The sequence below is a fragment of the Oncorhynchus gorbuscha genome, linkage group LG08, assembly GCF_021184085.1.
Source record: "Oncorhynchus gorbuscha isolate QuinsamMale2020 ecotype Even-year linkage group LG08, OgorEven_v1.0, whole genome shotgun sequence".
Classification (NCBI taxonomy): Eukaryota; Metazoa; Chordata; class Actinopteri; order Salmoniformes; family Salmonidae; genus Oncorhynchus; species Oncorhynchus gorbuscha.
The window spans coordinates 47,180,042-47,240,989 of NC_060180.1; the positions used below are offsets into that span (position 1 = coordinate 47,180,042).

Sequence of the window (60,948 nt, forward strand, 5' to 3'; positions counted from 1 at the left end):
ACCTGGTCAGTCTATGTCATGGAAAGAGCAAGTGTTTGTCATGTTTTGTACGCTCACTGTAGAACCTGCCGTTAAGAGGAGACTTGACACAGTTCCATAGGTGACAGTAATGTGCAAATCTGAAAACCTTGTGGAACTTTCAGACAGGGAAATAAATGTTCCAGCATGGCTACTCTGTACAGTCAAAGTAAAGGTAACAAACAACATAACATGCATATAGGCTTATTGTTCTGTACAGTATAGATGCCCACTAATTGATATAAAGCCATTTATAAATGTGTGACATTCAAACAGAAGATCCGATTTACCCACATTACCAAACGAATATGTGAAACAGCATAGTTTCCTAATATTCTTCTCCTCTTCAGTTCAAAATGATACAAATCAGTCAAATGTACAGATAAGCTAGATATAGAAATCAAAAGTTTCTGTAGCTGGAAAGTTTTATGGTATGTGCTTGTGAGTTGCGAGTTTGTATATGTGAGCTGGTGGTTCTTCGATCTAGTGGCAGACAGGCTTGGGAATAAAAGGTCTTTCAAACCAGAGTTGCAACACACATTTTGATTGACGGGGGGGAACATGAATCATGAGATGCTTCACAACTTTCCTGGCTGACCTTTTCCTATTTCTAATTGGCCAACACCTTCGGAAACATTCGTCACTCAAGAACACTCAACTCCGTATGTCAATGAAGTGCACTTTTGACAAACTGTGTCATCAACAATATTGTTTCTATTGTCATCATAGTAACAACAACAATATAGTTAACCCTGAAGCGTATTTAAGGTGTGATCACCCAGATTGAACATAGTTGTATAGATTTGAGGATCAAATCTATGCTTGCATTTCAGTGCAAAGTATAACAGTGGACAGTAACAGCTGCAAAAGTTACATTTGTTGTGTTCAGAATGATTGTTCATTATGCTGTTTAAAATAAATATATATCGAATTTAGCAATAAAGTTCTATTTTGGTTTCATCTGACCATATCAAATTCTCTCTATCTTCTTCTGGATCATCCAAATGCTCTCTAGCAAACTTCAGACGGGTAGGCCAATGCTCTGATTGATCTATTGAGCAGACAAATTAGGCTTTGTTGAAACATGTAGGAACATTTCAGGAAACAGATTAGGCCATGTTCTGTATAAACCATGACGACACTTCAGGCAGGGGTTCCCTAGAAGCCTGGATTGCTCAACCCTGGATTTCATTGTAAGAACAACAGACAGACTATAAAACAGCAGAAGTAGGAAGTAGGAATCAGACATGAAGATGAAGGTCCAGGTGAGATCTCTCATCCTGCTCGCTGTGGCTGTCCTGCAGGTCAGATCTCAGAACCAGACTGAGACCAGATATGAAGACATCATCTCAGTTGCTTTGCCTCAGCTGCTTCCTGGGGAAGAGCAGGCTTTCCGTCCAATTGTGAACCAGCTCCAAGTCGAGACTGTGAGTATTCTGACAGTATGAATGTGTCCTTCCTTCAAAAAAAGTTTGTGTCATGTTTTATTTAATATTTTTCTTTCAGTCAAGTCAAGGGCTAATTGTCTGCTCTCTCAATATGCACCATAGTATACACATTTTCCAAGTCCTTTATTGTGGAAAAGAAACAGACTCAATGTGGGGGAATGACAATTGAAATGAATGACAACACTATAAGTCGCAGTATTGTCTTTGTCTCTCGGAAATCAGTTGAATGCAGAGGATGTGGACCAGTCTGAGGTGTCTGTAAGGCTGACCTTCCCCATGCAAGAGACTTTCTGCAGTAAATCACAGGGGCAGCCAGGCAAACCATGCCCTCTGAAGAAAAATGGGGTAAGAACAATTGGATTTTATAGTATTGTGGGGGAATAATAATCATGGGAAGCAGAAAATTACAAATAATATGCTGAGGTTAGCAAATGGCTAATTGTCAATTACTCCTTCCTCTAGAAACGAATGATGTGCAGCATGAAGGTCAGACATCCGATTCTGGAGGCTAGCAACAACCTGAACACTGACCTGTCTACATGTGTTTGTGAATACATGGACGCAGAAGATGCTTTGCAGGTACTGAGCAATGCAAGTTATTTCTCAACACCCCCGTACCGACATTAGTTAGGATGTCATGATAATGGTAGCCTAACAGTGTCAGATCAGTTGGTCTGCAATCTAAAAATGTAGATGTGGAAAGTGCATTATCTGCTTACGAATTTCATGGAGATTGAACTTCATGTTCCTTGAGATAGTAAACATGCACCTTTTTTTTCTGATTATACTTGTCTAATTATTCCCATTTTTCACGCAAAAAAAATGCAATGAATATTTTTCATGATTTGCAGCAGAAGATTCGGACAAGAAGAAGCAAAGTCAGAATATGCTCCGAATGCAGAAATTGTCGCTCTCCTCCTGGGGGTGGCTCCGTAATCGGTCATCCTGTGGTTGGCTCTCCTCCTCCTCCTCTTTTTCATTGATTAATTTATCAGAGATCACAGTGATGGAAATCGCTTTGCATAGATCAGCACGCTACAACCTCTGGATAACTACAAAGAACCCATCTATCAAAGAAATGTCATAAGGTTATTGATCTTTTTCTTTGTATCAACGTACCGTACCTACTCTTACATGCCAATTGTTGAATATTATGAAAATTACTTCTAGATTATGTTTACGCCAATAAACTGCAAAATAAGTTTACAAAAGATCATGTCTGTAAAATGTGTTATTTCATGTTTCATGGCAGTTCAGGAATTCAGTTTTTTCAACGTTCTTGTGTTTATTGTTCATTATGCTGTTTCAAACACATATCTATACTCTGTTAGATCTATTAGGCCGGCAGTTTAACCTTTGCTGGAACATCTAGGACCGAACACAGATTCAAGTAAGAGTAATTAGTACGTGCCCGCCTAGGAACCCGAAATGTAAGAGCCATAATGCAAGAAAGAGCATTTAGCTACTTTTAAAATATTATGTACACAAACACATGTGCCACAATGGAGTCATTTGGCAGTTTACAGTGAAGAAAACAGAATTGCAGTGCAGCTGACATAAGAAAATGAACATGATTAAAAGAGAAGACTTTAAAGGTCCAATGCGGCCGTTTTTATGTCAATATCAAATCATTTCTGAGTAAAAATGAAATACTTTACTGTGATCGTTTCAAATTAAAATGGTCAAAAATAAACAAACACAGCTACTTAGCTAAATGCAATTTGCCAAGCAAGAATTTAGCAAGGACTGTCTGGGAGTGGTCTGAGAGAGGGGCCTAATTGGAGGAGCCTAATGGGTGGGGATGTGTAACCTGAAAACTAGTTGTTACTGGCAGAGAGCAGGGAAAACTTTCTTTGTTATTGGTCGATTAAGTTATACAAATCCAAAATCCCCACCCAGCCAAACAAAATGAAATTACATGTCTCAAACATCTCTTACACTAAAAGTTCATTATGATCATTTGTACAATTTTACAGTATTATTCCAACATCGTAGTGTGGAAATATATATAAAACTGCATTGCATTGCTCCTTTAATAAAAACGTTTCAATTTGAACAACTACCCCATCTAATGTCCTTTCAAAAAGCTAGCAAGTGACGGTCTTGGGCTTTGTTTTGCTCCTGCAGTTGCCCACACTGCATTGTCCTTACTCCGGGTCGCTCATCCATTGTAGGTGGCAGCCAGCTGGAGAATTTGTTTGAACTCTGCAGCTTGAGGACAAATTTCAGACAAAGCTCATTTCATCTCTGCTGCACTCGTTGCATCTGTCGGGTTTGACAGGCCACTGCGTATGAGGTGTAGTCAGGACCGAGGATGATCTTGAGGGCCCTCCTCTGAACTCTCTCTGAGGCAGGGATGGGCAACTTTCATGGGTGTGGGGGCCACAAAAAAATTCTGAACTCATCATGAGTTGGAAGTATAAGGATGGTGGCGGTGGTGGTGTTCTTTCTCTGTATGTGCGTCGGTTTCTCAAGTGAAATAAAGCAACCTCCGAGATTTAAAAAGAAAAGGAAAATGTTTGTAGGAAAGTGGTTTCTCATTTCTTATCCCATCAGGGTGTTTTTGTCTGTTACATGTAATAGCTTCTGACATCTGTCAAACGTAGAATAGATGGATTTTTAAAGAGAGAGAAAAAGGAAAAGTATTCAAGTGTTTTAGTTTTTTTAAAAACACTCCATGATACACTTGACACAGACCGTTTTTAAATGCATCAGTGGCTATAGATGTAGATATACACTGACTGTACAAGACATTAGGAACACCTGCCTAATATTGAGTTGCACCCCCCCTTTGCCCTCAGAACAGCCTCGATTCGTCGGTGCGTGGACTCCACAGGGTATCGAAAGCGTTACACTGTGATGATGTCCCATGTTGACTCCAATGCTTCCCACAGTTGTGTCAAGTTGGCTGTATGTCCCTTGGGTGGTCGATCATTCTCGATGCACATGGGACACTGTTGAGCGCTAAAAAAAACAGCAGCATTGCAGTTCTTGACACATTCAAACCGATGCGCCTGGCACCTACTACCATACCCCGTTCATACGCATTTAAATATTTTGTCTTGTCCACTCACCCTCTGAATGGCACACATACACAATCCATGTCTCAATTGTTTCAAGGCTTAAAAATACTTCTTTATCCTGAGTCCTCCCCTTCATCTACACTGATTTAAGTTGATTTAACAAGTGACATCAATCAAGGGATCACGTCTTTCACCTGGATTCACCTGTCATGGAAAGAGCAGGTGTTCCTAATGTTTTGTGCACTCAGTGTGTATTCTCAGTCACAAGTACTTGCCTTATTTGCATTTAATTAACGGTATCCTGCCTATATTGATTCTAAATGGCTCACAGAAGATGTGAATATAACAATTCAACACATGAAGTCACAAAGGCAGGATACATAAGAGAAAGTGAATCTGCAGTGCAAAGATAAAACCATGCTAAGGACCCTTCCACACGGGTCTGATTAGTGTTAAAGGAACATGACAGGTTGGTCTCTTGGCCTGCCACAGACCATAGATGGTCCACTCCTCCAAGGGTAGAGTGAGGCATTCTGGTGAGGAAAAACAGCATAAGGCACTCAGGGAAGAGGCTGGATAGAACAGAATGTTGAGGCAGTTCAATGTTTAGTTTTGATTTACATTTGGTTGAGATGTCAACTAGCGTGAATTCAACATGAAATTGACAACAAATGACACCATGTCATTGGATTTTGCTTCAAATTTAGGTGACAAAATGCCCTAAAGTTGGTGACTTTTTGCAAATCCAGTCAGTTTTGCACGTAGATTCAACTTCATTACATAGATTTCTTTGGTTGAAATCATGTGGAAACAACATTGATTCAACCAGTTGTTTGTTCCTAGTGGGTCCCTTTTATAAGAATAATTATAGTTATTTTAACGGACTAAAACTATATTAACTAACTATATTAAAAACCTACTTTGTCAAATCAAGACATCTGAAAACAACAGTTTGAAATCATGTTAAAAACCTACTACTTTGAACTGTGTTTCCCTGTGGATTTTTGAGTGATAGTGATGATATAAGGAGAGAAGGAAATGCCCCGTACCTCAGATCTACGGTCAAACTACCATACCACTATTCACAACCTTAAACATTAAAGGGATGTAAACATGCAAATGTAGGATATTCATTTGACCTACAGTATATTGTCACAGCAAAATAATCTTGCAGCAACAGAATTTGAACACTTAGTCCATAACGTTGCTTTGTCTGTGGTTAGGCTATTAGCTGGCCTAAAGTAAGCTAGAGACCCTGGTTCGATCCCGGGCTGTATCACAATTGGTTGTGATTGGGAGTCCCATAGGGCGGCGCATAATTGGCCCAGCGTCATCCGGGTTTAGGGTAGGGTTTGGCCAGGACCGTCATTGTAAAATAATAATTTGTTCTTAACTGACTTGCCTAGTTAAATAAAATAAAAATACTGTTAATCAAATCAAAGTTTATTTGTCATGTGCACCAAATTACAACAGACCTTACAATGAAATGCTTACTTACAGGCTCTAACCAATAGTGCAAAAAGGTATTAGGTGAACAATAGGTAGGTAAAGAAATAAAACAACAGTAAAAAGGCCGGCCTTTGCTGTAAGATACAGTTGCAGAAACATTATGTACAAAATAATGCAAAAACTGTGGGTTTTCAGTGAACGCATGTCAATCACAAAGGTCATGCGCACTTCCTTTTGCTAAAGGAAGTTTGAGTTTGTCTGAGGTGTAGACATTATCGTAGGAGGTAGCTGAAGGGAGGAGCAGAGAGGGGAGCTCAAGCTGGCAGTCTGAACCCAGAGGGACGAATAGGTCCCTCAGCAACAACAAGATTGTAGACCTGAAACAAACACACATAGTATTAACACACATATGATAACACAATTAGGGGGAATAGAAGGTCCCACAGAGATATGATAGAGGGGTCAAAAGGGAGAGAAAAACTGAGAAAAATGTGACACGGTAATGAAATACTTGATTGATTATAGACCTACCGGGGCATTCTGAACATCTGAACCTTCTGGGTGGTTGGGGTAAGTCAGGGATGGTGCAGAGGGCCAGTCGGGGTAACTCAGTGCACAAGGTGGGGGGTTCTATATAGGGGCTGGTGGTTGACTATGGTAACTGATATAAATGCTTCGGTTGTTGATATCCACAGATAATGTAATCCACAGATAATGACACTCAAAACTGGAGAAAACAACTGAAGACTTCACAGTAAATGTATGCCATCATCATTACTATCATCATCATCATCCTCAATAAGCACTGGTTTGTCTAATGCTACGTTTTAAGCCCCAGCATCTAATAACAACACCTCTAACCTGATTGAGTAAAAAATATTTTGTCTTGCCCATTCACCCTCTGAATGCCACACATACGCAATCCATGTCTCAATTGTTACGAGGCTTAAAAATCCTTCTTCATCCTGAGTCCTCCCCTTCATCTACACTGATTTAAGTGGATTAAACAAGTGACATCAATCAAGGGATCTTAGCTTTCACCTGGATTCACCTGGTCAGTCTATGTCATGGAAAGAGCAAGTGTTTGTAATGTTTTGTACGCTCACTGTAGAACCTGCCGTTAAGAGGAGACTTGACACAGTTCCATAGGTGACAGTAATGTGCAAATCTGAAAACCTTGTGGAACTTTCAGACAGGGAAATAAATGTTCCAGCATGGCTACTCTGTACAGTCAAAGTAAAGGTAACAAACAACATAACATGCATATAGGCTTATTGTTCTGTACAGTATAGATGCCCACTAATTGATATAAAGCCATTTATAAATGTGTGACATTCAAACAGAAGATCCGATTTACCCACATTACCAAACGAATATGTGAAACAGCATAGTTTCCTAATATTCTTCTCCTCTTCAGTTCAAAATGATACAAATCAGTCAAATGTACAGATAAGCTAGATATAGAAATCAAAAGTTTCTGTAGCTGGAAAGTTTTATGGTATGTGCTTGAGAGTTGCGAGTTTGTATATGTGAGCTGGTGGTTCTTCGATCTAGTGGCAGACAGGCTTGGGAATAAAAGGTCTTTCAAACCAGAGTTGCAACAAACATTTTGATTGACGGGGGGGAACATGAATCATGAGATGCTTCACAACTTTCCTGGCTGACCTTTTCCTATTTCTAATTGGCCAACACTTTCGGAAACATTCTTCACTCAAGAACACTCAACTCCGTATGTCAATGAAGTGCACTTTTGACAAACTGTGTCATCAACAATATTGTTTCTATTGTCATCATAGTAACAACAACAATATAGTTAACCCTGAAGCGTATTTAAGGTGTGATCACCCAGATTGAACATAGTTGTATAGATTTGAGGATCAAATCTATGCTTGCATTTCAGTGCAAAGTATAACAGTGGACAGTAACAGCTGCAAAAGTTACATTTGTTGTGTTCAGAATGATTGTTCATTATGCTGTTTAAAATAAATATATATCGAATTTAGCAATAAAGTTCTATTTTGGTTTCATCTGACCATATCAAATTCTCTCTATCTTCTTCTGGATCATCCAAATGCTCTCTAGCAAACTTCAGACGGGTAGGCCAATGCTCTGATTGATCTATTGAGCAGACAAATTAGGCTTTGTTGAAACATGTAGGAACATTTCAGGAAACAGATTAGGCCATGTTCTGTATAAACCATGACGACACTTCAGGCAGGGGTTCCCTAGAAGCCTGGATTGCTCAACCCTGGATTTCATTGTAAGAACAACAGACAGACTATAAAACAGCAGAAGTAGGAAGTAGGAATCAGACATGAAGATGAAGGTCCAGGTGAGATCTCTCATCCTGCTCGCTGTGGCTGTCCTGCAGGTCAGATCTCAGAACCAGACTGAGACCAGATATGAAGACATCATCTCAGTTGCTTTGCCTCAGCTGCTTCCTGGGGAAGAGCAGGCTTTCCGTCCAATTGTGAACCAGCTCCAAGTCGAGACTGTGAGTATTCTGACAGTATGAATGTGTCCTTCCTTCAAAAAAAGTTTGTGTCATGTTTTATTTAATATTTTTCTTTCAGTCAAGTCAAGGGCTAATTGTCTGCTCTCTCAATATGCACCATAGTATACACATTTTCCAAGTCCTTTATTGTGGAAAAGAAACAGACTCAATGTGGGGGAATGACAATTGAAATGAATGACAACAATATAAGTCGCAGTATTGTCTTTGTCTCTCGGAAATCAGTTGAATGCAGAGGATGTGGACCAGTCTGAGGTGTCTGTAAGGCTGACCTTCCCCATGCAAGAGACTTTCTGCAGTAAATCACAGGGGCAGCCAGGCAAACCATGCCCTCTGAAGAAAAATGGGGTAAGAACAATTGGATTTTATAGTATTGTGGGGGAATAATAATCATGGGAAGCAGAAAATTACAAATAATATGCTGAGGTTAGCAAATGGCTAATTGTCAATTACTCCTTCCTCTAGAAACGAATGATGTGCAGCATGAAGGTCAGACATCCGATTCTGGAGGCTAGCAACAACCTGAACACTGACCTGTCTACATGTGTTTGTGAATACATGGACGCAGAAGATGCTTTGCAGGTACTGAGCAATGCAAGTTATTTCTCAACACCCCCGTACCGACATTAGTTAGGATGTCATGATAATGGTAGCCTAACAGTGTCAGATCAGTTGGTCTGCAATCTAAAAATGTAGATGTGGAAAGTGCATTATCTGCTTACGAATTTCATGGAGATTGAACTTCATGTTCCTTGAGATAGTAAACATGCACCTTTTTTTCTGATTATACTTGTCTAATTATTCCCATTTTTCACGCAAAAAAAATGCAATGAATATTTTTCATGATTTGCAGCAGAAGATTCGGACAAGAAGAAGCAAAGTCAGAATATGCTCCGAATGCAGAAATTGTCGCTCTCCTCCTGGGGGTGGCTCCGTAATCGGTCATCCTGTGGGTGGCTCTCCTCCTCCTCCTCTTTTTCATTGATGAATTTATCAGAGATCACAGTGATGGAAATCGCTTTGCATAGATCAGCACGCTACAACCTCTGGATAACTACAAAGAACCCATCTAGCAAAGAAATGTCATAAGGTTATTGATCTTTTTCTTTGTATCAACGTACCGTACCTACTCTTACATGCCAATTGTTGAATATTATGAAAATTACTTCTAGATTATGTTTACGCCAATAAACTGCAAAATAAGTTTACAAAAGATCATGTCTGTAAAATGTGTTATTTCATGTTTCATGGCAGTTCAGGAATTCAGTTTTTTTCAACGTTTTTGTGTTTATTGTTCATTATGCTGTTTCAAACACATATCTATACTCTGTTAGATCTATTAGGCCGGCAGTTTAACCTTTGCTGGAACATCTAGGACCGAACACAGATTCAAGTAAGAGTAATTAGTACGTGCCCGCCTAGGAACCCGAAATCTAAGAGCCATAATGCAAGAAAGAGCATTTAGCTACTTTTAAAATATTATGTACACAAACACATGTGCCACAATGGAGTCATTTGGCAGTTTACAGTGAAGAAAACAGAATTGCAGTGCAGCTGACATAAGAAAATGAACATGATTAAAAGAGAAGACTTTAAAGGTCCAATGCGGCCGTTTTTATGTCAATATCAAATCATTTCTGAGTAAAAATGAAATACTTTACTGTGATCGTTTCAAATTAAAATGGTCAAAAATAAACAAACACAGCTACTTAGCTAAATGCAATTTGCCAAGCAAGAATTTAGCAAGGACTGTCTGGGAGTGGTCTGAGAGAGGGGCCTAATTGGAGGAGCCTAATGGGTGGGGATGTGTAACCTGAAAACTAGTTGTTACTGGCAGAGAGCAGGGAAAACTTTCTTTGTTATTGGTCGATTAAGTTATACAAATCCAAAATCCCCACCCAGCCAAACAAAATGAAATTACATGTCTCAAACATCTCTTACACTAAAAGTTCATTATGATCATTTGTACAATTTTACAGTATTATTCCAACATCGTAGTGTGGAAATATATATAAAACTGCATTGCATTGCTCCTTTAATAAAAACGTTTCAATTTGAACAACTACCCCATCTAATGTCCTTTCAAAAAGCTAGCAAGTGACGGTCTTGGGCTTTGTTTTGCTCCTGCAGTTGCCCACACTGCATTGTCCTTACTCCGGGTCGCTCATCCATTGTAGGTGGCAGCCAGCTGGAGAATTTGTTTGAACTCTGCAGCTTGAGGACAAATTTCAGACAAAGCTCATTTCATCTCTGCTGCACTCGTTGCATCTGTCGGGTTTGACAGGCCACTGCGTATGAGGTGTAGTCAGGACCGAGGATGATCTTGAGGGCCCTCCTCTGAACTCTCTCTGAGGCAGGGATGGGCAACTTTCATGGGTGTGGGGGCCACAAAAAATTCTGAACTCATCATGAGTTGGAAGTATAAGGATGGTGGCGGTGGTGGTGTTCTTTCTCTGTATGTGCGTCGGTTTCTCAAGTGAAATAAAGCAACCTCCGAGATTTAAAAAGAAAAGGAAAATGTTTGTAGGAAAGTGGTTTCTCATTTCTTATCCCATCAGGGTGTTTTTGTCTGTTACATGTAATAGCTTCTGACATCTGTCAAACGTAGAATAGATGGATTTTTAAAGAGAGAGAAAAAGGAAAAGTATTCAAGTGTTTTAGTTTTTAAAAAAACACTCCATGATACACTTGACACAGACCGTTTTTAAATGCATCAGTGGCTATAGATGTAGATATACACTGACTGTACAAGACATTAGGAACACCTGCCTAATATTGAGTTGCACCCCCCTTTGCCCTCAGAACAGCCTCGATTCGTCGGTGCGTGGACTCCACAGGGTATCGAAAGCGTTACACTGTGATGATGTCCCATGTTGACTCCAATGCTTCCCACAGTTGTGTCAAGTTGGCTGTATGTCCCTTGGGTGGTCGATCATTCTCGATGCACATGGGACACTGTTGAGCGCTAAAAAAAACAGCAGCATTGCAGTTCTTGACACATTCAAACCGATGCGCCTGGCACCTACTACCATACCCCGTTCATACGCATTTAAATATTTTGTCTTGTCCACTCACCCTCTGAATGGCACACATACACAATCCATGTCTCAATTGTTTCAAGGCTTAAAAATACTTCTTTATCCTGAGTCCTCCCCTTCATCTACACTGATTTAAGTTGATTTAACAAGTGACATCAATCAAGGGATCACGTCTTTCACCTGGATTCACCTGTCATGGAAAGAGCAGGTGTTCCTAATGTTTTGTGCACTCAGTGTGTATTCTCAGTCACAAGTACTTGCCTTATTTGCATTTAATTAACGGTATCCTGCCTATATTGATTCTAAATGGCTCACAGAAGATGTGAATATAACAATTCAACACATGAAGTCACAAAGGCAGGATACATAAGAGAAAGTGAATCTGCAGTGCAAAGATAAAACCATGCTAAGGACCCTTCCACACGGGTCTGATTAGTGTTAAAGGAACATGACAGGTTGGTCTCTTGGCCTGCCACAGACCATAGATGGTCCACTCCTCCAAGGGTAGAGTGAGGCATTCTGGTGAGGAAAAACAGCATAAGGCACTCAGGGAAGAGGCTGGATAGAACAGAATGTTGAGGCAGTTCAATGTTTAGTTTTGATTTACATTTGGTTGAGATGTCAACTAGCGTGAATTCAACATGAAATTGACAACAAATGACACCATGTCATTGGATTTTGCTTCAAATTTAGGTGACAAAATGCCCTAAAGTTGGTGACTTTTTGCAAATCCAGTCAGTTTTGCACGTAGATTCAACTTCATTACATAGATTTCTTTGGTTGAAATCATGTGGAAACAACATTGATTCAACCAGTTGTTTGTTCCTAGTGGGTCCCTTTTATAAGAATAATTATAGTTATTTTAACGGACTAAAACTATATTAACTAACTATATTAAAAACCTACTTTGTCAAATCAAGACATCTGAAAACAACAGTTTGAAATCATGTTAAAAACCTACTACTTTGAACTGTGTTTCCCTGTGGATTTTTGAGTGATAGTGATGATATAAGGAGAGAAGGAAATGCCCCGTACCTCAGATCTACGGTCAAACTACCATACCACTATTCACAACCTTAAACATTAAAGGGATGTAAACATGCAAATGTAGGATATTCATTTGACCTACAGTATATTGTCACAGCAAAATAATCTTGCAGCAACAGAATTTGAACACTTAGTCCATAACGTTGCTTTGTCTGTGGTTAGGCTATTAGCTGGCCTAAAGTAAGCTAGAGACCCTGGTTCGATCCCGGGCTGTATCACAATTGGTTGTGATTGGGAGTCCCATAGGGCGGCGCATAATTGGCCCAGCGTCATCCGGGTTTAGGGTAGGGTTTGGCCAGGACCGTCATTGTAAAATAATAATTTGTTCTTAACTGACTTGCCTAGTTAAATAAAATAAAAATACTGTTAATCAAATCAAAGTTTATTTGTCATGTGCACCAAATTACAACAGACCTTACAATGAAATGCTTACTTACAGGCTCTAACCAATAGTGCAAAAAGGTATTAGGTGAACAATAGGTAGGTAAAGAAATAAAACAACAGTAAAAAGGCCGGCCTTTGCCGTAAGATACAGTTGCAGAAACATTATGTACAAAATAACGCAAAAACTGTGGGTTTTCAGTGAACGCATGTCAATCACAAAGGTCATGCGCACTTCCTTTTGCTAAAGGAAGTTTGAGTTTGTCTGAGGTGTAGACATTATCGTAGGAGGTAGCTGAAGGGAGGAGCAGAGAGGGGAGCTCAAGCTGGCAGTCTGAACCCAGAGGGACGAATAGGTCCCTCAGCAACAACAAGATTGTAGACCTGAAACAAACACACATAGTATTAACACACATATGATAACACAATTAGGGGGAATAGAAGGTCCCACAGAGATATGATAGAGGGGTCAAAAGGGAGAGAAAAACTGAGAAAAACGTGACACGGTAATGAAATACTTGATTGATTATAGACCTACCGGGGCATTCTGAACATCTGAACCTTCTGGGTGGTTGGGGTAAGTCAGGGATGGTGCAGAGGGCCAGTCGGGGTAACTCAGTGCACAAGGTGGGGGTTCTATATAGGGGCTGGTGGTTGACTATGGTAACTGATATAAATGCTTCGGTTGTTGATATCCACAGATAATGTAATCCACAGATAATGACACTCAAAACTGGAGAAAACAACTGAAGACTTCACAGTAAATGTATGCCATCATCATTACTATCATCATCATCATCCTCAATAAGCACTGGTTTGTCTAATGCTACGTTTTAAGCCCCAGCATCTAATAACAACACCTCTAACCTGATTGAGTAAAAAATCTTTTGTCTTGCCCATTCACCCTCTGAATGCCACACATACGCAATCCATGTCTCAATTGTTACGAGGCTTAAAAATCCTTCTTCATCCTGAGTCCTCCCCTTCATCTACACTGATTTAAGTGGATTAAACAAGTGACATCAATCAAGGGATCTTAGCTTTCACCTGGATTCACCTGGTCAGTCTATGTCATGGAAAGAGCAAGTGTTTGTAATGTTTTGTACGCTCACTGTAGAACCTGCCGTTAAGAGGAGACTTGACACAGTTCCATAGGTGACAGTAATGTGCAAATCTGAAAACCTTGTGGAACTTTCAGACAGGGAAATAAATGTTCCAGCATGGCTACTCTGTACAGTCAAAGTAAAGGTAACAAACAACATAACATGCATATAGGCTTATTGTTCTGTACAGTATAGATGCCCACTAATTGATATAAAGCCATTTATAAATGTGTGACATTCAAACAGAAGATCCGATTTACCCACATTACCAAACGAATATGTGAAACAGCATAGTTTCCTAATATTCTTCTCCTCTTCAGTTCAAAATGATACAAATCAGTCAAATGTACAGATAAGCTAGATATAGAAATCAAAAGTTTCTGTAGCTGGAAAGTTTTATGGTATGTGCTTGAGAGTTGCGAGTTTGTATATGTGAGCTGGTGGTTCTTCGATCTAGTGGCAGACAGGCTTGGGAATAAAAGGTCTTTCAAACCAGAGTTGCAACACACATTTTGATTGACGGGGGGGAACATGAATCATGAGATGCTTCACAACTTTCCTGGCTGACCTTTTCCTATTTCTAATTGGCCAACACCTTCGGAAACATTCTTCACTCAAGAACACTCAACTCCGTATGTCAATGAAGTGCACTTTTGACAAACTGTGTCATCAACAATATTGTTTCTATTGTCATCATAGTAGCAACAACAATATAGTTAACCCTGAAGCGTATTTAAGGTGTGATCACCCAGATTGAACATAGTTGTATAGATTTGAGGATCAAATCTATGCTTGCATTTCAGTGCAAAGTATAACAGTGGACAGTAACAGCTGCAAAAGTTACATTTGTTGTGTTCAGAATGATTGTTCATTATGCTGTTTAAAATAAATATATATCGAATTTAGCAATAAAGTTCTATTTTGGTTTCATCTGACCATATCAAATTCTCTCTATCTTCTTCTGGATCATCCAAATGCTCTCTAGCAAACTTCAGACGGGTAGGCCAATGCTCTGATTGATCTATTGAGCAGACAAATTAGGCTTTGTTGAAACATGTAGGAACATTTCAGGAAACAGATTAGGCCATGTTCTGTATAAACCATGACGACACTTCAGGCAGGGGTTCCCTAGAAGCCTGGATTGCTCAACCCTGGATTTCATTGTAAGAACAACAGACAGACTATAAAACAGCAGAAGTAGGAAGTAGGAATCAGACATGAAGATGAAGGTCCAGGTGAGATCTCTCATCCTGCTCGCTGTGGCTGTCCTGCAGGTCAGATCTCAGAACCAGACTGAGACCAGATATGAAGACATCATCTCAGTTGCTTTGCCTCAGCTGCTTCCTGGGGAAGAGCAGGCTTTCCGTCCAATTGTGAACCAGCTCCAAGTCGAGACTGTGAGTATTCTGACAGTATGAATGTGTCCTTCCTTCAAAAAAAGTTTGTGTCATGTTTTATTTAATATTTTTCTTTCAGTCAAGTCAAGGGCTAATTGTCTGCTCTCTCAATATGCACCATAGTATACACATTTTCCAAGTCCTTTATTGTGGAAAAGAAACAGACTCAATGTGGGGGAATGACAATTGAAATGAATGACAACAATATAAGTCGCAAGTATTGTCTTTGTCTCTCGGAAATCAGTTGAATGCAGAGGATGTGGACCAGTCTGAGGTGTCTGTAAGGCTGACCTTCCCCATGCAAGAGACTTTCTGCAGTAAATCACAGGGGCAGCCAGGCAAACCATGCCCTCTGAAGAAAAATGGGGTAAGAACAATTGGATTTTATAGTATTGTGGGGGAATAATAATCATGGGAAGCAGAAAATTACAAATAATATGCTGAGGTTAGCAAATGGCTAATTGTCAATTACTCCTTCCTCTAGAAACGAATGATGTGCAGCATGAAGGTCAGACATCCGATTCTGGAGGCTAGCAACAACCTGAACACTGACCTGTCTACATGTGTTTGTGAATACATGGACGCAGAAGATGCTTTGCAGGTACTGAGCAATGCAAGTTATTTCTCAACACCCCCGTACCGACATTAGTTAGGATGTCATGATAATGGTAGCCTAACAGTGTCAGATCAGTTGGTCTGCAATCTAAAAATGTAGATGTGGAAAGTGCATTATCTGCTTACGAATTTCATGGAGATTGAACTTCATGTTCCTTGAGATAGTAAACATGCACCTTTTTTCTGATTATACTTGTCTAATTATTCCCATTTTTCACGCAAAAAAAAATGCAATGAATATTTTTCATGATTTGCAGCAGAAGATTCGGACAAGAAGAAGCAAAGTCAGAATATGCTCCGAATGCAGAAATTGTCGCTCTCCTCCTGGGGGTGGCTCCGTAATCGGTCATCCTGTGGGTGGCTCTCCTCCTCCTCCTCTTTTTCATTGATGAATTTATCAGAGATCACAGTGATGGAAATCGCTTTGCATAGATCAGCACGCTACAACCTCTGGATAACTACAAAGAACCCATCTAGCAAAGAAATGTCATAAGGTTATTGATCTTTTTCTTTGTATCAACGTACCGTACCTACTCTTACATGCCAATTGTTGAATATTATGAAAATTACTTCTAGATTATGTTTACGCCAATAAACTGCAAATAAGTTTACAAAAGATCATGTCTGTAAAATGTGTTATTTCATGTTTCATGGCAGTTCAGGAATTCAGTTTTTTCAACGTTTTTGTGTTTATTGTTCATTATGCTGTTTCAAACACATATCTATACTCTGTTAGATCTATTAGGCCGGCAGTTTAACCTTTGCTGGAACATCTAGGACCGAACACAGATTCAAGTAAGAGTAATTAGTACGTGCCCGCCTAGGAACCCGAAATCTAAGAGCCATAATGCAAGAAAGAGCATTTAGCTACTTTTAAAATATTATGTACACAAACACATGTGCCACAATGGAGTCATTTGGCAGTTTACAGTGAAGAAAACAGAATTGCAGTGCAGCTGACATAAGAAAATGAACATGATTAAAAGAGAAGACTTTAAAGGTCCAATGCGGCCGTTTTTATGTCAATATCAAATCATTTCTGAGTAAAAATGAAATACTTTACTGTGATCGTTTCAAATTAAAATGGTCAAAAATAAACAAACACAGCTACTTAGCTAAATGCAATTTGCCAAGCAAGAATTTAGCAAGGACTGTCTGGGAGTGGTCTGAGAGAGGGGCCTAATTGGAGGAGCCTAATGGGTGGGGATGTGTAACCTGAAAACTAGTTGTTACTGGCAGAGAGCAGGGAAAACTTTCTTTGTTATTGGTCGATTAAGTTATACAAATCCAAAATCCCCACCCAGCCAAACAAAATGAAATTACATGTCTCAAACATCTCTTACACTAAAAGTTCATTATGATCATTTGTACAATTTTACAGTATTATTCCAACATCGTAGTGTGGAAATATATATAAAACTGCATTGCATTGCTCCTTTAATAAAAACGTTTCAATTTGAACAACTACCCCATCTAATGTCCTTTCAAAAAGCTAGCAAGTGACGGTCTTGGGCTTTGTTTTGCTCCTGCAGTTGCCCACACTGCATTGTCCTTACTCCGGGTCGCTCATCCATTGTAGGTGGCAGCCAGCTGGAGAATTTGTTTGAACTCTGCAGCTTGAGGACAAATTTCAGACAAAGCTCATTTCATCTCTGCTGCACTCGTTGCATCTGTCGGGTTTGACAGGCCACTGCGTATGAGGTGTAGTCAGGACCGAGGATGATCTTGAGGGCCCTCCTCTGAACTCTCTCTGAGGCAGGGATGGGCAACTTTCATGGGTGTGGGGGCCACAAAAAATTCTGAACTCATCATGAGTTGGAAGTATAAGGATGGTGGCGGTGGTGGTGTTCTTTCTCTGTATGTGCGTCGGTTTCTCAAGTGAAATAAAGCAACCTCCGAGATTTAAAAAGAAAAGGAAAATGTTTGTAGGAAAGTGGTTTCTCATTTCTTATCCCATCAGGGTGTTTTTGTCTGTTACATGTAATAGCTTCTGACATCTGTCAAACGTAGAATAGATGGATTTTTAAAGAGAGAGAAAAAGGAAAAGTATTCAAGTGTTTTAGTTTTTTTTTAAACACTCCATGATACACTTGACACAGACCGTTTTTAAATGCATCAGTGGCTATAGATGTAGATATACACTGACTGTACAAGACATTAGGAACACCTGCCTAATATTGAGTTGCACCCCCCTTTGCCCTCAGAACAGCCTCGATTCGTCGGTGCGTGGACTCCACAGGGTATCGAAAGCGTTACACTGTGATGATGTCCCATGTTGACTCCAATGCTTCCCACAGTTGTGTCAAGTTGGCTGTATGTCCCTTGGGTGGTCGATCATTCTCGATGCACATGGGACACTGTTGAGCGCTAAAAAAACAGCAGCATTGCAGTTCTTGACACATTCAAACCGATGCGCCTGGCACCTACTACCATACCCCGTTCATACGCATTTAAATATTTTGTCTTGTCCACTCACCCTCTGAATGGCACACATACACAATCCATGTCTCAATTGTTTCAAGGCTTAAAAATACTTCTTTATCCTGAGTCCTCCCCTTCATCTACACTGATTTAAGTTGATTTAACAAGTGACATCAATCAAGGGATCACGTCTTTCACCTGGATTCACCTGTCATGGAAAGAGCAGGTGTTCCTAATGTTTTGTGCACTCAGTGTGTATTCTCAGTCACAAGTACTTGCCTTATTTGCATTTAATTAACGGTATCCTGCCTATATTGATTCTAAATGGCTCACAGAAGATGTGAATATAACAATTCAACACATGAAGTCACAAAGGCAGGATACATAAGAGAAAGTGAATCTGCAGTGCAAAGATAAAACCATGCTAAGGACCCTTCCACACGGGTCTGATTAGTGTTAAAGGAACATGACAGGTTGGTCTCTTGGCCTGCCACAGACCATAGATGGTCCACTCCTCCAAGGGTAGAGTGAGGCATTCTGGTGAGGAAAAACAGCATAAGGCACTCAGGGAAGAGGCTGGATAGAACAGAATGTTGAGGCAGTTCAATGTTTAGTTTTGATTTACATTTGGTTGAGATGTCAACTAGCGTGAATTCAACATGAAATTGACAACAAATGACACCATGTCATTGGATTTTGCTTCAAATTTAGGTGACAAAATGCCCTAAAGTTGGTGACTTTTTGCAAATCCAGTCAGTTTTGCACGTAGATTCAACTTCATTACATAGATTTCTTTGGTTGAAATCATGTGGAAACAACATTGATTCAACCAGTTGTTTGTTCCTAGTGGGTCCCTTTTATAAGAATAATTATAGTTATTTTAACGGACTAAAACTATATTAACTAACTATATTAAAAACCTACTTTGTCAAATCAAGACATCTGAAAACAACAGTTTGAAATCATGTTAAAAACCTACTACTTTGAACTGTGTTTCCCTGTGGATTTTTGAGTGATAGTGATGATATAAGGAGAGAAGGAAATGCCCCGTACCTCAGATCTACGGTCAAACTACCATACCACTATTCACAACCTTAAACATTAAAGGGATGTAAACATGCAAATGTAGGATATTCATTTGACCTACAGTATATTGTCACAGCAAAATAATCTTGCAGCAACAGAATTTGAACACTTAGTCCATAACGTTGCTTTGTCTGTGGTTAGGCTATTAGCTGGCCTAAAGTAAGCTAGAGACCCTGGTTCGATCCCGGGCTGTATCACAATTGGTTGTGATTGGGAGTCCCATAGGGCGGCGCATAATTGGCCCAGCGTCATCCGGGTTTAGGGTAGGGTTTGGCCAGGACCGTCATTGTAAAATAATAATTTGTTCTTAACTGACTTGCCTAGTTAAATAAAATAAAAATACTGTTAATCAAATCAAAGTTTATTTGTCATGTGCACCAAATTACAACAGACCTTACAATGAAATGCTTACTTACAGGCTCTAACCAATAGTGCAAAAAGGTATTAGGTGAACAATAGGTAGGTAAAGAAATAAAACAACAGTAAAAAGGCCGGCCTTTGCCGTAAGATACAGTTGCAGAAACATTATGTACAAAATAACGCAAAAACTGTGGGTTTTCAGTGAACGCATGTCAATCACAAAGGTCATGCGCACTTCCTTTGCTAAAGGAAGTTTGAGTTTGTCTGAGGTGTAGACATTATCGTAGGAGGTAGCTGAAGGGAGGAGCAGAGAGGGGAGCTCAAGCTGGCAGTCTGAACCCAGAGGGACGAATAGGTCCCTCAGCAACAACAAGATTGTAGGCCTGAAACAAACACACATAGTATTAACACACATATGATAACACAATTAGGGGGAATAGAAGGTCCCACAGAGATATGATAGGGGGGTCAAAAGGGAGAGAAAAACTGAGAAAAACGTGACACGGTAATGAAATACTTGATTGATTATAGACCTACCGGGGCATTCTGAACATCTGAACCTTCTGGGTGGTTGGGGTAAGTCAGGGATGGTGCAGAGGGCCAGTCGGGGTAACTCGGTGCACAAGGTGGGGGGTTCTATATAGGGGCTGGTGGTTGACTATGGTAACTGATATAAATGCTTCGGTTGTTGATATCCACAGATAATGTAATCCACAGATAATGACACTCAAAACTGGAGAAAACAACTGAAGACTTCACAGTAAATGTATGCCATCATCATTACTATCATCATCATCATCCTCAATAAGCACAGGTTTGTCTAATGCTACGTTTTAAGCCCCAGCATCTAATAACAACACCTCTAACCTGATTGAGTAAAAAATGTTTAATTAAGGGTATTTGTTATGGTACGTACTTAACAAACTACAGGGGGTACAGATGTGGCTGTGGAGGGCAAGGTTATTATAGTTTTGGGATTTAATATTAGTTATTTAGTTCATCAGGAGGCTGATCCCTCCTGATGACCCGGCTGTCACGACTCCAACCAGGTCATCAGGTCATGCCAACCCGGGTCATCAGGAGGTTTCAGCTAATGACGTTAGAAGTCCCGCCCAGTTATCTAAATCAAAATGGCAAAAGTCCTCAGTGGCTCCTCATACAACTCTATGGCCAGGAAAGGGGGATACCTAGTCAGTTGTACAACTGAATGCATTTAACTGAAATGTGTCTTCCGCATTCAACCCAACCCCTCTGAATCAGAGGTGTGGGGGTCTGCCTTAATCATCGATGCCCGGAGAACAGTGGGTTAACTGCCTTGCTCAAGGGCAGAACGACAGGTTCTTACCTCAGGGATTAGATCCAGCAACCTTTCAGTTACTGTTCATTGATGACCAGCAGGCTCAAATAATAATCACAGTGGTTGTAGAGGGTGCAACAGGTCAGCACCTCAGGGGTAAATGTCAGTTGGCTTTTCATAGCCGAGCATTCAGAGGTCGAGACAGAAGGTGCGGTAGAAAGGGAGAGCGAGAGGGAGGAAAGGAGGGAGAGAGAGAGAGAGAGTGTCGGACACAGCAGGGACAAGGTAGCACATCTGGTGATCAAGTCAGGGTTCCATAGCCGAGGCAGAACAGTTGAAACTGGAGCAGCAGCACAAGAAGGTAGCATGTCTGTTGAACAAGTCAGGGTGCCATAGCCGAGGCAAAACAGTAGAAACTGGATCAGCCACATGACGAGATTGAGAGAGAGAGAGGAGAGGAGTTACAGACCTGTCTATGTTGATAGGTAAGATGAGAGAACCCCTCCAGCTTGGATAGAGTCCGTCACTCCTCAGCAGTCCAGGCTTTGTCCTGTTTGTGGTGGAGTCCCAGATAGGCCTGCGACCTGGCCCGGGTATCCTGGAAGGACATTGACCTCATCCCGTCAGTTGAGGATGCCTGGTCATTCTTTAAGAGTAACTTCCTCACCATTTTAGATAAGCATGCTCCGTTCAAAAAATGCAGAACTAAGAAAAGATACAGCTCTTGGTTCACTCCAGACCTGACTGCCCTCGACCAGCACAAAAACATCCTGTGGCGGACTGCAATAGCATCAAATAGTCCTCGCGATATGCAACTGTTCAGGGAAGTCAGGAACCAATACACGCAGTCAGTCAGGAAAGCTAAGACCAGCTTCTTCAGGCAGAAGTTTGTATCCTGTAGCTCCAACTCCAAAAAGGTCTGGGACACTGTGAAGTCCATGGAGAACAAGAGCACCTCCTCCCAGCTGCCCACTGCACTGAGGCTAGGTAACACGGTCACCACCGATAAATCCATGATTATCAAAAACTTCAACAAGCATTTCTCAACGGCTGGCCATGCCTTCCGCCTGGCTACTCCTACCTCGGCCAACAGCTCCGCCCCCCCCCCCCCCCCCCCCCCCCGCAGCTCCTCGCCCAAGCCTCTCCAGGTTCTCCTTTACCCAAATCCAGATAGCGGATGTTCTGAAAGAGCTGCAAAACCTGGACCCGTATAAATCAGCTGGGCTTGACAATCTGGACCCTCTATTTCTGAAACTATCCGCCGCCATTGTCCCAACCCCTATTACCAGCCTGTTCAACCTCTCTTTCATATCGTCCGAGATCCCCAAGGATTGGAAAGCTGCCGCAGTCATCACCCTCTTCAAAGGGGGGAGACACCCTTGACCCAAACTGTTACAGACCTATATCCATTCTGCCCTGCCTATCTAAGGTCTTCGAAAGCCAAGTCAACAAACAGGTCACTGACCATCTCGAATCCCACCGTACCTTCTCCGCTATGCAATCTGGTTTCCGAGCCAGTCACGGGTGCACCTCAGCCACACTCAAGGTACTAAATGATATCATAACCGCCATCGATAAAAGACAGTACTGTGCAGCCGTCTTCATCGACCTTGCCAAGGCTTTCGACTCTGTCAATCACCATATTCTTATCGGCAGACTCAGTAGCCTCGGTTTTTCGGATGACTGCCTTGCCTGGTTCACCAATTACTTTGCAGACAGAGTTCAGTGTGTCAAATCGGAGGGCATGCTGTCCGGTCCTCTGGCAGTCTCTATGGGGGTGCCACAGGGTTCAATTCTCGGGCCGACTCTTTTCTCTGTATATATCAATGATGTTGCTCTTGCCGCGGGCGATTCCCTGATCCACCTCTACGCAGACGACACCATTCTATATACTTTCGGCCGGTCATTGGACACTGTGCTATCTAACCTCCAAACGAGCTTCAATGCCATACAACACTCCTTCCGTGGCCTCCAACTGCTCTTAAACGCTAGTAAAACCAAATGCATGCTTTTCAACCAATCGCTGCCTGCACCCGCATGCCCGACTAGCATCACCACCCTGGATGGTTCCGATCTTGAATATGTGGACACCTATAAGTACCTAGGTGTCTGGCTAGACTGCAAACTCTCCTTCCAGACTCATATCAAACATCTCCAATCGGAAATCAAATCAAGAGTCGGCTTTCTATTCCGCAACAAAGCCTCCTTCACTCACGCTGCCAAGCTTACCCTAGTAAAACTGACTATCCTACCGATCCTCGACTTCGGCGATGTCATCTACAAAATTGCTTCCAACACTCTACTCAGCAAACTGGATGCAGTTTATCACAGTGCCATCCATTTTGTCACTAAAGCACCTTATACTACCCACCACTGCGACTTGTATGCTCTAGTCGGCTGGCCCTCGCTACATATTCGTCGCCAGACCCACTGGTTCCAGGTCATCTACAAGGCCATGCTAGGTAAAGCTCCGCCTTATCTCAGTTCACTGGTCACGATGGCAACACCCATCCGTAGCACGCGCTCCAGCAGGTGTATCTCACTAATCATCCCTAAAGCCAACACCTCATTTGGCCGCCTTTCATTCCAGTACTCTGCTGCCTGTGACTGGAACGAATTGCAAAAATCGTTGAAGTTGGAGACTTTTATCTCCCTCACCAACTACAAACATCAGCTATCTGAGCAGCTAACCGATCGCTGCAGCTGTACATAGTCTATTGGTAAATAGCCCACCCATTTTCACCTACCTCATCCCCACAGTTTTTATTTATTTACTTTTCTGCTCTTTTGCACACCAATATCTCTACCTGTACATGATCATCTGATCATTTATCACTCCAGTGTTAATCTGCAATATTGTAATTATTCGCCTACCTCCTCATGCCTTTTGCACACATTGTATATAGACTCCCCTTTTTTTCTACTGTGTTATTCACTTGTTAATTGTTTACTCCATGTGTAACTCTGTGTTGTCTGTTCACACTGCTATGCTTTATCTTGGCCAGGTCGCAGTTGCAAATGATAACTTGTTCTCAACTAGCCTACCTGGTTAAATAAAGGTGAAATAAAAAAAATTAAAAAATCTACTAATTCTATCTTTTGGGAACGGCAGAAAACATCTCTCAACCAGCGATTGAGTTGTGCGAGTCTGCTGTAAAGCTCATCACTCCCCCTAACTGGGAGGGGGCCAGAGACTCTGCTGTAGAGCTCATCACTCCCCTTAACTGGGAGGGGGCCAGAGACTCTCCTGTAGAGCTTATCACTCCCCCTAACTGGGAGTGACCAGAAACAATTACTTGATGCCAACACATCTTTCCAGCTAAATTACAAGCTGAAGTTATTGCGCTTGGTGACCTCTGACTGTTTCATCCTAACATCCCATTGGTGCTGACATGGATAACAATATCCATATACCATCTACAGTACACCCGCCAGTTTTAGCCTCAGCCAGCACTACCTTCAGATTAGTCTATACATCAGTAGCCTTGCCCCTTAGTAAACAATGTATGATCACTGGATGATTCTTTTTAAGACTAATATTATGGGTAAATGGAGTCACCAATGACCAAGGTTTTCAATCTGTCAGAGCTACTGGTGGGAGCCTTTGGTGGCTCAGACCCAGTAATGGGTGGAATAGAGACCTGAGAAGGCTAGTTGCTTAGTGGGGAAACCGGTGAATGTTTCTGTCGGCTAAACGAGTGGCACTTCCCAGAGCCATGACAAAACTGCTCCAGAAGACTGCAATGGAAATGTGACAGAGAACTGGTATGGTTACATAAGACAGAAGGCAGAAACGAAAGTGGATGGTCGGGGTAGATGGGTAAACGTATAATGTGAACATCTAGCAACTCAAAGGTTGTGTGTTTGAATCTCATCATGGACAACTTTAGCAACTTAGCATTTTAGCTAACTCTTCCACTAACCCTAAACCCCAAACCCTAAAGCAATTTGGAATTCGTAACATATCATTCCTTTTGCAAATTCATAACATACTGTACTGATGATGGACATTCTTCAATGAACACATAGGCCTACCATATGAAACGTAACATACCATACTAATTGCAGTGTCCCGGATTTACATTTACTATGTTACATCTACCCCTGAGTCCAGATTGTGGTTTCATACACCCAGATAACACTTAATCCTCTACTAACAATGTTCATTAAAGCATCTTTGTTAAAAGTATTTTTATAGGAAAAGACAGCGCCTAATCAACAGTGTCATAGCCTCATCTCAACCTCACCGGTAGAGGAAAACACTTAACAGGATCCAGAGGGAAATGATCTGCGTGGGATACAGTATAGTGTTTATTATCCGAGCTGAGCCACTTGCAGAAGGCAGTCGAATGTGTGCAGTTGGTGGAAAAAGAGGTAATATACTTCGTGGAATACAATCTAATGAATTACAGTTTTTTTCCCAAACCTAGCAAGGTTGCTAGATGTTGGACCGATGTCGCTACAGTACCTCCTACCTTTGGGAGAGCGTGTCCCCGCATTTCTCTATACCAAGTCCCTCACATATACACGCCTCTCCTGAACAGCTGGGAAGTGGCAGGCTAAGCAAGGGGTAGCTTTCAGGATTTGAAGAGTATTTTAAATGTTTATTTTAATAATAGATGCTGTGTGTTTCAATATGTATTTCCCTGAACTGTATCTGTCTACACCCAAACAAAACAAATCACACAACTTGTCTGTAAGGTCCTGGGTGTCGTGAGGGTGAAACCAGGCGCAGGAAAGCAGAGTTCAAAAAAGTGCTTCTTTAATGTACACACTGTGAACTACGGTCACCCCACTTACGGGTGCTCAAACCAAATGCCCCAGACACAGTGAACTACGGTCCCCCCACTTACGGGTGCTCAAACCAAATGCCCCAGACACGGTGAACTACGGTCCCCCCACTTACGGGTGCTCAAACCAAATGCCCCAGACACGGTGAACTACGGTCCCCCCACTTACGGGTGCTCAAACCAAATGCCCCAGACACAGGGAAACAAAAACAGTCTAGCACTAAATACACAAACATGTACATCTAATGCAAATACCAGGGTTACAATAATCAATCCCGCACAAAGAACCAGGCGGGCCAGCTGACTAATAAAGCCTCACTAATTATAACCAACTCAAAACAGGTGTACTCAATAAACACATAAGGAGGGGGAGAAAAGAATCAGTGGCAGCTAGTAGCCACCTGAATGGGAAGGGGAGCCACCTTCGGTCGGAGTCGTGACATTGTCTGTAGACCTAGACATGGGGGAAGATGATGCTATACATGCAGGTGCTGAGCACTGGACGTTATTAGAACATAATTATAAACAGTAACAGTGTCAGAACAGTCAATAAAAAGATACGTACACTATATATACAAAAGTATGCAGACACCTCTTCAAATGAGTGGATTCTGATATTTCAGCCACACCTGTTGCTGACAGGTGATAACAATCGAGCACACAGCCATGCGATCTACATAGACAAACATTGGCAGTAGAATGGCCTTCCTGAAGTGCGCAGTGACTTTCAACGTGGCACCGTCATAGGATGCCACCTTTCCAACAAGTCAGTTCGTCAAATGTCTGCCCTGGTCAACTGTAAGTGCTGTTATTGTGAAGTGGAAATGTCTAGGAGCAACAATGGCTCAGCCGCGAAGTGGTAGGCCACACAACCTCACAGAATGGGACCGCCGAGTGCTGAAGCACGTAGCGTGTAAAAATCATCTGTCCTCCATTGCAACACTCACTACCGAGTTCCAAACTGGAAGCAACATCCGCACAATAACTGTTCGTTGGGAGCTTCATGAAATTGGTTTCCATGGCCGAGCAGCCGCACACAAGTCTAAGATCACCATGCACAATGTCAAGCTCTGCTTTCAGTGGTGTAAAGCTTGCTGCCATTGGACTGGAGCGGTGGAAACGCCTTCTCTGGAGTGATGAATCACACTTCACCATCTGGCAGTCCGATGGACTAATTTGGGTTGGGCGAATTCAAGGAGAACGGTACCTGCGCAAATGCATAGTGCCTACTGTAAAGTTTGGTGGAGGAGGAATAATGGCTTGGGACTGTTTTTCATGGTAATGGTTTGGGCTAGGTCCCTTAGTTCCAGTGAAAGGAAATCTTAACGCTACAGCACACAAAGATAGTCTAGACGAGTCTGTGCTTCTGTCTAATTATTGATTTTTTCCACCCAAAAATGTAATTAATATGCAGCAGAAGATTCAGATAAGTAGAAGCAAGGCCAATGGAGTCTTAAAGGGCTCTAAGGGGTGCAGCAAAGGTTCCAAGGGGTCATTAGAGGTAGTACTGAGAGTGGCTCCTCGATCACCTCCATGGCAACTTCCATCTATCAAAGAAACAAGTTATGGCTAATGGGTGAACAACCTTTAGCTTGTTTTTCTTAAAGGCTGCTGAGACTGATAGCTATTTTCTAACCTTCTGAACTGTTTGTGATTTGCTGATATACCTATTTATTCTTACATGTGAATTGTTGAATATTACACTGGATATAATTATCAGTAGTTCACAGTGGCGACCTGTCATTCAGGGCAGGTGGGGCTGTGCTCTGTTTTGAGACCCACATTTTTTGGGGGGTTGCCTGTTTTGCATGTTATTTTGGCGTCAATACGTGTCACATATCAGTTTGCAAACAATGTAAAAAAATAAATAAAGCTGCATACAAACATGTTCTCTTTCTTGCTTTCTTGAGTAAGGCAGCTCCAAAATGCAGGTGTTTCTGTGGTGGTTTGGGCAGCCAGTGGAAAATACGAAGTGGAGGAGTTGGTAATGTTCCTTAGTTGCGCTGTGATTGGCTCAGTGTTTTGTCACTTATGGGAACACTATTTCACCTCCAAATCTAAGGGTAGAGCTAAAAAATTAAAGCCCCTTGGGTGCTTCCATAGAGTTACATTAAAGGTGCCCATCCACGGTTATTGGCCACAGATATAATGACGTTAAGTGACGTTATATCTACAGTAGCTTTGATTGGACTGATCCTGTCAACATCATACTTCCAAAATCTTAGCTTAGCAGTCCTCATCATGAATCAAGCCGACAGTCTACTGGCAAATCCTTTTTAATCATTGACATATGAATAGAAGTAATGAAAAGAAATGATAGATAAAAACGTATCGGTGCTCATCGGCCATTGGACATAAACAATACACACAAGTTGGAAATCACAAATACAACAATGAGTGGTTTGGAAGGAATCAGTGGCTAACTGCAAGCATTGCAAAATAATCACTAGCCTGCTATTCAGTGGAGTGGGTGTGTGGTCCCAAGTCTGGGTTTAAGGGTCTCTTTTCCAAGCTTAAAAGGATAAACATTCAACATTTGCCATGCTGTCAATCCAGCATGATTTATGCCGCGCACAAAACAACTGGAAACTCGGAACTGGTAAATCTGGCTTCAGTGAGTTGAAGACAACTGGGAACTCTGGGAAATACGAGCTCTGACTGGGAAAATACACTTTGAACGGTCATCCAACTCGGAACTGTAAATTGGGAACTCAGGCCTCATTCTAGAGCTACGCCCTGAAGATCACTGACGTCATCGTGATTCAACCTTGTTTTCTTCCCCAGATTTTCTCTGACACCGTACATCCATGTATATCTGATCAAATTATGAAAGACAAGCATTGCAATTTTGAATTCCGTAAAGTGATTCTGGAAGAGGTGAATTATTTTTTGGTTTATCAACAATGACAAGCCACCGGGGTTTGACAACTTGGATTGAAAATTACTGATGATAACAGTGGATAATATTGCCACTCATATTTACCATATTTTCAATTTAAGCCAACTAGAAAATGTCTGCCCCAAGGCTTGGAGGGAAGCAAAAGTAATTCCGCTACTGTTAGGAAATTATGACTTAATATGCCTGAACAAATCATTTTAAATGGAACTGTAAGTAAACTTATACTCTGTTATATTATATCTGATTGACAATATGAGTTCATAAGAAGGGATTGTGAGACACGGACAAGGAGTAATAAAAAATTAATGAACACCATTCCAACTAGGCAGAAACAAATGGGTTGGGGACTGTGTAAACACATAAGGTCGTTAGCCTATGGTTGACCCAACTGAAACTTAGCTCTGGGGTTTTTAGATAAGGCAGTGAGTGCATTCCTAGGTTTTCTACCTAATAAAACTGTCAGTTCAGTGGTGATCGATAATGTTGAGGGGTCAAAAGTTATCTGGGAGTGTGGTAGTAAGTTAGAATGAACTTTTCACCTTACTTTGTCCCGGTCGAGAGGAGGGGATTTTGTTAAAGCAGTGAAATTACGTCATGATCTGTATATAAACTGCTGCAATGTGTTTAAGTGGTAGCGCGCTCCGAGAATAAATTATATGACCGATTATTTAAAGACTGGTCTGTGTCTATTTTATGCAAACAAGAAATCTTACATATTCTCATAAAATAGATTAAGGGCTTTCAATTGAAGAAAGCACATTGGCATAATTAAATTATAGTAACAGCTACCTAAGAAAAGTAAAGCCCACTTTACCCCCTTTACATCAACAACATAGCTCAGGCAGTAGGAGGCTCTCTCATCAATTTATATGCAGATGATACAGTCTTATACTCAGCTGGCCCCTCCCTGGATTTTGTGTTAAATGCTCTACAAGAAAGCTTTCTTCGTGTTCAACAAGCTTTCTCTGCCCTTAACCTTGTTCTGAACACCTCCAAAACAAAGGTTGTGGTTTGGTAAGAAGAATGTCCCTCTCCCCACAGGTGTGATTACTACCTCTGAGGGTTTAGAGCTTGAGGTAGTCACCTCCTACAAGTACTTGGGAGTATGGCTAGACAGTACACTATCCTTCTCTCAGCACATATCAAGCTGCAGGCCAAGGCTAAATCTAGACTTGGTTTCCTCTATCATAATCGCTCCTCTTTCATGCCAACTGCTAAACTAACCTTGATTCAGATGACCATGCTAGATTACGGAGACGTAATTTATAGATTGGCAGGTAAGGGTGCTCTCGAGCGACTAGATGTTCTTTACCATTTGGCCATCAGATTTGCAGTTAGTTTCAGAGTGGGTGGCAAGGAATAAGTCAGTCCTAAATATTTCTAAAACTTAAAGCATCGTATTTGGGACAAATCATTCATCAATCAAATCAATCATTCATCTCTAAACCCTAAACATCAACTAAATATTGTCATAAATAATGTGGAAATTGAGCAAGTAGAGGTGACTAAATTACTTGGAGTAACCCTGGATTGAGAACTGTCATGGGCAAAACATATTGATACAACAATAACTAAGATGGAGAGAAGTCTGTCCATAATAAAGCGCTGCTCTACCTTCTTAACAACACTATCAACAAGGCAGGTCCTACAGACCCTAGTTTTGTCACACCTGGACTACTGCTCAGTTTTGTGGTAAGGTACCAGGGCAGCACGGCGAGCCCTTGGATGTACACAGAGAGCAAATATTAATAATATGCATGTCAATCTCTTCTGGTTCAAAGTGGAGGAGAGATTGACTTCATCACTACTTGTACACTGCTCAAAAAATAAAGGGAACACTAAAATAACACATCCTAGATCTGAATGAATGAAATATTATTAAATACTTTTAAATACTCTTTACATAGTTGAATGTGCTGACAACAAAATCACACAAAAATGATCAATGGAAATCAAATTTATCAACCCATGGAGGTCTGGATTTTGAGTCACACTCAACATTAAAGTGGAAAACCACACTACAGGCTGATCCAACTTTGATGTAATGTCCTTAAAACAAGTCAAAATGAGGCTCAGTAGTGTGTGTGGCCTCCACATGCCTGTACGACCTCCCTACAACGCCTGGGCATGCTCCTGATGAGGTGGCGGATGGTCTCCTGAGGGATCTCCTCCCAGACCTGGACTAAAGCATCCGCCAACTCCTGGACAGTATGTGGTGCAACGTGGCGTTGGTGGATGGAGCGAGACATGATGTCCCAGATGTGCTCAATTGGATTCAGTGGGCCAGTCCATAGCATCAATGCCTTCCACTTGCAGGAAGTGCTGACACTCCAGCCACATAAGGTCTAGCATTGTCTTGCATTAGGAGGAACCCAGGGCCAATCGCACCAGCATATGGTCTCACAAGGGGTCTGAGGATCTCATCTCGGTACCTAAGTCAGGCTACCTCTGGCGACCACATGGAGGGCTGTGCGGCCCCCCAAAGAAATGCCACCCCACACCATGACTGACCCACCGCCAAACCGGTCATGCTGAAGGATGTTGCAGGCAGCAGAATGTTCTCCACGGCATCTCCAGACTCTGTCACATGTGCTCAGTGTGAACCTGCTTTCATCTGTGAAGAGCGCAGGGCGCCAGTGGCGAATTTGCCAATCTTGGTGTTCTCTGGCAAATGCCAAACGTCCTGCACGGTGTTGGGCTGTAAGCACAACCCCCACCTGTGGACGTCGGGCCCTCATACCACCCTCATGGAGTCTGTTTCTGACCATTTGAGCAGACACATGCACATTTGTGGCGTGCTGGAGGTCATTTTGCAGGGCTCTGGCAGTGCTCCTCCTGCTCCTCCTTGCACAAAGACGGAGGTAGCGGTCCTGCTGCTGGGTTGTTGCCCTCCAAACCTTCTTGCCACAGCTCGCATTGATGTGCCATCCTGGATGAGCTGCACTACCTGAGCCACTTGGGTGGGTTGTAGACTTGCTACCACTAGAGTGAAAGCACCGCCAGCATTCACAAGTGACCAAAACATCAGCCAGGAAGCATAGGAACTGAGAAGTGGTCTGTGGTCACCACCTGCAGAACTACTCCTTTATTGGGGGTGTCTTGCTACTTGCCTATAATTTCCACCTGTTGTCTATGTAACGGATGTGAAACGGCTAGCTTAGTTAGCGGTGTGCGCTAAATAGCGTTTCAATCGGTTACGTCACTTGCTCTGAGACCTTGAAGTAGTGTTTCCCCTTGCTCTGCAAGGGCCGTGGCTTTTGTGGAGCGATGGGTAACGATGCTTCGAGGGTGACTGTTGTCGTTGTGTGCAGAAGGTCCCTGGTTCGCGCCCGGGTATGGGCGAGGGGACGGTTTAAAATTATACTGTTACATTGATGCTGTTGACCCGGATTACTGGTTGCTGCGGAAAAAGGAGGAAGGTCAAAAGGGGGGTGAGTGTAACGGATGTGAAACGGCTAGCTTAGTTAGCGGTGTGCGCTAAATAGCGTTTCAATCGGTTACGTCACTTGCTCTGAGACCTTGAAGTAGTGTTTCCCCTTGCTCTGCAAGGGCCGCGGCTATTGTGGAGTGATGGGTAACGATGCTTCGTGGGTGACTGTTGTTGATGTGTGCAGAAGGTCCCTGGTTCACGCCCGGGTATGGGCGAGGGGACGGTTTAAAATTATACTGTTACATCTATTCCATTTGCACAACAGCATGTGAAATTTATTGTCAATCAGTGTTGCTTCCTAAGTGGACAGTTTGATTTCATAGAAGTGTGATTGACTTGGAGTTACATTGTGTCGTTTAAGTGTTCCCTTGTTGTGTAGTGGCTTTGCTGGCATGCATATCAAATAAAATAAAATGGTGTTTGCTCATCATGATTTACATGCTAAAAATCACCACTGCTAGTTATCACACTAATAAACTGAGGAAAAAAAAAGATTAATTTATTTCATGTCTGTGAATTGTGTATTTATTTCATGTTTAATGGCAGTTTAGGAATTACATTTGGAAAGTTTGTGCAAATGAAAACATTTCCAACTCAAATGCATAGAATAGAACATATATTACATTTTTTATTTCAAAGTACATTACATCTTGGAACACACTTCAATGATTAAATACACAAAAAATAAGAATTCCTTCGCCTCTATTGAGTTACAGAAAACAAACAAAACATGTATGATAAAGCTGTGTTGAAAACAAGTCATTTTGGCATGGTTTCTTCTCAGCTAGTGTTCCTTAAATTAACAAAACAAACAAAAACAAAAAAACCTAAGTAACAAAGAAAACAAGATGCCTCAAACTATTTAGCACTAGAATACGAAAACGTAGCACCTTGTACCAGTCAAATATATATATATTTTTTTACTGGTTTGTAGTGGATAAGAAGCGATGATATTGAGTGGGGAGACAAATATGTGATAAAACAAATCCGTCAACTTCATTGAAAGGGGTATAAAACACTCCAACAGCTTCTTTTGGATCGGGAAGGCAGACAGTGCAAAACAAAAACTTTGATCAGATTAATTCTCTTCTCAAGTGAAGGTGATTTGACTACTTTGATGTCAAATAGCAGTCTGTTGTTACACAAGCCTCATCCACGATATTAGAATACAATTCCCACTGTATATTTGATGCAAAAACATGACCAACCTGCCAAAATAAATACTGTACATCACGTCCTGCTAAAATACAAAGTCAAATTAGATCTGATGGTTTACATACAATGGTTTCTAATAAGGAACTAACGCCAACCCTAAGGCACTGCTCAAAATAAAGCTACATAATAAACAAAGAGAAGTGAGGCAGTGAGATCTAGCTATGGAAACTGGCAAGACACATGACCTATCATGTCTCCACAACTAAAACTCAATACATCAGTAATGACAAATGGAACACCAACAGCCATACCAGTTGTAGCATTGACTAGGCCTAAAATGTTACTGAAAACATTTAGACATTTCCCCTACTGGCTGAACTTTTACTGACCAGAGGTAACAACAACCAGGTACGCGATAGGCCCACAGTGTGGACGATAACAATACTACGCATGGTGATGCTATATGCACATTATACATACTGTGAGAGAGGCCACTGAGGATGGGAGTTCCACTCACTATCCCTTTGAGACCCCGGCTCCACAGGACCTATCTAAAAATGTAGTGTAATGCAGGTATCGATCAATAGACATTTTTATTTTCAGTCAGTGCAAAACGTTTGAGTCAATGTTAGCTTAGCATAGTTAGACTGATGACTACACTCACACCCCTTCGAAACACGCATATAGAAAACAAAATGAAGAGTCGTCAAACCCCTGTGCTCTCTAAAGTCTTACAGTAGTGGTGGATACAGAGATATACATATAGATGTGCTCTAGGTTACTGGATCAGCCGGGCATGGATAGCAGCGACAGAGCTTTTGTGTAATGTTTCAATAAGCAGTTCTGGCTACAGTAACAAGGATACATTTCTAGGGGTGATGGGTGGGTTACATTCAGCATTTACACACAAGCATGTTTGCTTTCCTTTGAGTTGTACTGTACTGATGAAACCACTAAGTGGTGCTAAAGCACACATGAAGGATTGTTTAATTTCGAAGCTGCATATCCAATAATGTTGTGTCAAAGACAAAAACAACAAAAAATCTGAAAATCAGTTTTGTTCAATGTGGCATGAGAATTACATCCAGGAAAATACATGCGTTTTACATGGAGCAAATTTAAGAATTAAAAATATATATATTATTAAAATTAGATCCCAATCATATTTGGTATGAATGTATTTACTATAAAGATGAATTCTTAAGGAAACCAATAAATGCTAAATTAAATATGAAATACTAAAGATATTCATAATTTAAAGTAACTGTCCAGGGAAAATCTCACTTTTTAAAAGTTGACTCATACTCAAATAATGTTGTTGACTCGTACTATACTTGTATTTGTGGACAAAACATAAATTGAAGAGAAAAAAAGGACTTTTAAAAAATGTTTGCAATTTTGTCATATAATACGATATCATGTTGGCTCATTGGCTGAGCTGGACAATCAGCTGTCTATTTGCATGACCGGTATACACCCAAAACATTCTGTTGTTGGGGTACACCCATACCACTCCAACACAGAAAAGCTGCTTCTTAACATAATGACTATTTTACTCATATTGTAATTAATTATAGGTCATATCTCAGAAATCTGGACAGTTTAAATATTTGGGATGCCAAAGGGAGAATTATCTAATTTAAAATGACATGTTAGGCTGTTCTCTGAGAAAAGTAAAATGCTGACATAGGATTAACTTACAAATAAAGTAAAACCACAAACTCAAAATGCTGTAATGACAATGTTAAGAACAGCCCTTATACTAAAAAGTTGACTTCTCGTGTGGACATTGGGGGAAGTGTTCCGTGAACAACATGTTGAGCAGTACATGCAAAATCAACAACACTTAATGATATACTGTATACTGTACATGATATGCATCTCTGCCTATTCTCATCGCTACCCACAACAAAGTAGTTACTGCCTGGGCAAATATGTCATCTTGATCTTCGTGCGTTTGTCAAGTAATACACCTCTGTTGCCAGTGGAGACAGAAGATTGGTGATCCTTTGATACAGAATAATGAAGTTATTACCTGTTAAATAATGTTTTAGGGTCACCAAGGACTTTAAAAAGAAGATAAATAACTTAATACTGACGAAAACATGGTATTAGGCCCATTAAAGTCATAGACAGCAGCTTTTAATGACATTATGTCCAGTTTAGAAATGTGGTTAATGAATCTAGTCCATCTGTAGGCTTTTGTCAGATTTTCTTGTGGGGTCCTATTGGTGACCTAAGTAGTAGAGTTGCAGCCTATTTCAGGTCACCGCAATACTTCACATCTTTCCCAATCATTAAAACTGACAGAACATAAGACGCTAAAGTGTATTTACAAATGTCAAGCAATAATAAGTCATGGCCAAATACGCCAATGTATAATTTTGCCCTCAACTTTCCTCATATAGTGAAAATGGTCAGGCAAGCTAGTATGACAGACCTTCACTCCGTACTCTCTTCAGCACCAGGTAAGACACTATTTCCACCATGAGAAAGTGAACCCAGACCCACATTGTAAAACTCCCAGATGCGCAAATAAAACATTTTAAAAAAAATATACACATGAAGAAACGCAACAAAAGTGTGACAGGTGTTGCTATGTTCCATGCTCAAGCCTGCCCTGCAAGTCTCCTGGCTGTGCATGCCACCCTTTCCCCGAGTTCTAAACACACACACACAATGCTCTTTCACACTCACACAAACACACACAGACTCCAGTCCTCTATGAGCAACATTTATACATTTTATAACAAAATGATGACATGGTGAGAGGGATGGAAGACAGGTCAGTTTCCCTGATGCCACAACAACTCCTGATGTGATAGGAGAGGCATGGTAGTGGGTTGGAGACTGAGACAATGGTTATCCAATGAGCTCTCCCAACTGCCGTGTTGTGTTACGTGATGTCAAAATACTCGCCAACAAGATCATCTAAGGCCACAATGTTCATCGAGAAAGGAGTGGAAACACTGCAAACGAAGAGGAGAAAAGACAATCAGCCACACACACAAGGTCCATTACGTAGTTGTGAGTATGACCTGACATTTCAGATAGAAATTAGAGTTATAGATCTGTCATTCTCATTGAAAGCAAGTGTGATAAGCGGTAGATCCATCCTATGTGCAAGATTTCTATGCCTCCCCTCTAAGTTTCTTTTTGGCTTCTTTTTGCTTTCGGTTATCAGCTTCAAACAGCTGAAAACTACAATATTTTGGGTTATTACTGGTTATAAAGATATTCACAGCAGTTTGCTTGTTGTATCACACAACCGGGCAAACATTTTAGAAACCAGGAAACAGTGGAGCTATTTCTACCTATTGCTCGCTTAAGAAAAGCAAAAACAGTACTACTAGATAGAACATTTCCCAAAAAAATGTGCCTATAGGTTAGGGAGGGGTTTCTGTGTGTAGGAAATAGAGGTAAGATGGAACACACCCCTTTATTTAAGGCACTTTAACAACTACTCCTGGAGTCCTGTTTAGGAGTCGATCCCCTGTTGAGGACTTCCTCTTCCTCTGCATCCTCCTCCTCTTCCTCCGTCCAGCCTCCAAGACGCAGCGGGGTGGGCATACTAGACAGGTGGACTGCTGTGTGGCCGCTGTGCGTCTGCGAACCTGATTGCAAAGAGGGTCGGCTCATAAGACAGTTGATAAACTGGATGTCATAACCCGACATGCTCCATCTGACTTAGCCAAGATCCTAAGTAAAACAGATGAATGACTGTTACGTACCCGTGTTGCTGATTAGATCTCTCATTGGCATTGGGTTCTGCCACTGGCCTGATGTCCTCTGGTGGGGGAGCGAGTTCTGTTGGTGGACCTAGAGACAGAAAAGGACACACTTGTGTGTTTGTGTGTGCGTACTAGGGATGACCCCATTTAGTCGACTGGTCGATAGTCTGATGGTGGACTGAGAATTTTTTAGTCGAATAGTTGCACAAAGCGTGTTTTTTTTAATGGCACGTCTTGATTGACGCCTGTTTCAGTGGACTAATCCGTTGGAGGCCGTGGAGATGGCAAACCAGTATCACCAGTAGTACATTTACTGTTAATCCCCATAATTTATCATCTACAATGTATGTTTGGTTAACGTAATTTCTGTTAATGCAGTCAATATTATTATTATTATTATTATTATTATAGTCTTTTACAGTTCTCATTGTCAGGGTGGAAACTCTGTTTGCAGAGGGTACAACTTAGGCTACAATTGTGAGAAACAAGTTTTGGTTTATTTCATTTCATTTACGAGCGGTCAATTTATTCACTGTTTTGTTTGGAGCGCTCCTGTCAATGTTGAGGAAGGATACACCCCCGATTACGCACAGAAGTAAGCCTTGGCTGCCGGGCCTGCATGCAAATGTAGGCCTATAAATGTGCATGCAGGCCCGGCAGCCAAGGCTTACTTCTGTGCGTAATCGGGGGTGTATCCTTCCTCAACATTGACAGGAGCGCTCCAAACAAAACAGTGAATGTGATGTTCTGGGCTGCTCACAGGCAGCTAACACAAAAACAAGATCCCACAAACCACATGTGGGAAAAGGCTGCCTAAATATGATCCCCAATCAGAGACAACAATAGACAGCTGCCTCTGATTGGGAACCGTACCAGGCCAACAAAGAACTAGAAAACAGAGATTGCCCACCCTAGACACACCCTGACCTAACCAAATAGAGAATTAAAAGTATCTCTAAGGTCAGGGAGTGACATCTTCACCTCAAAACAGCAAGTAAAGGTGGTCTGTTTTTATATCCATTGAGAATGACAATAGTTCCTTAATGTAGCATACTTGAAAAATATTTCCAGCTCTCTCCCTTTTGATAATCATCCAGCGAGAAGGGGGGAAAAAAAGTAATGCTATGATCCGGTGGAAACGCCATAAAATAGGCCTACCTGATTACTTATTATCCCTTGCGCAAATAGCCTACAGATGTGCCTGTCCAGAGCTCACTGTCTCATGAAACTCCAGAACACTTTAATATTTTATACAATGTTGCAAATTTGTTAGTACAATGTTTCAAGTTCCTCGCAGAAAGGTCATGCGTAGTCAGCTGCAACGTTTTTATTTGTTGGCTTTATATGTATGGTAATTTTACATAGTCCTATAGGGTGGCGCACAATTGGCACAGCGTCGCCCGGGTTAGGGTGTGGCCCGGGGTAAACAAGAATTTGTTCTTAATATTTAACTGACTTGCCTAGTTAAATAAAGGTTCAATCAAAAAAAAATAATACTAAAAAGTTGGCAATGGCAATATTTGATTAAGATTTGTATAATTTTTCATTTAGATATAATTTTTATTAAATCACATGACAATAATTTTGAGACAACTTTATTATAAAAGAAATGAAACTGTTCCACGAAAATGTGCATATGAAAATCACAACTGGCACGCGGATCGGTAGAAATGACAAGATAAATTGGCACTCCAAATGGGAAAAAGGTTGCAGACCCCTGGTATAGCCTATTACTGGCAACTTCGGGAGTGTAACGGCAGAATCTGCAAAGGCCAGAAGCATCAACGGGAGGTGGTGGTTCGGGAACAAGTTTTGTTTCTTCTGGTTAGGCTACCTTGATCTCTTGCTCCCTCTTGTGTAATATCTGTGTCTTAATTATTTAATCGGTGTGCTTAAAGCATCAGACAAGATTAGTAGCCTACATATAGTTGATTTTATTAAAAACACATAGGCTGTGTCTATATATGGAAGAACACGCTTTTTAAAATTTCGACCAGCCGATTGGTCGAAAGAACAGACGACTCTTGGACGACATAGATTTTTTTTTAGTAGAGGACAGCCCTAGTGTCCCAGTTAAATAAACATAAGGACCCCGAGGTCATCCCTTTGAGGTTACCTACCTCATGCATGTAAATAGCATGGAGACTCATCTCAGCCAAGGCAAACTCTGAAAGCATCGTCGTGCTCCTGATCCGAGAGTCACTGGCTGACATGCTGAGGAAATAACAACAAGCTATTATTAGCAAGCCTAAAAAAACATCTAAATACACTGTTATTCATCCCTTAATCCATCCACTTTCAACTAACCTCAATATCAAATCAATAACACACTTTTGGCATGCAAGTATCCAATCAAGCAACACTGTTGTGTTATAGAACAACCTAAACATTGTGTGTTGTGGAGTGCATTTGCAGAGCTTGGAGTCTGTTTATCTACCTGTCAATGACAGTGCGGTCACTGCAGTACATGGTGCTGTCGGGGTGGGTGGAGGGCAGGAGAACATGCGAGTGGGATCGGCTGGCGTGGGGGAGCTGGGAGTGGGAGATGGACAGCGAGGCCAGGACGCTGGCGGCGGCTGAGGCAGCCGTGCTGGGAGGGACGAAGCGGCGGTCTCGGCCGGGTAGGCCTGACGCGGTCAGAATAGGGTGGGCCAGGACACTGGCCAATAGGTTGTCAGGCTGGACATGAAAACATAACCCAGAGATTCAGAGGTCAGTATACAAGAAAGCTGACAAATAACACAACATAATGTAATCCAATACTAAACAAAAATCTTGGAGAAATGACAATACATTGACATCATTGTTGGATGAAACCGTTTGAATGAGAGTTGGCGTGCTGATACAGAGTGTTGAGGCAAATATCTTCCTGTGTACTAACTGTGACTGACTAGGAATTGGTGGTGGTGAGTTAGTCACTCACTGCGTTGCCGGACTCGTTGGAGAGCAGTGAGGAGCAGAGCGGGGCCTCAGAGAGCAGCAGCTGGGTGGGGGGTCCTCCCTGAGCATCCTGGTGCACCTTCTCCTTTAGATGGCTGATGAACACTGAGCTCTCCTGTGGGGGTTGCCAGTGGGGGTTCTTTATGGTGAAGTGCATCAGGGACAGCTCAGTCTTGCCGTTCTCAGCCTGCTGGTACACAGATGCCTCTGTCTGGCCCTCTGACATCCACTGAAAAGACAACCGGGTGGTTATACATCACTCACAGGAACATTGCCCAACAAAAATATGAATTAACACCATTACACAGAAGTGGTCACTAATATCAGGACAACAACAACACACACAAAGTGAAACTGATTTGTAATAGCATGTATAGTATGACTGATAACTTGGCGATATCTGACAATTAACCGCGTTAGTCTCTCATTTCAACACGCCAAATTACAAACGACGCGACAAATCTTTCCCAATACGGTAAACATCCCAAATGAGCGAACGGTAAAGCCGCAGAGGCGACCTGAACTCACCAGTGGGTTTCCGTGGCGACGGATGTCCATCTGTGCGAAGGAGCAGATATCGCCAACTCCGACCACCTCCACGGTGAAGTTCCTGAAGAAGTCGATGATCTCCAGGGACTTGTTCCTCAGGAGGAAGATGAGGATGAAGGGCGTGACGATGGGGCTCAGCAGCTCCTCCAGGATGAACACCTAAACAGACAGACAGAACACTGGTGAGTTACACTAGAAAGGGATTCGCATTGGGAAGATATGTTCAGACTTCAGATCCGCACGCTTTAAAAGGGATACTTCGGGATTTTGGTAATGCCCTTAATCTCCTTCCCCAGAGTCAGATGAACTCGTGCATACCATTTATGTGTCTCGGTGATCGGTACGCAGGAAGTTGGAGGTAGTTGTGCGAGCCAATGCTAACTAGCAATGACTAGACGTTCTTGGGTGTCTGATAGCGTATAGCCTGCGCCATCCTTCATTGACGTCAATGAGAGAGTTGCGAGAACAGCGAAGCACTCGGATCTCAAGTCTGACTACTTTACATAGTGTCACTCAAACAAATGTTTAAAGTGCTGTAACATCAATTCCTTCCTGTGTGGGGAGTGTCATATTATGGTGAATTCGTTTGTATTGGAGTGTACATAAATAACTACTTACAATTAAAGCACTTGTTTAGGTATTGATTCATTCAAATAAGTCAGCCTATGTTAAGCCCTTACATGTCTGTTACAAGAAGAATTTAATCTCAGACCGTATGCCATAAAGCCATATAAAGTTCAGTCGTTCCTTTCCATCTAAGGTGAAGCCAATGAGCCGTCTATTTACTGTCTGGCCCTTCTCACCCACCGCTTTGTACTGAAACAGCTGTGCCACCTCGTCCCGGGTCTCACTCTTGTTGGCGTTATCCCTCCAGTGGTCTGGCATGTAGTGGATGTGAGCCAGCACACACTGCAGCAGCTGCTCCGGGCACCACACCATGTGCTCGTCTGGGATGAACGACCTGAGAGGGCATATTCATACAGACGTCATCTCTCTTTTTCACACAACACATATGACATATACCAGTCCGTCCATGATCCGTTTGTGGGTTTTGTTCACAAACATTGGCACATCCTAAAATCCGATGATAGTCTCGGTAATGTGTTTTCGGACCTTCCCTTGGTCGTATTCTCGCGAGGCAGAAATCTCAGAGACCAATTGGTAAACGCTGATTTACCACCCCAAGATATTCCTGAACAACGTCTATTTGCGCCGCTACTGGATGGAAATTACAAATGTAATGGCTGTGCTCAATGCAATGGCACTTGGATCCTTCAAACACCCACAAATAGGGAAATTGATCCCAATCAAAGGTGTTATTACGTGCTCCACTAAGGCAGTTATTTATCTTATAACTTGTCCTTGTGGTAAAAATTATGTAGGTAAAACAAAGCGCAAATTAAAAGTACGTATCTCAGAGCATCATAGCACCATTAGGTGTAAAAACTTTACTTATCCAGTTGCGGCCCACTTCTTGGAGGCAGGCCACTCGATTTCGTCTCTGCGTTATAATGGCATCGAACATGTCACACTCCCTAGGAGAGGGGTGACCTTGATAATTTATTGTTAAAACGAGAGGCTGCCTGGATCTTTAACTTAAAGACCCTTGCACCCTTCGGTCTCAACGTAGACTTTGATCTGAAGCCATTCTTGTGATTATTGTGACTTTGCCATTGTAATTGTTTGTAAGCTTGTGTAGTCAAATTAATCTAATTATCCATTTGTTGTTTGTATGCTGCTCTTTGCATGACATTTTAATATTTGATTATTAACCAATGATATTAGGCCACTCTTGGCCATGATTACAGACACCTGTGTCTTTTGACACTATATAAACGAGTCATCACACAGTGTTTGTGATTATACCCTGATGAAGACAGCTTGGCTGTCGAAACGTTGGTAATTAAACTTTTGCATCTGAGCTCCTAGAGTGTGCGGCTCTCTTTTATTTTCAAGTCTTCTACTCCGCTAGCCAGCACCTTGTCTTAATAGGTGTGCTTTTCTTTTTCTTCTAGATGTTTGTGGGTTTAACATAGACTGAATGTCTTTATGGATAGACGTTCCCTAGAGCTCCCTCCCTTCTACCCCCCTCGCTCAATCCTCATCAGATTTGTTAGAATTGGTGGAGTGGCAACCATATTCTGGAAACTAGGTTGAGCTGTTCCATACCAACTCATCCGCAATGGGAAGCGGGAAGGAACGACTTCTTTGAACAAAACACAACCAGTAGAAGATCATCCCGAGAGGTCACCATTCACCCTGTGGATGCCATTTTGTCTCCTCACTCACCTGGTGATGGTGATGACCACTCCCAGTACAGTAATGGCGGTCAGGATATGCTGCACGGTCAAAACATCCTCGTCGTACACGGTCAGCGCGATGAGCACGGCCAGCACCGAGCCCGAGAAAAACGCCACGTTCTTGGCCAGCACGGTCAGCAGCGGTGAGGTGAACGAGTTCATGTACTTGGAGGTGGGCTTGTAGCCGCGACCCAGTCTGCCGTGCAGCTCGTGGTCCAGCTCGTTGAAGTGGCGCAGGTAGAGGCGGCCGTACAGGGACCAGCGGCGTGCTCCCAGACTCCCCGGCTCCCTCCTGATGACCTCGGTGTAGCTGAAGAAGGCATAGAGCACCTGCCACACCAGGATGAAGGGGCAGAGGAGCAGGTTGGCCACGCCCATCAGAAGAATGACCCGGCTCAGCTGCTGGGCCAGCTCCAGACGGTTGCCTGCACGTTTGTACTTGGGGTGCAGGTTCCATTTGTTCTGGAAAAGCGACCCCGGACCCCAGAAGAGAATCAGCTCAAAGTTGTACTTGAGGCCCTGGGTGAGGAACACCAGATTGCCCAACAGGGGGAGCTGTAACTGTACAGGTAACAGGGACTTGTTGACCATGGCTACCATATAGTTCTTGAAGCGCAGGATGCGGTGGTAGATGTCCAGCTCAGTTAGTTCCTTCTTGTGGATGCACATCTGCTGCTCCCGCTGTAGGCTGATCAGACGGTCCTGCACCTCCTGCCATGTGAAGTTACACAGCTCGCCCTGAAATGACGAAAGGGCAGAGGTCAAAGGTGTTTAGAGGGACTCGTGCCCACCCGCCTTACTCACGACCACAAACATTTCTTGGTCTTTTGAAACCATTGTAATCCAAGCAATCCTATTTTACTAAAACAGTTGCTAAAACTACCTTGAACCATTTGGCAGATCAGTTTCATGAGACTGGGATCACGCCTTACCATTCGGATCTTCAGTGCTTTGATGTAGAACTGTCGGATCTCCCAGTAGTGGAGGACGTTGCAGAAGACCTTGATCATCCGGTAGACCCAGAATATGGCTGCCATGATGAGCAGGAAGATGATCCAACTGTTCTCCTGGATCCTACAGAGAAGAAAGGATGACAAAAGGGGGGAAAATGTATATTTAAGAGATTTGTGTTTTTGGTCCCTGTTTGACATCAGTGGTTTATTCCACGTAGTGGAAAATGCATGCGTGTGGGAAGATGGCGCGAGCCATTCATCAGCTGCATAAAGACAAGGTCAAAATCATTCATTTTCCCCATTGATGTATGATCAAAATAACCATCTATAAATGAGAGTAAAGGAGCCTTATGAATCTGTTGCTTTTAAGACTCCTCACGGGTGACCTGAACCAACCACATGCTGTAATTAAACTGTGGGGCCTGAGAGGTAGAGCTCTGCTACCCGACCAGCCCGACGGGCATGTTTTTTCATCAATAACTAGGGTAAGGGCAGGGCTCGGGTATCACTAAATTGATCACTAACATTTTGAAGCAGAGTCATTTGCACCTGCTCTGCTGCACAGTAGACATGTCTGACTAAGATCATAACATTGTGTCAGAAATGCTATAACCTCGTCAAATATAAGACAAAGAGAGGTTATTTCCCAAAAAATAAGTTTAGAGATGACGAAAAGTAGCTAACAGCTAACTGCTGTCTCATGGCTCTTCATTAAGCGGAGCAGCCCAAGCGGTGCCGTTGCTATGGATACTCACGGATACTCATAGGAAACTCACAGGCCGCCATAAGCTGAGTGCATGCAGAGTGACAGAGGAGCAGCTAACGGACTCACAAAATGGCAGAAGTTATTTCTGATTTGGCAGAAGCAATCGAGCCTGGGTAGGGCCTGAACGTCGTTGCATGGGTAGGGCTCGGGCTTAAAATTCATGCCCGTGCAAGGCTCTACTGAGAGGTATCTTCAGATACTGCACTCCTGTTCACAGTTTGTAGCTTGGATATGTCTCAGTAACAGTCTCTCCTGCGTATCAGAGAATTACTAAGAATCAGCTGGTAAAGTATCCCATTTCAAGTCACACACAGGTTATTATCTAGCTAGCCATCCTGGTAAACATATTCAGGAGAATAAACAAATGCAGGAGTTTAATTTTGAAATGAAAAACCAAATACAAACAGCGTTGTGACAAAGTTAGGCTACTTCCTGATTTGTGTGACATCTCTTTAATTTCAAGACCAACTCAATGATGAAACAGAGAGGAGTTGGGGGAAGCAGACTAAGTCAGTAGTTCTAAAATGGTGGGACATGCTGTTCCTGGGTTAGAATTCCTAGCAGTGGTGTGTAATCATCTTCTATATAAACACCCATTCAGTCACTGAACTTTTTAGGGGGGGGGGGGGGGTCTACTATAACCCCGCAGTCTAGGATTGTGTGTAGAATCAGGTTAACGATATTGCAAAAGACAAGCAAGATGGTTTATCCATTTTGGAAAAAGATTTTGCTGTGGTGGGGTCTGGGTCTTGCTGCAGTACTAGGGGATGTCATGTGATCCACAGGCTGCCTGCCCAGATTTCACAGTGATTCCTTCCAGCTACCGAGTCTCACCATTCAGGGACTATCCATTACATGGTTTTCCCTGGTACTACTCTGAACACAGATACACAAATAACCTGCTCCAGGAACCAGTCATCCACTACAGGCTGGCGGTGTTGCAACTTGTCTAGTGTTTACAAATGTTTTCGGAGAAGGCTATGTGAATATGCAGGGCTATAAATCAGTCATAGCAGGATAAATACTTAACTGAATCTATTTTTTATACTTAAATGTAGTATTTTGAAATAAACAGCTCAAATGTACAGTAGTTGCTAGGCTGTATAAATCCCATAGAGAATGCTCACTAAGCGCTAATGAGCACATTGCAAACATTTTATACAGTCTCAAACACCACGTGACTGGGGACGACAAGTAAGCTTCATAATGAAAAATGTCACAGGTGAAATGAAGCACGCAATCTTCTTTATCTCCTAACGTTTTGCACAAGTTGACTGCAGGTACTTAAAAGTAGCTACAAATATTCAAATGTATAAAAGATATTGAAAGAAATTGTTTCAACGCTGTTGACGGGATTGAAAAACCATCCCATGGCTGTTTCTAAATAAGCCAGTATGTTGCACGGAACTTAATTTCTCTTTCAGATATGTCTTTGACAGAGAAGTCATGACTACCAAAGCTTTTGCTTGGTAGGCATAACTAACTAAGCTCTTCAACACAAGGTTTCTCAGCACGCATTACTCAAATTTCACTAAAACAGCAGCCATTCCCTCGGGTTGAACAGAATTAGACTTAAGTGCTTGACAGCAATCAAAATGAGTTCAATTAATGACCACTTTCAATTAGGTAATAGGATATGACAATAATAAGACTGCCACTCAAAAGAGCTCATTTTACAATTAACATCTCTGATACACAACTAAATGTACTCATCATAATGTTCTGAGGGAAAGAATAACCCAAAGGCAATGTGAAAGTAGGCCAATGCTCTGTGCTCCACGAATGTGAGCCTATCTTAGAGTAAAACCACATCTCTCACAAATCTAATAAGCAAATATTAGCCTCGGAATGACTGGTCAAAATTACATTATGCTGGACAAATTAAATCCCTTTTCTAAACCCTGATGAGGTTCTGCAGGCTCTTAGATATATACCCTGGTATTACTGTGGCCTTGTCAATACACAATTTAAATGAAAAAGGATTTAGATTCTGACATTGGTTGTGGTAAGACAAGTGTACATCAGGAAAGTGTACATCATGCACTCAAGCACCTTCATTTCTGCCAGATCATGTACAAAAACAATAAACCTGAACTGGTAACAGAGATAACTGGGTAGACATTGTTAATGTTGTCCTCTAGCTGGAAAGGGCAGATTTTTATGGAATATCTACATAGGCGTAGAGACCCGTTATCAGCAACCATCACTCCTGTGTTCCAATGGCACGTTGGGTTGGCTCATCCAAGTTAATAATTTGAAAAGGCTAATTGATCATTAGAAAACCCTTTTGCAATTACATTAGCACAGCTGAAAGCTGTTGTTCTAATTAAAGAAGCAATAAAACTGGCCTTCTTTACACTAGTTGAGTATCTGGAGCATCAGCATTTGTGGGTTCGACTGCAGGCTCAAAATGGCCAGAAACAAAGACCTTTCTTCTGAAACTCGTCAATCTATTCTTGTTCTGAGAAACAGTTTTATTGTTTCTTTAAATCAGAACAAAAGTTTTCAGCTGTGCTTACATGATTGCAATTAATTAGCCTTTTAAAATGATAAACTTGAAATAGCTAACACAACGTGCCATTGGAACACAGGAGTGATGGTTGCTGATAATGGGCCTCTATGCCTACGTAGATATTCCATAAAGATACTTACGTTTCCAGCTACAATAGTCATTTACAACATTAACAATGTCTACACTGTATTTCTGATCAATTTGAGGTTGTTTTAATGGACAAAATAAATTTGCTTTTCTTTCAAAAACAAGGACATTTCTAAGTGACCCCAAACTTTTGAAAGGGAGTTTATATATACAGTTGAATACAGAAGTTTACATACACTCAGGTTGGAGTCAATAAAACTTGTTTTTCAACCACGCCACAAATCTCAAAACTATAGCTTTTGTAAGTCGGTTAGGACATCAACTTTGTGCACGACAAGTCATTTTTCAAACAATTGTTTAAAGATTATTTCACTTCTGATTCACTGTATCACAATTCCAGTGGGTCAGAAGTGTACATACACTAAGTTGACTGTGCATTTAAACAACTTGGAACATTCCAGAAAATTATGTAATGGATTTAGAAGCTTCTGATAGGCTAATTGACATCATTTGAATCAAAGTGTCTCTTTGCTTGACATCATGGAAAAATCAAAAGCCAAGACCCCAGAAAAGAAATGTGTAGACCTCCACAAGTCTGGTTCATCCTTGGGAGCAATTTCCAAACGCCTGAAGGTACCACGTTCATCTGTATAAACAATAGTACGCAAGTATAAACACCAAGGGACCACGCAGCCACCATACCGCTCAGGAAGGAGAAGTGTTCTGTCTCCTAGAGATGTACTTTAGTGTGAAAAGCGCAAATCAATCTCAGAACAGCTGCAAAGAACCTTATGAAGATGCTGGAGGAAACAGGTACAAAAGTATCTATATCCACAGTAAAACGAGTCCTATATTGATAAAACCTGAAAGGCCGCTCAGCAAGGAAGAAGCCACTGCTCCAAAACTGCCTTAATAAAGCAAGACTACGGTTTGCAACTGCACATGGGGACAAAGATCGTGCATGATCGTGATGAAACAAAAATATAACTGTTTGGCCATAATGACCATTGTTATGTTTCGAGGAAAAATGGGGAGGCTTGCAAGCCGAAGAACACCATCCCAACCGTGAAGCACGGGGGTGGCAGCATCATGTTGTGGGGGTGCTTTGCTGCAGGAGGGACTGGTGCACTTCACAAAATAGATGGCATCATGAGGGAGGAAATGTATGTGGATTTATTGAAGCAACATCTCAAGACATCAGTCAGGAAGTTAAAGCTTGGTCGCAAATGGGTCTTCCAAATGGACAATGACACCAAGCATACTTCCAAAGTTGTGGCAAAATGGCTGAAGGACAACAAAGTCAAGGTATTGGAGTGGCCATCACAAAGCCTTGACCTCAATCCCATAGAAAATTTGTGGTCAGAACTGAAAAAGCGTGTGCGGGAAAGGAGACCGACAAACCTGACTCAGTTACACCAGCTCTGTCAAGAGGAATGGGACAAAATTCACCGAACTTATTGTGAGAAGCATGTGGAAGGCTACCCAAAACGTTTGATCTAAGTTAAACAATTTAAAGGCAATGCTACCAAATACTATGTATGTTAACTTCTGACCCACTGGGAATGTGATGAAATTATTCCCTCTACTATTATTCTGACATTTCACATTCTTAAAATAAAGTGGTGATCCTAACTGACATAAGACAGGGAATTTTTACTAGAAATAAATGTCAGGAATTGTGAAAACTGATTTAAATGTATTTGGCTAAGGTATATGTAAACTTCCAACTTCAACTTAATACGCGCACACATCTATTAACAGGCTGACGAAATTGCAAAATAAATGTAGAAATCTATATTATTAAATTATTGCACCCACACTGCTCATGCACGCGTGCTAATGAGCGTCTGCGTTGGCAAGGGCTAAAATAGAAATCAGTTCTATTTGTGCCGCAGACCTCTTTAAGGAATACCTAGGACAGGATAAGTAATCCTTCTCACCCCCCCCCCCTTAGATTTAGATGCACTATTGTAAAGTGACTGTTCTACTGGATGTCATATGGTGAATGCACCAATTTGTAAGTCGCTCTGGATAAGAGCGTCTGCTAAATGACTTAAATGTAATGTAAATGTAAGATCGCACTGCAAGTCATGCCTCTCCCATCTCCTCATTGGTTTATAGAAGCAGGTACCCACGTGCCATCTCCTCATTGGTCATACCCACATGGGTGACTGAAAGACGAACAAGGTCAGTGGCGGTAATGCACCTAATTTATTAAAGTTGCCAATTGCAATATAAAGTAAAGATAAGAAAAAGCCTAGAAGGAGGAGATGACTAGAAATGATTCAATTCACCGTTTCATGTTTGGATTCATTTTTGGAGTAGAGGACCGTGTGCATTTCAGGTGAAATAACAACTCAATGTTTATATCCCAGGACAAATTAGCTAGCAACAGCAAGCTAGCTAAACGGGACAAATTAGCTAGCAAGTGCAAGCTATCTAGCTAAATTACCATAAATGTTTAATGCTTTTCGACCTGTCCCCAAATTAATGTAATTGGTTCAGAGTTTGTTTTATTATTTTAACGTGTCGTGATCACGTTTGGTGTGGGGGGACAAAATAAATTTATGCACTATGGCGCACGCGCGCAGCCGGTTTGGGTTCCATGTAAGACAATACTGATTGACGTACCTCTCAGTGCACTGCTGGCTTGGTAGGATGGCATCAGGCAGAGTGACCTTGTTTCTGTCCAGGGGGTTCTGGCCAGGTCCTGTATGGTTCACTGCCCGATTGGCAAACAGGATATCATACTCCACACAGTTGAACAGGAATGTTGTGAATGTGACCACAAACAGGAACTGACTGCATTAAGGAGTTTGAGATTTTGGGGTTAAACATCAGCCGATATAAACTTTGAATATCGTCTTTAAAGTAAAAAATATCTTACAATAGCATGAGGATTGTAAATAAATGGATATACTTACAAAAGTTCAAAGAACTCTGATAACATCATACAGGCAAAGCCATTCTTTTGATGGAACTGATAGATGTGGAAATTCAAGTAAAGAAAAACAAAGACTTTAAGGGGAAATTCCATCTCATAACATCAACATCATATTCATTATCTCCAACACCATACCAGTGTCTACATAAGTTAGGTGTCTACATATGCGTTTCTATAAAGACAATAAGGTCCAAAAATATGCTTCTCTGTAACACCACGGGGTAGGATTTAAAAGTAAAAAAAGACAGTTATTTTTAAAACCTGCAATGAGCTTAGCCAGAGGGAGGGTATTTTCCTGCTCTCCACGTCACCGCAAATCAAACATTTTCAAAATCACTTGTTTTTATGTTTTAACTTTATCATCATGTAGAATTTTTCCATTTGATTATTTTCTACAAAATGTTGAATTTCAGCATTTTGACATATGTAGAGTATGATATTGTGCTGAAGATAATGAAACAGGTTGAAAAGTGGTGGAATTGTCCTTTAAGTGTTGTCACACCCTACAAAACATTTACTCTGAAGTAACCTTTGATGCTTAATCGAATAATAACAATGCATGTTTATTTTTTAAGTAGACCTAATACAACCCATGGAGAAAGAAAAAAAACAACAAAGCAACTTGAAGTGAACCAGTCTGGCATCAATATCATTAAAGTACAGAGCATTTGATCTGGAAGAACACACATAATTGAAAGTCGTTCTCCTGAGGCAAGTGCCTAATTTAAAGTCACTGCATCATAAATTGCATTTGTATCTAGCGACATCATACTGCCTGGATTAGATTAAGCTGTCAAAACTGTGTCTGAAATTGCTTCTTTATAAATTAGATCATTAGGTGACAGTACAGAAACACACATTATAAAGCTGCAATTTTAAACATCACCTTGAAAGAAATTCTTCTTTGCAACCCAATAAGCCACAGCATATACAGTGTCTTTCGGAAAGTATTCAGACCCTTTGACTTTTTCCACATTTCGTTACATTACAGCCTTATTCTAAAATGAAGAAAATAAAACAATTTCCTCAGCAATCTACACACAATACCACATAATGACAAAGCAAAAACAGGTTTGTAGAAATGTTTACAAAACATAAGTATTACATAAGTATTCAGACCCTTTGCTATGAGACTCAAAATTGAGCTCAGGTGAATCCTGTTTCCATTGATCATCCTTGAGATGTTCCTACAACTGGATTGGAGTCCACCTGTGGTAAATTCAATTGATTGGACATGATTTGGAAAGGTACACACCTGTCTATATAAAAGGTCCCACAGTTGTCAGTGCATGTCAGAGCAAAAACCAAGCCACGAGGTTGAAGTAATTGTCCGTAGAGCTCCGAGACAGGATTGTGTCGAGGCACAGATGTAGGGAAGGGTACCAAAACATTTCTGCAGCATTGAAGGTCCACAAGAACACTATGAACTCCATTATTCTTAAATGGAAAAAGTTTGGAACACCAAGACTCTTCCCTAGAGCTGGCCGCCGGGCCAAACTGAGCTGTCGGGGGAGGAGGGCCTTGGTCAGGGCAGTGACCAAGAACCAAATGGTCACTCTGACAGAACTCCAGAGTTCTTCAGTGGGGATGGGAGAACCTTCCAGAAGGACAACCATCTCTGCAGCACTCCACCAATCAGGCCTTTATGGTAGTGTGGCCAGACAGAAGCCACTTCTCAGTAAAAGGCACATGACAGCCTGCTTGGAGTTTTCTCAAGGCACTCAGACCATGAGAAACAAGATTCTCTGGTCTGATGAAACCAAGATAGGAACTCTGATTGCCAAGTGTCACGTCTGGAGGAAACCTGGCACCATCCCTACGGTGAAGCGTGCTGTTGGGATGTTTTTCAGCGGCAGGGACTGGGAGACCAATCAGGATCAAGGCAAAGATGAACGGAGCAAAGTACTGAGAGATCCTTGATGAAAACCTGCTCCAGAGTGCTCAGGACCTCAGACTGGGGCGAAGGTTCACCTTCCAACAGGACAACAACCCTAAGAACGCAGCCAAGACAATGCAGGGGTGGCTTCGGAAGAAGTTTTTGAATGTCCTTGAGTTGACCAGCGAGAACCAGGACTTGAACCCGATCGAACATCTCTGGAGAGACCTGAAATTAGCTGTGCAGCAACGCTCCTCATCCAACCTGACAGAGCTTGAGAGGATCTGCAGAGAAGAATGGGAGAAACTCCCCAAAAACAAGTGTGCCAAGCTTGTAGTGTCATACCCAAGAAGACTCAAGGCAGTAATCACTGCCAAAGGTGCTTCAACAAAGTAAAGGGTCTGAATACTTATGTAAATGTGATATTTAAGTTTTTTCTTTTTAGGAAATTAGCAAAAATAAATAATTTAAACTGTTTTTGCTTTGTCATTGTGTGTAGATTGATGAGGGGAAAAAACGATTTAGTCAATTTTAGAACAAGGCTGTAACCTGACAAAATGTGGAAAACGTCAAGGGGTCTGAATACTTTCCGAAGGCATTGTATATTGCCAGAGAAACATGTTTTATCACAACATTTGTTAAAAGGATATTCTTGTGAAAAAGTTGTCCAGATTCTTGATATGGTGCCATGAGTCTGCAAATTAGGGGTGAAAAAAAGAGATTCAAAGAAACCATTACTTTTTTCCCCCTCAACAAAACAGCAACAACAGTTTTGATCAGGTATGAATCAAAGAAAACAACAACTTTAAGTGAATCTAGTGCCTGTGCTTATAAGTGATTGGGGGAGGGTCGATAGTTACATATAGGGACACTTATTTTTGATGATACATTGTATCATTTTGACAATATTGCAATATTATTTTTGTGCTAGTTGGCTGTACCTGCACCAAAACTCCAGTATGTTGCCTTCATACTTTATCTTCCACTTTCTTTTTAAATTGGAAGACAATTTGTTTTCAGCACTTTTATTTCCATGACTGATCAAAACTCATTTTGTCATGGCTCTCGTCCCTTTGCAGCAGATACTGTATATGGTGAGCAATATGTTTGGAACATCGAATCACAATACATATAGAATTGTGAGAATCGTAATGCATATCATATCGGCACCTAAATATCGAGATAACATCTTATCGCAAGGTCCCTGGGAATTCCCATTCCTAGTGCTTATAGGAAACAAGAATCGTGCCATTACTGTGTCATTACAAGAAATCACATTTCTTACCAAATCATATTGTACCATAAGATAGCGTTATGTTAGGACAAGATATGTTATGTAATATAACTGGTACAGTACCTCTCAGGCCCTCTGGCACATGTACTAATAGGTCCTCTTCCCCGTGAGGTGAGTCCTCCTCAAAGTCCTCAATCCGTTGGTACTCCTGGTAGGTTTCTAAGTTGGCCATAGTGCTTCACATTCTCCCTGCACCTTCTCCAACAGGCAAGTTGGGAATACACACACACACACAGTGTTATTGTGACGTTGGTTTTCTATGCAGTTGCTACCTAGTTAACAACATTAGTTTAAACGAAATCAGACAGGTGAGGGGGATTGCTAGGTAGTTACTATACGTTAACTATTATGGTAACGTTATCTAAATAACATTACATACAATGTGGCGTTGAATGGTTACCTAGCTATAAACCAGCAAGTAGCTAGCTATCTAGCAAGGTATGTAGTTAACTGTTCTTACCTCTCTCAGCTTATTTTCTTGCTAGTCAGTCAGTCAACGTTTCTCGTTTATCCTTGACTGTCTTGACGTAACGTTGATACGGTACCGTTACGTTAGCTATGTGGCTAGCTAGCTGTTGTTCCCTTCTCGGTCCATTCGCTGGATTCTGATTTCAAGTGGCCTGGATTAAATTCTACGTTTATTGTCGCGCCATTTGCTAGAATATCCACTGTTATATATATATATATATTAGTATTATATATATAACTAATAACAATTTAGGGTTGATAAGTATTTATGGTAGATAACCTAGTTAGCTAGCTGGATCATTAGAGGTGGGCTTCCACTGTTCTGTCTTTCACAAACAAACCTCAACAAAACATCATTTGACGTCACTTGGTTTTAACGATCGTCACTTCCTCAAGACGATTTCCCCCCACTCCCCTTTTCACAAATGGAAGACAGCATCGTTGCCAATGATGATCAAGAATGAGCAATACATTTTTTTATTAAAAAAATTCAGATATGGCCATACTGTTTTTCGTGACCAAAGTGCATGTTTTGTTATTATTGCCATATACCGTAAACTAGATGCATTCTGGGATAGTGTCAACATGGCAGCCTGGGTGTTGTTCAAGCTTGTAGCCAAAGAACTAACCCTGTTGTACACTTCTGAGCAAAGTGCTCAGTTTATTTGCATTTTGTTACATTTCCGTGAACAAATGTTTCAACACCACAGCAACACAAGATTTATGGAGACAGCCACGTTAGGACAACTTGCTAGTCAACTAATGCCGGTTGTCAGCTGATCAGGTGTTGTTATCGTTAGCCAAACACGTGCAATTTTTTTATTCTATTGCACAAAGTCAGGTAGGTTTTTCCCCCGATTCATTCAGTTTGCTTCCGTTTAAGAAACGTTTGCAACATAATCGGCGAAATGAATACGCCCCCGATGAATTAGTCCACCTCTGTCCCAAAGTAGTAGTGTCGTTTACTGTAAAAGGTGGTGGTAATCCACCATCCAGAAGTGTCCCAATGCACTTGTAAGATTCACATTTATTTGACCTTTATTTAACTAGGCAAGTCAGTTAAGAACAAATTCTTATTTTCAAAGAAGACTGACTAGTAGTTCTCTAGTTTAATCTGTTAATTTTTAATTGTACCTTTATTTAACTAGGCAGGTCACCGAGAACAACCCCACCCTGGGCATCGACTGTCTGCACCTCCAACACCAAATTCTTATTTTCAATGACGGCCTAGGAACAGTGGGTTAACTGCCTGTTCAGGGATAGAACGACAGATTTGTACCTTGTCAGCTCGGGATTTGAACTTGAAACCATCCAGTTACTAGTCCAACGCTCTGACCACTAGGCTACCCTGCCGTCACAAAACAATAAGTGTAATGAGAAGCCCACCACATAGCTGTTAAGCTCATGTTGTCCATGTTTGTCAAACTTGCACAATAAAGATAGCACTACAAATAGTACAGGTTGTTGTAAATTATACATGTAATCACCCAGAAATTCATTTTAGTGGGGTTTTCTTTTTGAGAATTAACCCTTACAGGCCATGCTAGTCATTCTCCTTTGAATAAAGGTTGAATATTTGAAACCTAACATTATGGTTTTCGTTTCAGCTCACGGCTATACACAACACAATTAGCCAATGCAGGCAACTTCTCTGGACAGCCTAGTAAAGCTGCTGGACATATCTGGGGTCTGGCTCAACGAGCAGTCTGCAAATCGGACTGCCGGATGTCAAGACTAAGGGGCAGTGCTGAAGTTCATCCTGTCGACTGGCATATCCTCTGGGAGTTTGTCAAACCCCAGCTCTTTGCCCTTCTTGGTGCTGTCATGGTGAGCAACTTGACATGACCCTTACAAAAAAAGATTGCAGTAATTTTGCAGTGTAACTGCAGTTACAGTGCAGTATAACTGCAGTTCAGTTATTCTGCAATTACTGCGCCCAAAATACCACAGTCATTTGCAGTTTCTGCAGTTTCAAAACTGCAATCTTTTTTGTAAGGGTATTGGACTGTAACATGTAGGCCAAACTCCAGTGGTCGTTGATCTTATTTTCCCAGTGTGTTGAAATGTTGAGTGATTTCAGACACCTCAATTGGAATGGAATGAACCAATCCTGTATTTTTTTCCCCCAGCTTGCTTTTGGTACTGCCATCTTGAACACTCAAATTCCCCTGTTGGGCAATCTGGTGAACAGAGTGGCACGCTACATGAGAGAACATACTGAGAATTACATGAGCGATGAGCGAACCTGCTCTGATGTCGCTGATCTCCAAATAAGTTGTCCATGATCTAATTTCAGTGTGTCAAATCGGAGGGCATGTTGTCCGGTCCTCTGGCAGTCTCTATGGGGGTGCCACATAGTTCAATTCTCGGGCCGACTCTTTTCTCTGTATATATCATTGATGTTGCTCTTGTTGCGGGCGATTCCCTGATCCACCTCTATGCAGACGACACCATTCTGTATACTTCTGGTCCTTCCTTGGACACTGTGCTATCTAATCTCCAAACGAGCTTCAATGCCATACAACACTCCTTCCGTGGCCTCCAACTGCTCTTAAACGCTGGTAAAACCAAATGCATGCTTTTCAACCGTTCGCTGCCTGTACCCGCACGCCCGACTAGTATCACCACCCTGGATGGTTCCAACCTAGAATATGTGGACATCTATAAGTACCTAGGTGTCTGGCTAGACTGTAAACTCTCCTTCCAGACTCATATCAAACATCTCCAATCCAAAATCAAATCTAGAATCGGCTTTCTATTTCGCAACAAAGCCTCCTTCACTCACGCCGCCTTTGCTTCCAGTTCTCTGCTGCCTGTGACTGGAACGAATTGCAAAAATCGTTGAAGTTGGAGACTTTTATCTCCCTCACCAACTTTAAACATATGCTATCTGAGCAGCTAACCGATTGCTGCAGCTATACATAGTCCATCGGTAAATAGCCCACCCAATTTACCTACCTCATCCCCATACTGTTTTTATTTATTTACTTTTCTGCTCTTTTGCACACCAGTATCTCTACCTGCACATGACCATCTGATCATTTATCACTCCAGTGTTAATCTGCTCAATTTGAATTATTTGCCTACCTCATGCCTTTTGCACACAATGTATTTAGACTCTATTTAAAAATTATTTTTTATATATTTTTTTTATATATTGACTTGTTTATTGTTTAATCCATGTGTAACTCTGTGTTGCTGTCTGGTCACACTGCTATGCTTTATCTTGGCCAGGTCACAGTTGTAAATGAGAACTTGTTCTCAACTAGACTACCTGGTTAAATAAAGGTGTAATTAAAACATTAAATAAAAAAATTGAATTTAACTGTAAATTGAAGAATCTATATCATGTCAAATACATAGTAAAACATATGGTCATGAAATATATTTGCTGGTTACAGCGTCCTGCTTTCTAGGGAAGGGGAGCGAGTAGCAGCAGACATGGGTAAGATCCTTTTTCAATCTTAACTCAGGGATACATACAGTTGCAGTTATTTCTCTGTTGCAAGCAGAAGGTAGAATAGACCAGTTCCAAGACATGGAGTTGGGTGACTGACTAGATGTCACTAGACCGACTACCTACTGTCCAACTATCAGTCTTGCTAATGCAATAGTTCTGTTGTTGTTTCAGGCAAAATGTAGCCTTCTTTGATGCCAACAAGACTGGCATGCTTGTGAACCGTTTGAATGTTCAAGTCTTCCTTCAAACTGGTCACCGTTTAGGTATGGCTGTGTACGTATGAATTTATTGGATAATTAAAAGTAGTAGGCAACTCCAGCTGGAGACAAGATTTACATACATTAGAAATCATTGAGGATAAGAACACAAAGGCCAGAGTCTTATTTCCATTGTGGTCCTTCAGTGCCTTCTGAAAGTATTCAGAAGCCTTGATTTTCCAACTTCTTTAAAGAAAATATATATATATTTTTTACACACAATACACCGTAATGACAAAGCAAAACAGGTTATTAGAAATGTTTCCAATGTATAAAAAAAAACATTTACATAGGTATTCAGACCCTTTACTCAATACGTTGTCTTGGCTGTATGCTTAGGGTCGTTGTCCTGTTGGAAGGTGAACCTTCACCCCAGTCTGAGGTCCTGAGTGCTCTGGAGCAGGTTTTCATCAAGGATCTCTCTGTACTTTGCTCCATTCATCCTTGCCTCAATCCAGATTAGTCTCCCAGTCCCTTCCAGTGAAAAACACCCCCACAGCATGATGCTGCCACCACCATGCTTCACCGTAGGGATGGTGCCAGGTTTCACCTAATACATTACTATCCATCTAGGATTCAAAGGGTGATCAGTTGATATGGCCATGAGAAACTATATCCTAACGGTTTTTTCCAGTTGGTGAGAGCCCTCGGCTCTGGGGCCCGTGTTTTCGAGTACCTGTCTTTGGAGCGTCCATTTCCACGGACAGGGTGCAGCCGCATCCCTGACAAATCTCTGACAGGATGGGTGTACTTCATGAAAGTCACCTTCAGGCAAGACCATGTCAGAAAGATAGTATTAACACAAAGACAGACACACACATTATTTGTATCAGTGAGTGCCATTTTTTTATTTGTTTTTCTTACAGTTACCCAATTGATACCTGGCCAACAGATCCTGAAGAACTTCAACCTCATCATCCCCCTCTCTAAGACTGTCGCTATCGTTGGAGAATCAGGAGGTAATGTCCCATGCGTTTCCATGGAAACAAACACTCAATTAATCTGATTACATAAACAAAGGGCCTATAATGAGATTGTAGAAACATTAGTCTGAAAATAGTATAATTATGTGGAACCTAATGATATATTTATGAAAATTATGTGATTAGTTATGGTTCTCCTACACTGCAGGGAAGTCTACAGTGGCCTCCTTGCTGGAGCTTTCCTTTGACCCCAGCAGTGGTGTGATCATGTTGGATGGCCTGGATATCCGGACACTGGACCCATCTCAGAGGACAAGTCATTTGATTCATCATTCAGGTAAATATCCTACTGTAATCTACACACACAGCTGTATATGTTTTCTAGTGCATATGAGGATAGTTTTTTGGGGAGGATTTGTTCTAGGATCTGTCTTCAGGAGCTGTTTTAGTTGCTATCCTCAGTATGAGATGGCCTTTTAATGTGATTTTGTCATAACACTAAAACCAAAGTTACTTTGTGTACATTTACCTCCCATGCTTGCAGGACACTGTGCTGTGATGGAGAACATTTGCTTTGGTAAGCGGGGGCTACTGATGCTAAGGTCATTAATGCTGCCAAGCAGGCCAACGACCACCGCTTCCTCACAGGCTTTCCAGAGGGATACAACCCTGTGGTGGGTAAGTGACAACACATTAGTGAGGAAAAAAACATAGATTTTTGAGTGAGTCTCCCAGAACGGCCCAGAACGTTATAAAGTCCTGATTTATTACAAGTCTATACCACTCTAATAAACCCCAGACACACATACTCAATGCATTCCCCTTTTCTCAATCAATCAATCAAATGTATTTATAAAGCCCTTTGTACATCAGCAGTTGTCACAAAGTGCTTTTACAGTAAGTGCTTTTATTTAATATTGTATCTCTGTGGACACACAGGTATCTTCTCTTCCTAGGGTGGAATTGCTGAGCAAAGGAGGGCTGCTGACATCATCTGCAGGCAGAGATCAGAGGGATAGATGTGAACAGTAGTTTGCAGAGCTGCCAACTCTCACTTGATTGGCCGTGAGATAAAAGCACGCATTTGACCCTCTTTTCACGCTCTCTTATATCTCACAAATTGTAAAGTACTGCTTTTATTTTTCAAATTTGTCCATTGTATAGTCAGCACGTTAACTTTTCAACTGTGCTCCAAATTCTTTTGAAATCGGAGCATCTGCGCCTGCAATTTAACATCACGAGCGGAATCTCTATCATTGTACTATCATTGTCCTGTCTTGCCACAGCACTGTGAACCGCTTCCCATTGAAGCATATGATTGGTCTAGTTATGTAAAGGATCAAGGTGATTGGATGCATGTTTTAAAGAAACACCCCTCAAGATTAGAGTGGAGCTGAATGGAGAGAGAAAATTATCTACTGAGTTTATAAAACTAAAGAGAGCAGCACGGTAGCGCTGTTTCATGTACAATGTTTTCAATAAAATTAGGTTGCTGTTACTCCCATCTTATTGCAGAATGCAGTCTTCTGACAGCATGTACTAAAGTCGAGTTAATCCACACTTGCATTAGTCCCCTCGATTGGTGATTGGCATTTAGGCTGTGACAACAAAAAGGCAGCAGACAGACCTACAGTATGTTTTAGCAAGGAAGTTTGGTAGGATGACTTGCTTTGTAATTATGAAAATAATTTTGCCAAACCAGATTTTGAACCCAAACTTGTAAGTTTGATTCTAGAAGGGCAATGTTAAATATAAAATAATTTGGGTAGAGTGTAGGGGCAGATTCATGTCATATTCTCTTCAGGAGATTTTATTAGCTATTTACTTAGTTTAGTCTGATCAATAGAACAATTCTCATTCTAAACAATGAGCTAAAATATTGGGTAATTATTGTGCTTGTCAGCAAGAACACTACTGTTATTCCCCACATTTATTTTAATATTCCACTAATCACATATTTGAAATCTGATATGACTACAGTGCATTCGGATAGTATGACTTTTTCCACATTTTGTTACCTTACAGCATTCTTCTAAAATGGATACATTTGTTTTTCCTCTTATCAATCTACATACAATACCGCATAATGACAAAGCAGAAACAGGTTTGAATTTTTTGGGGAAAATGTATTAAAAACTGAAATATCACATTTACATAAGTATTCAGACCCTTTACTAAGTACTTTGTTGAAGCACCTTTGGCGGCGCTTACAACCTTGAGTCTTCTTGGGTATGACGCTACAAGCTTGGCACACCTGCATTTGGGGAGATTCTCCCATTTGTTTCTGCAGATCCTCTGAAGCTCTGTCAGGTTGGATGGGGAGCATCGCTGCACAGCTATTTTCAGGTCTCTCCAGAGATGTTCGATTGGGCTCTGGCTGGGCCACTCAAGGACATTCAGAGACTTGTCCCGAAGTCAC

The 60,948-nt window shown here is 41.5% G+C and overlaps 3 protein-coding genes across 6 annotated transcripts; 2 read left to right on the plus strand and 1 right to left on the minus strand.

The window, feature by feature from the left end:
* Window positions 1-8,252: 8,252 nt before the first annotated feature.
* LOC124040892 lies at window positions 8,253-9,642 on the plus strand. Its single transcript, XM_046358005.1, has 4 exons — window positions 8,253-8,432; window positions 8,676-8,798; window positions 8,916-9,032; window positions 9,304-9,642. Exons 1-4 carry the CDS (start codon window positions 8,253-8,255, stop codon window positions 9,433-9,435), a joined length of 552 nt encoding a protein of 183 aa, XP_046213961.1. The 3' UTR covers window positions 9,436-9,642.
* Window positions 9,643-32,922: 23,280 nt separating this feature from the next.
* Window positions 32,923-54,224, minus strand: LOC124041743 (autophagy-related protein 9A-like). Of its 2 annotated transcripts, none has more exons than XM_046359694.1 (15): window positions 53,882-54,224; window positions 53,485-53,616; window positions 52,778-52,821; window positions 50,232-50,296; window positions 49,939-50,109; window positions 43,922-44,063; window positions 42,979-43,727; window positions 41,497-41,650; window positions 40,669-40,848; window positions 40,124-40,369; window positions 39,638-39,879; window positions 39,321-39,414; window positions 37,201-37,288; window positions 36,905-37,083; window positions 32,923-36,438 (listed from the first exon to the last, which is right to left on the minus strand). In XM_046359694.1, exons 2-14 carry the CDS (start codon window positions 53,591-53,593, stop codon window positions 36,923-36,925), a joined length of 2,445 nt encoding a protein of 814 aa, XP_046215650.1. In that variant the 5' UTR covers window positions 53,594-53,616; window positions 53,882-54,224; the 3' UTR covers window positions 32,923-36,438; window positions 36,905-36,922. The 2 variants fall into 2 exon arrangements, with proteins under 2 accessions (XP_046215650.1, XP_046215651.1); XM_046359695.1 differs by having other exon boundaries at window positions 53,485-53,619.
* LOC124041744 (mitochondrial potassium channel ATP-binding subunit-like) lies at window positions 49,496-60,670 on the plus strand. 3 transcript variants are annotated; one of them, XM_046359696.1, is made up of 6 exons: window positions 55,258-55,716; window positions 57,291-57,334; window positions 58,473-58,565; window positions 58,738-58,866; window positions 59,074-59,207; window positions 59,469-60,670. In XM_046359696.1, exons 2-6 carry the CDS (start codon window positions 57,331-57,333, stop codon window positions 59,559-59,561), a joined length of 453 nt encoding a protein of 150 aa, XP_046215652.1. In that variant the 5' UTR covers window positions 55,258-55,716; window positions 57,291-57,330; the 3' UTR covers window positions 59,562-60,670. The 3 variants fall into 3 exon arrangements, 1 of the variants encoding a protein (XP_046215652.1); XR_006839982.1 differs by lacking the exons at window positions 55,258-55,716; window positions 57,291-57,334 and adding an exon at window positions 49,496-49,651; XR_006839981.1 differs by lacking the exon at window positions 57,291-57,334.
* Window positions 60,671-60,948: the final 278 nt, after the last annotated feature.

Coding starts and splice junctions, on each gene's coding strand:
- LOC124040892 (XM_046358005.1), top strand. CDS start 8,253: ATGAAGATGAAGGTCCAGGTGAGATCTCTCATCCTGCTCGCTGTGGCT. Junction 8,799..8,915: donor GCCCTCTGAAGAAAAATGGG/GTAAGAACAATT, acceptor TCCTTCCTCTAG/AAACGAATGATGTGCAGCAT. Junction 9,033..9,303: donor ACGCAGAAGATGCTTTGCAG/GTACTGAGCAAT, acceptor CATGATTTGCAG/CAGAAGATTCGGACAAGAAG.
- LOC124041743 (XM_046359694.1), bottom strand. CDS start 53,593: ATGGCCAACTTAGAAACCTACCAGGAGTACCAACGGATTGAGGACTTT. Junction 50,110..50,231: donor TCAGAGTTCTTTGAACTTTT/GTAAGTATATCC, acceptor TCCTTAATGCAG/TCAGTTCCTGTTTGTGGTCA. Junction 40,370..40,668: donor GTCGCCACGGAAACCCACTG/GTGAGTTCAGGT, acceptor TTGTCTTTTCAG/TGGATGTCAGAGGGCCAGAC.
- LOC124041744 (XM_046359696.1), top strand. Junction 58,867..59,073: donor TCATTTGATTCATCATTCAG/GTAAATATCCTA, acceptor CCATGCTTGCAG/GACACTGTGCTGTGATGGAG. Junction 59,208..59,468: donor GGGATACAACCCTGTGGTGG/GTAAGTGACAAC, acceptor GTGGACACACAG/GTATCTTCTCTTCCTAGGGT.